Source organism: Emys orbicularis, chromosome 25 (genome assembly GCF_028017835.1).
Source record: "Emys orbicularis isolate rEmyOrb1 chromosome 25, rEmyOrb1.hap1, whole genome shotgun sequence".
In the NCBI taxonomy this organism is placed as follows: Eukaryota; Metazoa; Chordata; order Testudines; family Emydidae; genus Emys; species Emys orbicularis.
Window position 1 is genome coordinate 3046003 of NC_088707.1, and position 55733 is coordinate 3101735.

A 55733-nucleotide genomic window follows, 5' to 3' on the forward strand; every position below is an offset into this window, starting at 1 on the left:
CCCCTGGATGCAACAAACCAACCACGGCGGGAAGCTACGTTTTGTTCTGCTGATCGTTCACGCAGGGAGCAGAGGGGACGAGGGCAGTGGCTGCAGGATTAAAAGTGGCACTTAGCACGGAGGGGAGCTTCACCAAGTGGGAAGAAAGGGATTCAGTTTTCCAGCGGTGCTAGAAGCTCGGGGAGGCGGAAATCAGGGTGGTTTGAATACTTGTTTTCCAAGCGTTTCTGATGTCGTATGGCAGAGGGGACATCTGCCCTTCCAGACGACCATAGCTCAATACCAGGTCTCTTGGCAAGATGATTGCCGAGACCACCTTTAAGCAGCACGAAAGACAGACCCAGAGCATTAGTTACTTTCTAAGATGTATTGTCATCTCCACCAAGTCATTACAATGTTGGTTACAAGTGTGCACTCCAAAAGAACAGGAACAAAAACAAAACAAAAAAGCCATCACAGTGTTGTTAGGTCTAGAATGTCAGTCTGCGACCGATATGTTACACGAGACATTTCAGCCTTAAGGCAGAGGAACAGTTACATTTTAAATGTAAAGGATTTTTTTTAAATGCCATTTGAGTTAATTTCAACTAAGTACAAAAGGTTGTAAATTACAAACACCAACAAAAAAGTACTTCAGTTCGAAAGCCACCTCTGCGTGAAAAGATCTCAACCCGAAACAGGCAGGTGGGGGATCTTCCTCCCTCTCCCTCACAGGCCAAGACGCCGCTTGCTTGTTAGTAACCTGCTGAACGACTCAGACGCACGCTGCCCCAACGCGTCCAGAGCTGAATTCGCAACCGTTTGCCAAGTTCCCCTCACGCAATTTGCAAACAGCTGAGAGGCCAAAGCCAAGCTCAAGGGTAGCTGGAAGCGGTGGCGCGATCCCTGCAGGATCTATGCTGCAGAGACGCGACAGCAGATCACTGCAGCGTGGGCAAGCCAGGCTGCTCCAGCAACCACAGTGCTGCAGGGCCAGGCTTCAGACTCCTAAAACAGGGATCAAGGCTCTTTTGCTATTTCAGAGCCAAAGGGGGAGGAACCCATTTAAGTTCTGGTACGTGCACAGCAAGTGTTCCTCCTTGGGGATCAGACCAAGCAGCCCGTCCTTGGAAGTGGATGTGTTAAGGCTGGTTGCATCACCTTCCATTTACACAGAAGCATCACCCAAGTGCTGGGTACAAACTGTACACGGGCTTATCCCGTCAAGCCGGTTTGCCCAAGAACAAGGCTGAGGGAAAAGCAGCCTGCAAGCAAGAGGACAGCTCTTCAGAAAGCCAAGGGCATGCCTGGAGAGCCGCATGCTCCTCTTTGGGTCCCATTTAGTGGAGAGTCCCAAGGCAGCAGGAACTCTGCCTTTGCTGGAAGCAGCGTGCACTGGTGGGGCAGCAGAGACTGGACTTTGCCCTGCCTCGGCGCATGCTGCTTCCGGTCTGTTTCAGGTTGAGAGTTTGCACACACTTGGACGACAGAGACTGCCCACAACACAGTTACCAGCAGGGCTTGCTCCAGAAAGAAAGAGGAGGAGCTTCTAAATTAAGTGGTGACCGAACGGCCAGCGCGTTCCTGTCAGGCTGCTAACACTCAGCGGCCCTTTCCCAGACATGTAAGCTTAAACAATGTCAGAAATAAACTTGCTAATTTCAGAGCTGAAGAAACAAAGTAACATCAGATATTTCCTTGGGGAGGCGGTTACATTCCTGGCTACCTGACCAACAGAGACTCCTATACCCAGCTTAACAGAAAGGGCCAGTTCATTTTTCAAACAAAAAACTAGGACAGAACCAAGCCAGCTTCATTCAATAGCTACGATGGGAAAAGGTCAAACATTTAATAACGGGGGGAGGAGAATCACAAGAACTTGTAACTAGGGAGCAGTTGTGAACACTTGTGTTCAGTATTTCAACGCCCTCCATGACCCAGTGAATGGGGGCAGCGGGGAGAGAGGTGGTTTGCAGGAGAGCCCCACTAAACACCTAAGAGGGAGGGGTGCCCGGCCCTGGGCACAATACTGATGCGGCAGGCTGCTGCAGGTGTCGGCCTGCTGGCCTCACCTAAGCACGGAGAAGGGGACTTCTCGGAGTCAGAGCTTCCTGCTTGCTAGCGGTGCGGATTCCGGTGCGGGAACTTCTACGTATTGCTCCTTTCCTTTGATTTTTCACTTGCACTGCCCTAGAGGGGAAGATGCAAGCCACAGGGTTAGTGCGCTCCTCACACCATTCATAAGCTCTCTGCACAGGGTTACTTCTATCGCCTAGGTGGGCCAAACGGTCCCCACACCAGGGCACTAGAAAGCAGCCACCGTCCTCCCACCGCCCTTTGTCTTGGCTGCGCCACCAGATTCCACCTCCAGGATCTCGCTCCAAAGCAAACTTTGTCTGCAGAGTGGTGAAGTGAAATAGGCCAGTGAGGAGTTGGGGCCCGAGATTTCCCCACGGTTACTGGTTAACGCCAGGCAGCTCGGAAGCACCTTTTATCAGAGGACCTCAAAGCACTGTACAAAGGTGCACATTCTTCCCATTTTATGGATGGGAAAAACTAAGGCCCAAGGTCACACAGTGAGTTGGTGGCAGAGCCAGGAATCGATCCCGGGGGTCTTGACTCCCAGCCCTCTGCTCTAGCGCATGCTGCCTCTCCTCCTGACGCAGGGAAAGTGACCCTGAACAGCAGCCTGCGGTTCTGGGCACGCTGTGACCGAAGCTCACTAAACTCTTACGGTGCACTGGACACCAACACACACACAAGTGCGTAGCACTGGAGAGGGGAAATGATACTCAGCAGAGAATTGAGTCTCATCATCTCTGTACAGACTTTAAACCTGCCCCTTAAGCCTCTACACGGTCTAGGCGTCAGCATTTATTTTTCTCGAGAAATCACAATTTCCTAAGTCAGAACTGGATTTTGTAAGTATTTTTTTCTCTAAACAAAAAGGAAACCAAGAGTCAACTTGGGACTTACTTTGTACGTGGGTTTAGATTTAAAGTATTTAGAAACTCAAATTAACTGGAGCCCTGCTTACAACCTGCAACGAGAAGCTGGAGTTTGGGACACGTCAAAAAGTTAGACAGTTGAAGATTTTCTTGAAAACAACACATTTCTTGAGAGAGGAGAGGGAGGGGGGGAGAGAGAGACATCGCAGGCCACTGGGAAAACGGCTCCTACATAGTCTCCCACAGCAGCACACGACAGAGGGGTCAGTACCTCGGGAGGCGGCGGCTTGATAGTCACGGGCTGGGATGTTCTTCGTGGTGGTGAAGGTTTCGGCTGTACTTGCTGCTGGACAGTGTTGTAGTAGGTGACCCCTCCGTACACCTGGGCCTGGGCCTGCATCCCCCAAACAAGGGAAAGGGTTAGTTCTTCCTGACACGGGATGCGAAGCTGCAGCTGCCCAGGTGTTGGCAGGGTTCGGCCTGGCTTTCTTTAGAGTGTAAAACAGCTTTCCAAACCAAGTCCTCTAAAGCCAGAGGGGAGCAGAGCGGCCCCCGGAGCACAGCCGGTTAGGGCTCACGTTGCGCTGCGGAATGCCAAGCTTTGTCTGCAAATACCTGAAAAAGGAGTTTGCAATGGAGTGGGCTCCTCTAGCTGTCAGCTTGCACAGACTGCCCGGGATCACTGGCAGAGGCCCTGCTGCCAGGGTTAGTTGTCTGACTGGGTCAGTCTACACCTAAGCTGGTTAGATTCCTAGGTGGTAAGGTCAGATGGGGTCATTATGCCCTGCATGGTTTTTGCGTAGACCATATAAAGTTCGCACTTTAAATTAGCAACTGGTCTGTGCTCAAGGTGACTGATCATTCCCCATCATACCCAGATCATGTCCAGGAGCCCAGGGGTCCTGTGCTCACTCCAGATCAATCTTTCTCTCTTCAGCTAGACCAGCAGAGAAGGGAAAGGTCAAAACTGTTTAGGCTGGGTTAAGAAACTGCACCTCTTTTGTCTTGCCACTGAGTGTCACCCTTGTGCCATTTGCAAGACAGCCTCAATGATGGGAGGTTGTGACCTGCCACAACTCCGGTCATTAGCAGGATGCCCTGGAAAAGCTCACACGCCCCCAGAAAGTCAGGCCCTCGAGTGAGACAAATGCTATATGGCTACAGGACTTGAGCCAGTGGACGTACAGGCCTGGCAGTTAAAAGAGAGCCCCCACCTGGCTTCCAGCAGTTCACACAAGAACCTTTCCCAACCCTTTGGGACTGAGATGTCACAGAGGTTTTTCCTGGCCCCAAAGTGGCCTTTGGGCTCACACACTGCTGAGATCACAAACACCAGGCCGTGCCCAGCCTGCTGTCTTGGTTTGACAAACAAAAGGAAGTTGGCTCTAAAAGACAATCCAGTAATTCTCTGTGCCTGGCTTAGCTTGGACCGTGAACAGACCCAGCCAGTTAATGTGCTTCTAGGCAGCTTCATTTTCCTAGTTCTCTTGCCTGGTAGAGAATTTAAATTCTTGGCCCAAACAATACAACCACCACATGCCATCAGGGAGCTTATAACTACAATTCAAATTCCAGTCCCAGTGTGGGAGAACCAGGGAGGTCAGATCAGGCTCCTTCTGTTCCCCAAATTGAGTAGGAAGCGAGATGCTTTCCTCATTCATGCTCTTTACTAAGATTTAACCTTAAAGTCTGTTTAATAACCTAGTGCGTTGCCTCCTCTCGGGAGCAATCCCATATGGCAGGGAGACCAGCTGCTACCCCAGGCCGTCTCAAAGGCCATACAACATATGGACCCATCCAGGATAGGATCCCATCGCTCCATGCTTAAAGAACTCCTGCTCAAGACAACCGAAGCGTGCTTTAGCCAGCTCACCTGTGTGTTGGGATACAGATGGGGAGGAGGTGGTGGTGGGAGTGCTCCTGGGGGATAGGGGTAGCTGGGATTCCCAAAATTCATGACTCCGGGAGGGGAGAAATAGGTGGGTGCGAGCAGCTGCTGTGGGGGCGGCTGCCCAGGAGGCATGGAGACTGGTGGAGGATATAAGCCAGGGTTAGCCAAAGGTGCCGGTGTCTGGTGTGGATGTAAACCTAGGAAGCGAAACAAAATAAATCCATATGTAACGTCACCTCTGAAACCAACGCATCCTCGGAAAAGGCTGGGATTGTTTGGTTGCCAAAGTAAATTAGCGTCTCTGGGTTAGCCTGGCTCTGACCTTCACTATCTTAATAAGCAGGGTTTATAGAACAAGAGCACTTTGCGAAAGACTTCTTGGCATGCGATCACGACAGACTAACTCCTGCACTGTTTACGACAGGAAAGTTCACACACAAATAGTAGCAGGCTGACAGTGGCCTCCAGTTTTCCAAGAAAGTGGTGAGTCTCCCAACATGTGGATCAGGTTAAAACGGACTGGACAGTGTACCAGTAAGTTACTTACTATGGGGGAACAACCCCACATTAGCCTTTGGGGCAAGTCTAAGAGACCTGCTGCCTCCCTGATTTCTGGGATCCTTCATATCTAATTGCTGCTGGGTCAGAGAAGCTGCCAAGCGTTTCCATCCAGGAGGAGAGGGGCGGGCTGCTTCAAGCTTTCCATTAAAACGGGGACGTGACTTAGCCAACTATTCTGCACAAAACCAGCAATGTTCTACCCAGAAGTTTCCAAGACACCCTCAAGTGGGCTTGGACCTGCACTTGCCATAAGCAAAGGAGATGCAGCAGTTAGCAAAACATATTTACATGGACATATATGACATTTAACAAAGATCACGTCACTTATTCATGGCAGCACCATGGGAGGGAGCAAGATTTACTTACAATGCCTAAGAAATGGATACACGCCTTTGTTGACCTTCATCTCAATGTTCAGAGATGCTGCCGTAAATGGCTATGAAACTGAAGGGCCTTCGATTTTAGACTTAAACAGATCAGCAACATTTCACATAGCGCTTTCCATTTTCAAAACGCAACGCAGATGCCCACTGGTTTAGCCACGAGCTGGTACGTGAGTATGCCTCATTTTACAGATAGGGAAACAGAAGTTAAATGCCTGGCCCAGGCCAGAGGGAATCTACATCAGAGCTGGATTACAACACAGGAGAGTCCTTGATTCCCAGGCCTGTGCTCAGACAGGACCTTCCTCAAATGCAAGGTTAACAAGTTTGCTTGTGAGGGCAGGGAGGTGGGAGACGGTGGCTCACCTGGATGTGGGAGATGCATTTCTGGCTGTACAATCATACCCTGGGGGGGCAACGGGGCAGGAGTCTCGCTGTGTGTGTAGATTGGTCCCTGGAATTGTACTGCAAGAGAAAACGGTTTGCGAGGAAACAAAAGTTATTTAGCTTATTCTGCTGTAACGAGAGTCACGTTGATTACAGGAGTCAAAGAGAGCCACAGCATTTGAGCACTGTTGTATTAGAAACACTGCCAACTGCATGTGCCACCCAGCAATGGGATCACATGCCCAACAGGATTCCAACTGAGGGAGAGCTCCCAGCTATCTCCTACCTCGAATGGAACACACCCCACTTACGTAGTTTCCTCCTTTAATGACTGATTTTCAACATCTCATTTACTCCCCAATCTCTCCCTCATAAAATGGGAATGAAACAATTATTTCTACCAAGTTTAAATTTCCACTTCTCCTGATCTAGAACAACGTCTGAATTTCCAAAGCTGCAGACGATCACACAATGATGAAGGCAGTGTCGGTAGGCGCTTTACAAACCAGGGCAGGGATTAAATCCAGAAAACTCGGTTGTCATGGACATTTTCATATTAAGCTTTGACATTTTAACCAGCTCTGTATTGGATTTAGAACTAGTTGACCATGTCCCGTTCAAGAGGAAGGATCTCTTCGGGTACTCATGAAAAGCTCCCAATAATTAACTTGGTTTTATGTCTGCACCAAAACACCACATATCCCTTCCCACTGATGGAGCAGCTTCTTAAGTAGCTGGGAACCCCACCCATATCCCGCACTGAAAGCTCATTTCTGAGTGTGCTAAAGAATTGAGAGAAGAGGAACTAGAGCTGCAGGGGTCACTCACGTGGATCATAATAGTGCCCTTCCATGATGCTGATGTGCATGGGGGGAGCAGGCTCTGGAACTGGTGGCCGCTGACGCTGGGATGAGTAACGCTTTGCACGGCCCCCCTGTACTCCCTGAAAGAGTTCAAAGGCATCTGTGAGCTACCGAGTTACAAAGAGGAATTCATCCAGGCTCTAACCAGCGTTACCCACCCAACCTACCTGGAAACCTACATTCGGCTTAAAAAAACAAAATGACAAATGCTTCTACCCAAGGAAAGGAGAAATGATGGTGTGCCACAGCCAGGTTCAAACCATTAAAGCACCGAACCAAATCAACACTTTGACTTAAAATTACTAAAAAGAAAAGTTACACTCCATACAAGATTCCCTGCTTTACCATTTCCTCCATCCTGTTAAACTGAGGTGGTGGTCCAGCTCCCATGTGCATATGATTAGGAATACCTAGGAAAAGAGACACGCTGGTTATTAAGTCTTACACTCGTCTTTAATAATACGCAATCTTATGCGTCAGAGGCGTCGCTAGAAGTCATCTGCCCACTTATATGAAATGCAGTACAGAAAATGTCACTGTTTTAGAGGAGTTACTGCAGTGTGAATGCCAACATATGCCTTGCAAATTTCAGTGAAAATGTATATATCATAAGGAGCTTTGATGATGAAATAAGTATTGGAGAAGTTAAGGTTTTATGCATTTCAGTACTGAGTACAAAGGGACTCCAACAATTATTTTATCCTTGTGTGATTGGCTCTGCGGCTGTGGGCAGTGACCTAGGGGTTTTTTACCTTCCTCTGCAGCATGCAGGTCACTTGCCAGGATTATCTGGGTCTCTCTCATTTCCCAGTCCCTATTCTCTGTCTATGGCACATAAGCATCTAGTCTCCTGAGGGTTGGGATATTTCGATCTCATGTCGTTGGCTGGGGTTAGCGTGTGGCTGCGGTGAGGTGGGTGGCCTGTGACAGGAGGTCAGACTAGAAGATTGGGAGGTCCCTTCTGGCCTTGAACTCTGACTACATGTAAAATCTCAATCTCAGTGTCATAGGGTAAACCTGCCCCCCCCCCAGCCCCTCCCCTCGAGTGCCCTCATGGGGCAGGCCACGCCACAAGTGCACTTGCCTCAGTTTCCCCCCTCAAGTAACCCAAGGACTCCACTTCAGCCTCTCTTGCTTCAATAAGGCCCTTCCTTGGAGCCAGTTTATTATGAAAACCATAGTGTAAATTACCCAAATCCCAAGTCCCAATAGTCCATTTATCACCCCACTGCAAGCAGTCCTTAAAATCACATATCCTCTCGGCCATTCCACAACACATTCCAGCATCTTCCACCACCCCCGGACTCTGTGTCAGTCCTCCTCTGTCCCTCTGCCAGGACAGCCACCCCTGCTCCTCCCAGCAGGAACCCCGACTGCCTCTCTGCTGGAGATCAGCCTCGCCAAGGGACCATCCCTCACGCCCCCACCCCCTCTGCTGTCAGCCCTCAGCTTCAGCTCTCTGGCTTAGACATTCATACGCTGGTCTAACTTTCCTGGGTAGACAAGCCAGGAGTGCCCTTGCTTCAATCCTGCCAGATTCCACTCCAGGCAGCAGGAGAAACTGCCTAGCACCCAAGCTCAGTGCATAAGAACGGAGGATTTGCCATTCCCAATCAGACCATTGGTCCATTTAGTCTGGCAGTAGCCAAACCCGGCTACACGTAGCTAATTACGGAGTGTTGTATACAAAAGGAGGAAAATTCCTTCTGTTTGTCCCAGATGCACCGAATATCCCCTTGTTCTCACAACATGAGACATGGCAAGAGAGGGAATGATCCGTTCTTATCATACTCTCCCCAGCCCTAAATTACTCCACTTATTTCCTGTTACTAATTCCAGGCTAAATAACCCTCATTTTGGAGGGTTGGGTTGGGAATCTCTTGCCATTACATGAGTCCTGACCAGCTCTCTCCAAACACTTTTTTGGGACCATTTCAATCTCCACTCCTATCGACGGGGAGGCAGCTAATATTGGAACATAGTACTCCCAAGGAGAGTGTCATTATTGCTCAACATTCCACATGCTGTTTGCTTAATCCATTCAACCATCCCATTGCTAACAGCTGCTTTGTACTGGGCAGATGTCCTAAAGGACCCGTAAGTCTTTCCCTAGTTCCTCTCAAAAAATGCTGCACATTCAGAGCCCTTCAGCCCTTACAAGAAGTTTACATTTGTGTTTACATGCATTAATTTCCCCCACCATCATGTCATCCAGTCCGTCCTTCAGTCAATGTGCAGTTTCACAATCTTTCTGTTATTAAACCAAGCAATTAAGCTATCCCTCAAGCTCTGATTAACTGTCAGACCTTTATTGCCACAGCAGCCGTGCTGCATTCAGTGGGGAAAACCAATGAAAAACCAATGGCCCGTGGCACTTACCCCGAAGTTCCCGAGGCTGTATGAACGGAGGCTGTCCTTGGGTCCAGGTCTGCTCGGTTAGATTCAACTGAGTCATGTCTTGTTCAAGTCCATCCATGCTGGATTCTACTGGTGTCTCCCAACTACCGGCCTTTGCAGGCGGAGGGGGCGTCACTACCGGCACTGGTTTCGGAGGCACGGGCGTCAATCCTTCTGGAGGCGGGACTTCATCTGCCAGCTTTCCTGCATCGCCAACTTTATTCCTGGTCCTCCTTGCCCGGGAGTAGGATTTCTTTTCGATGGGTCTATCTGGTGGTGGCTGTACAGAGTCTGTACTTGGGGTCTGGCTTTCCAAAATGATCTCTTCCTTCTTGACAGGGCTGCTGTGAACATGCGCAATCTCAGCTTCAGGAGAGGGGTCTCTCTCCGGGGCTTGTTCAACACGCCTTGCCCGGTAACTGCTTTCGTGTTTAGCCTGCTCCCCTGTTCGAGAGAGGTGCTGGCTGTTTGCTTCCACAGCTCGGTAGCTTGGACGGTTCTCTTTGTAGCCACCCATCCTTGGAAAGTTCCTGGCTGGGGGCATCCTACCCATGCCCGTGGAGTTCCGGCTGATGAAGGTTCGTGTCGGCAGTGGATCGCTATCAGAGCCCTGGGGTCTTGGTGGCTTGTTTTGCCTCTCGTTGGCCCAGTTCGGCTCTCGCTGCGGAGGGCTCCCAAACCTTAAGGGGGGGAACGCAAAGGATCAGAAACAAACCCCTGAATTGCACCACTGGGAGGTATTTATGAGCTCCAGAGCTGCAATGACCCCTTAAGATCCTTTCCCAAAGACAATACACCTGTTCTACCTGCCCATCCTGGAGCTGGCTTCCTCCAGAGCCTGATGCTTCCACTCCTTAGTAATAAGAGAATCCCCACAACGCCAAGGCATCCCTCTCCCCAAGGTGCTCCCAGACGCCCGGATACCCAGGAGCCTGAGCCTCAATCTGACATGGATGCAGCAGAACATCATGCACCCATCAGTTCTTTGCCCATCCCCCGCCTTCAAGTCCTTCCCAGTTTGATGCTCAACATCTCGGTGGTTGCAAGAAGGCTGATCTTTCTCCCCAGTACACGAGGGGCCTTCTGACTGGACTCCCTAAGGCCTTGGCTACTCACCGTGGTTTGCGCATCCTCCTCGGCTTGATGTCGTCGGGATTGTGAGCCGACCTGATGTCATAGCCGTAGAGTGCAATCAGCTCCTGCCTGCTTTTGGGGGCTTGCTCATCTTCCCGGAATTTGTCATGTTCCCAGCGGCCCTCATCTTTCCAAAGCTTTCGCTGGCGACCCTTCGGCCTGGAGCAGGAATACGGAGAGACCCAACAGGTCTTTGCAAAGCCAAGGATACGTGGGTGGAATGGGCATGGACGGTCCAGACAGTACAAAATGCAAACAAAGGCTGCTTATTTCTAGGAAGGGGTGTGCCTGGGAGGCTGTGGAACATCTCCCCTTCCCCAACTCCATTCCCAGACTTTCAGGGCTCAGAGAGTCACTGCCCTGCCAGCTCGGGGAGGTAGAGAGGGTTTTCTTGGGAACACGCCACTAGCACTCCTTTACACCAGCAAAAGGGTCGCAGTTCCGCTGCAGGAGGCTCAGCTCAGGCTTCTGTAGCATTACCCATCTCTGCTGCCTTAGGAGCATGTGGAACCAAAGCCAGTCCTGGCAGAACACTACCACTAGGCAACTGGGCCACCACATGGCCACATCTCAAGTCTTAGAAAATCTCCCAGTCTGCCAAGTATTTAACACGGAAGCCAAGAGCTGGGATGTTTTAGGTGCTGGCTCAGGACTCAACCTCTCTTTACCGAGGGAAGTTTCATGAGTTTTACCTACCTGACTTCCTCCTCCTGGGCCTGTCCTCGGAGATCATGTTCAAAGAAGAGCCCTTTGCGGGGTATGTACGCAGGGTTCTTCCGATCCTCGTCGTCATCCAAGTGCTTGGGGACCTTTTTCCCAACTTTATTCTCAGCCGGTTCAGTGCTCTCCTATCAAAATCAGAGAATCATTACACTGCAGCAGCCCTTCTACGGACAGACAGCCTCAACCCCAGGGACCCCACAGCACACATTAGATATCTACCTGCCCATCCCCGCTTTGTCTCTCGCCAGTCACAGCACCTTTCGGGTCAGGTTTCTCTTCCCCTTTCTCTGCTTTTCCTGTGGATTCACTGGCATTGTTACTCTCCTGCTTCAGCTCCACCTTTGAGCTTTCCTCCTCGCTGTACTCCCCTTCCTCGGCCTGAAAACAAACACCCAATCGCTGAGACAAGGTGACATGTGATGTTAGCGGCAGATTCCCCAGTGAGTTACAGCCAATGTGCCTAGATCTCCACAGCTCCGGACAGCCCCCTATCCAGTACCTCTTTCCGGTGCTAAAGAGGGCCAACTGTTTAACACAGAGGAAGGGAAGACCAGACTGATTCCTTTCTCCACAAATACCACAGAGCAATCCTAGGCCACCAACAGTCACAGATTCTAGAAGAATTCAGAGCAAATGTCGAAGAAAATCACAGCACAACCAGAACCTCTGATCTCTACACCGCGGAGCCATTTGTACAGCATCGTGAGAGACGCTACCAAGGGGGGTAGCTCCTGCCATCAGGCTCTGCTGCTCACATGACTACCTCTCCTTTCCCCCACTGAAGGGCTGGCCCCAGCCACCGCTGGGTTTCTGAACTCCCTGGAACTGCGTGGTTGGCTGACTCCAAGCACTCTGCTAGCAAGAGTCTGACGTCGTGTCACCCTCCGGGAGACTGCAAGCCTTGCTCTGACTGGAATCGACACTAAAAATAGTATTGAACGATTAACAAGACGACTGCTCTAGTTTCTCTTTCCATACTGCGTGTTCACATGTCAATTGCTGCTCCTTTTATTTACGTTTGGAAACAGAGAGTTTGCATTATATTTAGGTACAGTGGAAGAAGAGAGCTGTACTTAACTCACACAGCAGGGTCAGTACATTAAAGTGGTGGGGGTTAGTTCAGTTGCTCTGGAGCTATGGTTATTGGGGCCCTAGAGACCCAATATCTATATTTCCCAGAGATTTAGCTGCAGTTTGAACGCAGGCCCCTGCAGATCAAGTATTCTCCTGAGAAGTCGGAAAGGGCACACTATGGAGAGAGGGGAAGAACTCATGATTTCAGAGCCCACTTCCCCGTCCACATTCTGACCTGGCTTTGGAGCCTGCAGCAGCCCCCGAACATTCACTGAAGGGAATGATACACGGAAGCAACGGCATGCCCAGCTAGGTACTTTAAGCAAGCCTCCTCCCCGCCCCTTTCTCTGCCCCCCCCCCCCATCTCCCCCACTGCTCAATTTGAGAAAGCTCAGTGAAACCTATGCAGCATCCCACATACACCTCAGGGGAGAAGTGTTTGGACACTAGAACTGCCATGGTTACATCACAGCTGGCAGGTGGTCATGGCCACTGGCCACTACCAAACTTCCCAAAACATCCTTCAACCTCCTAGTTCTATTGTCAGACACTAAGTGTCCACAGAGCACTAGGCCAGTTTGCGATCAGGGCTGCCTTACTGAACAAACCGGCTGTCCTCAGTGACACAAACAGAAGGAATTACTGACTAGAAATCAAAGAGAAACTGCTGAACTTCAGTTCATTTGCAAATTTGACACCATCAGCTCAGGATTAAACAAAGACTATGAATGGGCTAGCCAACTACAAAAGCAGTTTCTCCTCCCTTGGTGTTCACACCTCAACTGCTAGAAGAGGGCCTCACCCTCCCTGATTGAACTAACCTTGTTATCTCCAGACTGATTCTTGCCTGCATATTTATACCTGCCTCTGGAAATTTCCATTACATGCGTCTGACGAAGTGGGTATTTACCCACGAAAGCTTATGCTCCAATACATCTGTTAGTCTATAAGGTGCCACAGGACTCTGCTGCTTTTGAGGAGAAATGTTCTCTTTTGTGAGATGTGAATGGTCAGGCCACATTACTGGACGCAGCTCAGCATCTGTATGACTTTCAGCCAAAGAATATTTTCAAGTTCAATATTTATGTCTGAGTTACAGCTAATCAAGACATAGCAAGAGCTCTAATCCCCCTTTCCTTTACCTCCTGCTGCCGTTTTCAAGTCTGTCCCCTGATCTGCACCATTTGCTTCCACAGAGGAGCCAGACCTTAATTTTAAGTCTCCTAGTATTGCTTGTTGGCAGGGCAGCTCTTGGACCAGAGACCCGGTCAGTTTAAGGCAGGCTAGACAAAATGCTAGATTCCCAGATTCCAGGGCCAGAAGGGACCATTGTGACCTGAACGCCTGGACAGCAATGGTCAGAGACCTGCCCCCAAATAATTCCTCGAGCAGAGTGTTTACAAAAACACCCCATCTGGATTTAAAAATTGCCAGTGCTGACCACCATTGCCCTTGGTATCCTGTTCCAAGATAATATACTACAGTACTGCACTGGCCAGAGGGACAAACTTGATATCGCTCAGTGGGATTTTCCATTTCTAACTTGGACAATTTATGCAACACAGCCAGTCTCAAGTACCCACACAGGCTGGTTTCTGTGCTGAGATGATGCAAGAAAAAGAAGCTCTGAAGACTATTCTAGGTGTCAGTATAAAGAATACACTCACCTCGGAGTCTTCTGCACTTTCGTAATCCGACAGAACAGCTAGAGAAGAGAAAGCAGAAGTTTGGCATAAATGCTGCAATAGTGGCGCTTTCTCTAAACATGAATTTGTTTTGAACTGTAACACTTAGAGCATCATTCATCAACAGTCCAGTGTACAGACACACAAAGTATTCAAACCACAGACGTGCTAAGCATTAATATTAAACTGGTCCTCAATTTCCCAGCTGAATAGCATAACCAGTGCTGGACTAATGCTCCATCTAGCCCAGCGCTACATGCCTCAGAGGAAACAAACAGAACAGGCTCTCAGACTGTAGCAGGGGAAGCAGACAGACAACTGGCCTCAGAATATGCATTTTTAATAGATAATGAATTCTATGCTTTCATCTCTCACTTCTCCCTCCCAGCAGGACAGACCAAAGATACTTATTACTCACCATCTCCTTCGATGCCATCTTCACTTTCCTATTGCGAGAGAGAGAAACACACAGACATATTACTGGGTATGTAGTGACCAGGAACATTTCAGTCACTTGCCTATCAGGTTGACCCCACAAAACATCTAGACAAGTGCCGGGGAGATGCCTGTGGCCGTGACACATATGGGGATCAATGATAAAGGGAGACATAGGAGAGCCATCCTGGAAGCTAAATTTTAGAACACTCAAGGAGAACACACATAGATCCAGGAATTTGTACAATAGCTTTCCTGAAAATGCATCCAGTTCCATGCATAGGGCCAGCCAGACTGAGGGAATGCATGAAGAGGTGGGGTTAACAGTGTATTAAGTCACTATGGATCTTTTGGGGAAGAGGCAGCCTACACAGAAATAATGGGCTCCCTTCATAAAACTGGAACCAGACTGCTGGCTCAGAAGGTTACTGGGGGATTATTTAGTGGCTTTCCCCCACCCTACATGGGCTGAGGAGCACTCAACTCAGACACACATCTGCTACAGATGTCAGAAATATAAATGTTACTCTGTACCCAGTAAAGAATAGGGCGGAAGTTAAGACTGAACTGGAAGAGGAGATCAGATCACAGCGGTAAATTCCGGAAACGTAGCAGAGTATCAGACTAAGGAATTTAATAAAATAGGCTCATGATCAAAAATAAAAAACTGTCTATATATTAATGAGAAGCCTAAAAGCAAAAACAGGTGAACGGCGAACATGTCTGAAAACAGAATAGGAATGTGGCATAATAGGTCTGATGGAATGACAAGATACTAGAATACATGGCTATAAATTGCATAGGAAGAACAATTAGATTGGACAGGTGGGCAGAGCAATATCCTAAGAGTGTGCATAAAAATCTACTGAAAAAGAGGAAGACCAGAACAAATACAACCCCCAAGAGTTATCCTACTGGCCTCCTGATGAGGAAAAGACAATGACAAACACAAACAAGAAATTCTGTAATTCTCATAATTCTGTATGTCAAACATGAAACCAGAGAGAGAATTGTTCAGTTCACCGAAGGCGTATAGCCAAGGCAGAAAGAGTGTTTTCAGCAGAGATGTATACAGTCACTGTATACACAGTGGCATCCGTATGGCTGACAAGCTACGAAAACACAAGATTAAATTTTAACACAATTTCCCTCAACACCATTTTACCTGACTGATCCATTTCAAGAGTCCTGATTGTTTTACGTTTCTCTGAAGTCTTACTTGGGGTCAAGCAATACATTTATCAGCTGACCTGCCGTCTTGATGATCACATTAAGCTTTGCTAACTAGCTGTAAAATTTCACGAGAAAGGGTTGTGGACCAACCAGATAGCGTTATTAATCTAAAAGTCAAGTCCCAGACCACATGCACTAAATCACCTGAGCAACAGAGTCTGTACAATCTTTATTGCTACAGTGGAAAGAGAAATGAGGAAAGACCCAGTCCTGGAATGAAAAAGGATCATTGATACGTAATGTTTCATGTCAATCCAATAGTATTTCCAGTGCTACTCTAATGTAGGAAGATGTGAAAGGAGGATCATTCTGTCTACTAGTCTGTCCCTTAATTGTTACATTGCATGTTTGGCTCAAGGGTTTCAGTCATTTCTGTAGCGTGTGCATGCGGGAAGGACAGCAGGGGGGCGTGTTGGTAATAAGATCTTTGGAAAAAGTTAAGTCTTACTGTGCTGCAAAGATCAGTTTGATAAGGGGCAGGGTTAGGAGATGGAATTCAGGGTTTCTAATCAATTCCTCTCTAAATACTTCAGCCCTAGTATTCTGAATGAGGGAAATTTAGCAAGATTTTTAGGATGCTGGGCCCATCCATAGATGGTGTCTATCCACACATTTCTTGTTCCGGATGATTACTTTAAACTGAAAATGGAAGGTATTAAAAAAAAAAACAACAACCCACAGTTGACAAGGATACTGTCAAGTTCAGTATCACTTTAAAAACAAAGCTGTCTTCCCCATGGCACTACCACCATCTCGGATTATCAGAAACAACAAAACATAAAGACGTCTACCCTTCCTCGACAGCAAAGAGTTTAACTTCAGCACCATGAGTTTCTCTTTCAGGGTCAAGCCACATTGGTGTTATGTTTAGGCTGCAAATGCCCCAGGTGGTATTTAACACCCTTCCCTGGAACTGCCTTCGGTTTTAAGAAAAGGGCCAGGAGGCAGGCTACCCGCTCACACCACTTGCTTGCCCCAGGTACCTCCCTTTACGGACCTGCCCTGTGGGGCTGTCAGCCCGATTTGTGCGTTACACAAGCAAGCCCCCGCCTGCCCCCCCGAACTAAGCGGGAGAGGACACTGGCTGCTCCCCACCCCCACCCCAGCCTCCACAAACCAAAGGAAGAGACCCGGCCCCAGCCCGGATGTGCGAAACCCTGAAAATGGGGAAACAAGCCCACGGGACGGACGGACGGGGGGGTATTGCAGATCCCCACACCGCCCAGACCCCTTCCTCTCTGGGGGCGCAGGCTCACAGTCCGGGGAGGTGCCAGCCCCCCCCCCCCCCCCAAGTGCTGAACGGGCCGGTCCCCTCCAGACAGCCCCGGCTCGTTTAGAGCCCCACAGCCCGCCCCGGCCTCGCTCACATTCTCGGGGTCCCCGCTGCCCCCAGCCAGGCCTCCCCCCCAGCCCCGTCCTGACTGGCCCCGGGCCCCCACTCGCCCCGGGCCCGTCCTGACTCGCCCCGGGCTCCCACTCGCCCCGGGCCCGTCCTGGCTCGCCCCGGGCCCCCGCTCGCCCCATCCTGACTCGCCCCGGGCCCCCCCGCCTCACTCACACACTCGGACTCCTGCGGGCTCTTGGCGGCCCCGGCCGCGCTCTCGGGCCCGCGAACCCGGCCCCCGGCGGGCAGGGTCCCGGCGACGCTCCGGGCCGGTCGCGGGGGCGAGGCGGGGGAGCCGGAGCGGACCGGGCCGGCCGGGGAATCGACGCTGTCGGAGGCGGCCGAGTCGGACTCGTCCTCGCTGTCCTGGGAGGCCCGCTGCCGCCGCCTGTCCGCCATCTTGGAGGGTCTGGGGGAGGGGGAGCGCGCGCGCAGACCGACGGGACGGCGAGCGGACTACAGCTCCCAGGATGCACCGCGGGGCCACCCGCTTCCGGGCCCTCCCTGGAGGAATCAAAATTCTATTTCCGGGAAGCCCGCTCCGCTGCTCCCAGAATGCTTTGCAAGAGTACCTGCCCCGCCCCCAAGGAGTTGCTGAGCTTGGGGCGGTCCCATCCCCGCCTTGCGGGGCGGGGCTATGACGTCATATTATCACAACACGTGACGTCATGCTGGCGTGACATCATTGCCGCTTCCCTCTGCAGGCCCTACTGCTCCCCCCCCACCGATTGGCCCTGGTGCAGGGGAGCAGGGGCTGGGCTGGGGGCCCCTCTGGCATTGGACCCACGTCTCTGGGGGGAAGGGACAAGTGTCAGATGCAGGGTCTGGGAACCAGCATGCTAAATACATGGGGGGGGGCGACTGTTAATGGGCTCACACGTGCTGCAGGAGACCACTTCAAGCGAAGTGGGCGATGGAGGGTTAGCCGGGCGTGTTATTTACCCAGGTTTCATTATGCTCATTTTACAGATGGGGACACTAACACACACACACACACACACACTTCCTGCAGGATGCTGTACAACCATGCATGCACCTACATTTTTCCACTGGTAGCTCCATTTCATACTCCTTACATTGTCCCACATATCATTTTCCAGCAAGGAAAGCGAGGGAGGCCTGCCTTAGTGTCAAATGCTGGTAACTTTGGCCCCATTCCTCATAGGTAGTTAGGAGCCTAAACTCAGTAGGAGTTCAAAAGTATTTAGGTGCTTACTGAAATGAGAGGGAGCTGGACTCCCAACTATCCTTAAGTATCTGGGCCTTTGGGACTAAGTGGGGGGCAGTAGGGAATTAGTCATTCGCATTGTACAGAGAAAGAAACGGAGACACAGAGAGGTGAGGTGACTGGCACCCACAATGATAAAGTGTGTCACTTGCCTTTACTGGAAACAGACAACACAGGCACGTTGACCACACATTCCCTGCGCCGTTATCTACCTAATGCACTTGTTCACCTTCTGTAAAGTGAGGTGATTCTCCACATATTCCACAATAGGTTCATCTCTCTCTTCCAGCATTTGGTATTCTAGCACTTGAGGTACACCCCCTGCTCAGCTGTTATCTATGAACAGCAGCGACTGTCTTTGCCTTTTCATCCGCCCACTTGCTTAAAGATTTGTAAAGAGAACAACAAAAAATTAATCGGGAGCAAGCGCCTGTGTGTGAATCTCTGGAATTATTGTTCCCTACAGAATTTATTAAACTAGTGTTTGGCAACAGGCCAGTCAGCACTCCCCACGCACTGACCCAGACCAAGGGGCAATCTGCATTGCAGTTTTTAAAGAGCCAAAGCAGGTTCTGGCAGAAGCCTTTCAGAGCAAATTGGAGTCAGAATACAAACAGTCTCGGGAAATATTTTTAATTTTTTTCATACATTTGAACAGTGGGTTCCACATATTTGGCTATGGAATTGAGGGCTAACGGGTTAAGACTTCAATCTTTCAGATGAAAGATCCTTAATGTAGTTTCTACCACCGCCAAAAGAGAGAAAGACAAGGCCTCAAGGATAGACGGTTCTTCCAATCCATAGTTCTAAGCCAGCTACGGCAGCAGCTGACATTTCTAAAACTGGTAACCTCATTTCCATGGGAGGCACCAAGCATGCAAGAGAGAGGCAATTTTTAATTAGGTCTGAGAAATTTTCCAAACAAGACATGTATAAGGATTTGAGACAAATGTGACCACAAAAACGTACATTTTTTTTTCTATTTTATTGTAAAAAAAATTTGATTTGTTTAAATTTTTAAACATACAGGCAGAATTGTTTAATACTCCCCATTAACACTGTTAATTCTAACAAACTGAAGCAGAAATTCAAAAAATTAACAGCCACAATAGTTTTTATTTACAACGGAACTTTTTTTTTTAATAAGATATTTACAAGACGACCGATTTTACACATTAGAAATGGTATCAAAAGTATGCATTACAGACAACTATGTGTCAAATGGCCATAAAACAAGGCTGAAGAATACAGACAAGCTTTAATTTTTTTTTAAAGATTTTATTTTTACACTAGCTTAAACTTGGTTAAAGAAAGCAAGGTTTGAAACCAAAGAACGGTTCTAATAGGGAATTGCAGGGCCTTCCATTGCAGATTGAATTTCACAGTGTTGTACCCCATATTGGGAGAAATAAGACTATTTTTCCACACTAACACTCACTGAAAATTTAACTTTGTACTTCCCTTCTCCCGGCCGGCCCACCCACCCACCCCCATCTGTAGCTGATGACTGCTGGATAGATGTATATTAAAGAGGATCGTTTATAAAACCCGTCTGCCTTTCTGGATGGCAGCATGAAGAAGAGTTTAAAAACCGGCTTTGCACTGGGAACTAGGGCAGTCTGAGGTCAGGCAGCTACCAGCAGATACCTCTCAGAGCTGGCTGTCACTGGGACTCAAAAGTGTTCTGACCCCTGAAAAGCCACTAATGCAGGGTATAACCAGAATGCAAAACCCGCTCGATGCAGACCTGAAAGACAACATCAAGGAAAGAAACAAGGCTCAAGCTAATATTTGCCCATTTAACATTTTGGCTCCTAATTGCACAGAAATCCATTATGGACACACGCTATCATGCGAAAGCAGGACACCCAAGAACAGCCTTATTTAAAAAAAAAAAAAAAAAATGCAGTGCATAGCCCTAATTATGCAGTTTCTGTGGTACCAGGGCCCATGCTTCTAGAGATTTCCCCCTTTTATGTGGGTTTCAGACCCTCTTCCAAACACCATTATTGTAGGAACCCTAGCATAACCCACTGCTGTGTCGCGAGAATCAGCCTCTCTTCCAAATTGCATAAGAATACACCCCAGCTCTCGGGGAAAAAAAAAAACAACCCACCACGTTTTGTATTTGTGTATTACTATTTATAGCTGTTTGAACCAAAGCAAGGAGAGAAGATTGCTGGCCTTAGACAAGACTACAAACTTAAAAGGAACAATCAATCAGAGGGGATCATTTCTTCCCTGGCCCACTAACATCTTCGGAAATGAAGTTAGCTCCTCCCTCCAACCGCACACCTGTCAGTGGTAGGACAATAATTGTGGAGCAATCAGACAGGCAAGCACTGTGAACATGAGTAACAGGCCTTCTCTCTTTAGAGACCAAACATTCCTGCTTTGACTCCAGTCCATGGTGAAGCCTGAAAGGCGATTGAGAATGTGTCGTCCGAATTAAAAAAAAAAAAAAAAACAAAAAAAAAAACACAACTCAGCTCAAGACTTCAGTACTAGTTACACCTATAGCAGAGCATTTGGCATCACCCATTAGTGTAGTACAGCAACGAAGGCTAGTTTTGTAAAGGAAGCAAATTACTAGAGCTAAAGCATAGGTACCATTCTAATTTTCTCTAGCCAATCCAAGCGTTTTACAAGATACATGAGTTGCCAGCCAGTGCTGTCCTTAAACATTTAAATAAAAATGAACCACAATTGTGCGTCTCGAATTCTGTTTTCACAAACAAAAATGTTTAAAAAACCCTTCACCCCCATCTATCTAGAACATGGCATAGCTGCTGGCAAACAGTCTCATCTGCAGAAGCATTTTCACACTGGTATTCGAGGGCAGTCTTGCTACAGAATATGCACAGCTAACCGATTTCTGACACAGGAACTAACCGGGTGCGTCTTGTGGCGACAATGGGATGCAGTGCTCAATCCAGCCGCACTCGGTGAGACACGTCACGGTCAGAACCGTCTGCCAGCCTCTCAGGGTATTCATGAAGCTTGTTTGTTTTTTTAAATAAATGGGTGAAATGAACAACAATCCTATCTAGCACAACACAGGCACCGTATTGGAAGCCTGACCTGTCAGGCAAGAGGAAGTTGCAGCCAAATCTACTATCCTCTTAGGTGGGTTCTTTTCACCACAGAGTTTCAAAGTGACAGTGTGACAAGCTTGGCCTAACTCTGCCTGCTGGTCCCATCTGCAAGTTCTCGCTGCTGAACGTCTTTCTAAGAAAATAAACATCAGCTTCAGAAAGGTGATGGGCATCACCCATGGGGACTCGCAGATGGGACAGGTCGCAAGGCTGGCCTGTTTTTAGGCTTCCCAACCTTCACAAGGCCTCTTATGAAGTGTAGTGGCCACAGCAGCTGATGAAGCTTAGGCAGAGAGCAAAAGGTGTCTCTGAGCTTCCAACCCTGCTGTTCCAGCATAAAGCTTGAGAACTTGCTGATAAGGAAAGCGGGAGGGGGGGGGAGAAATAAATAAACCACAGTTAATCAGCCAGGTAAAGAGTTTTTGTGAAAAACAGGAAAAATACAGAGGCATGGAAAAAAACATCAGTGAATAAGAATATCCACGAGGATAAAGATTCACGGGACCGAATAACAAACAGTTCCTCGCCGCCCGTTGCCAATGGTGCACTACGCCCATCACAACGCTACCCGCACAGCTACTTTCTGCACGTTCGGTGAGGCGTCTGCTTCTTCTGCATCTCCAGCCGACAGCGGCTTCGTTCGTCCAGCCACGGCAGCTCAAAGTTCCTGTCAAACAGAGAAAAAGGCCTTGATCCATGATGAAAACACCCAGTTCAGAACAGAGGGAGGTTTGTTTTGAATGAGACGCTGTAGCTGAATTACTGCCCGCACCCCCCAAACAATATTGGATAATTAATCATAATTAGAGTTTATTTATTATTGCATCAGTCGATTTCAAAGCACTTTACAAAGGGAAGCCTAGAGAAGTGCAGTGATTTGCCCAAGGTCACCCAGCCATTGGACTAGACCCTCGGTCTTCTGAGTCCTCGCCCAGTGCTCTACCCTTCAGGGCCACTGCCTTCCCCATCAGATGAGGGTGCAAATCCGTACAGGACCAGCCTTCAGCATGACGACCAAAGCACCTGCCCTTCTATTGTTATTCCCTATGGAAGTATTGCAGGCCTGCGACGGGCGTCCTGCTCCCATACGGTGTTGGATTCTGCACTGTTGATTCTAAAGCCTCAGAGTGGGGTGGGAGCAGTCTTGTAAGGCCTGGGAATCAGAGCAACTGTTTCTACAAGACTTCCTTCGGGCCCCTCTCCTCCAGCACACACGTCTATCCTCTGTCTGGGTAGCTGGGAATTGACAGCATCCTCCACATTTAATGCTGCACTAGGCCAGGCACTGGGGCGAGTTCTGTGCTGATCTGGCCACACACAGCACAGTACTCAAGGACTGACAGCACGCTGCCTACAGACGTTTACCACTGGGGTGTCACTTTGCTTCCCACTCCACCTAAGCTGAGTAATCCAATCAGTGTCACTGAGCTACTGCCCATCCTGAATGACCGTTTCAGGGCTGTTTAGAGACTAGCCCGGTGGCTGTGTGTGTTCTACTAAAGCCCACTTCCAAAAGCATGGTCCAGCTTCCTCGCTGGATTCACTTTAGAGGAGCCCTGTCTGAAACTTACAAGCGAGAAATACTTACTGTGGAGTTAGTTTTGGTAATGGTCGGCCAAATGCTACAACAGGCAAGTAGGGGGTAATCAGCAAGCTTTCAACTATCCGGAGAAAAACACAACGGAAGAACGTTACTCAGCTGCACAGCTTATTGGTACGCATGGCTAGGTTAAAGCTACCGACCGGCTGATTTAGAGCAAGTGCTCCCCACCCCCTTCCCCCAAACCTGTCTGATAAGGAACTCACCATCATCTGGCTCAGGGAAAAATGAGGTAACTTCAGGCTCAGATTCCTGGATTCCTTTCTTTTTATACATTCTGAGCTGCAGTCGCTGTAGAATTCTTTGTTCCCTGATCCTCTGAATATCCCACCTGGAAAACGTAAAACAAGCCCCAGACAGTTAAAAATCCTTATTTCAGTAAACAATACTTGGTACTTCTTTGAGCTCCTTGGATGGATGGCCGTAGAGCACTTCCCTAACGTCCACTGATTAGGCCTCGTGACTAGGTATCTGCTCCACCTGCAGCCACCATCATTATTCTAGGGCTGAGATAACGGAGAACACACGCACACCAAGTGGCATGCAAGGGCTTCTCCTCCTGCAAGTTTTTCCTGTTCTCAGATCCATGCAAGTTTCCTGCTGACAGATGCTGGTGCATGAACAGGAGATGGCCAAGCTGGCTTCGGAGTACAATGCAGGGAAGAATCAATAGGCTGGGGGGATGCACTAGATGACCTATTGGGTCTAGTCCACCTCTAATATCTATGATCCCACATTGCTTATGATTGTAGTTACAAACACAGAGTTCACAGATGGAAAGGCCAGGAGGGACCATTCTGATCATCTAGCCAAACAGGCCAGAATATTTCACCCAGCAGTTCCTGCATTAAGCTCAATAACTTGTGGTTCCACAAGAGCATCTTTGAGAAAGACACCCAGTCTTGATTTAGACTCCAAGTGTTGGAAAATTTAACAACATCCCCGGAAAGCTGCTCTGATGGTTCAATTACCCACTCTGAAAAACCTGCAACTCATTCCCAGTTTGAATTTTGTTTTTAACTTCAAATTCCAACCACTGGATCTAGCTTTGCCTCTGCCTGCTAGGCTAAAGACCCCTCTGAGATGAGAGAGGGTGTGGAAGTAACCTGAAGACCACATTCAAGTCTCATCTCTCAACCACCTCTTTGATAAGCTAAATAGACCAAATTTCACAAGTCTCTAATCGTTAGGCATGTTTGCCAGCCCCCAGGTCACTCTTGGGCTCTTCCCTGAACCCTACATTGACTGAACAGAGGAGGTGGTGAGTTTAAAATAAGAGAAACACACTAAGAACTAGAACAAAAAGCTCCTGCTCCACAAACTTCTAATGCCTGGCATCCTTCCTCTTCACTTGTCGGAGCACGTCTGACTCGAACTCATTTTTAGAGAGGCCCTGGAGCGCCAGAGGCCACAAAAGCCACTACTGCAATATTCAGGGTGGGAGAATTTTTGCCCTTACCTTTTCCTTCTCTTCTCATCCAGCTCCAGCTTCGCGTGCCTTTTGGCAAATACACTGTCGTCTAGATTCTGGGAAGATAAGAGCAGATGTTAGCCCTCTCCTCCCCCACAACGGGCATGTTCTTGTTCATTCACCTGCTGCAATCCACTTTCCCTGCAACGAAGGGAAGGGCTGCAGAGTGACTATAATTGCAACACAAACATCCACAGGACGGTACAAATCCAAATCCAGGTTCTGCGGTGAGTCACCTCTCAGCGGCCACACCCAGTTGTAAAACTACAGCAATTATTTACTCAAACAGTTTAATAATAGTCAAGAGTTTCCAAGGTTTTACCATTATTTAATATCAGCTCGGCAAGGAGGACTGCTCATGCAAAGGTAGGAGATTCCTAGTATCTCCCTATTGATCAAACTGTACTAATGGCCTCACAGACCACTGGATCAATGGTAAAATGGGTATTTTTGTTACATCTACAAGTTGTACACACGCAGGCTCACAGCGATTTATTCTCTTTGGTCTCCTTCACCAAAACCATGAATTGACTATGTACCTCCAAGAGATCTGAAGGATTTGAGTCTCTCAGGGGCTCCACAGCATGGTCCCTCCATGAAGGAACTGTGGAAGGAAACAAGAGTTAACATGGGTCAGTGTTTTCACAGGCCAGAAGGGACCCAATATATAACACAGGGCACAGAATTTCATCCAGTCACCACACTACTCTCCCAGAGCTGGGAACAGAACCCAGGAATCCTGATTCCCAGTTCCCTGCTGAAACCACTAGAAAACACGGCCCTCCGTTCTGCACAGATGCTTCTGTACAAAAAGAGCAACTCACCATCAGTCAATCTGCTAAAAATGGAAACTCTGCTTCCTTACCGCGAGGAAATGTTTAATTCGATCATAGCCTGTAATATATGTACTCATCATTTGCAAGCTTGATTTATGTAGCCTGCTCTGAGCAGAACATGTCAGATCCCCAGTGATCCAGGAACTGGGAACAAAGTTCACCTTTAAGAGAAACCAAACAATTGTATTCTAAAGAAGGGATCAGTTTGGTACAACACACATGCTTAGACTAGAGAGTTTCAAACATAATTTAGTGACAAATCTGTTCCTTTTTTACATGCTAACCCCAAGCACCATAAATCCGTGTGGGGAGAAAACCAGTCAACAGAACAGCGCTTGTTTTAAAGCGGTCGCTGTTTAAAAGGATCAGAGAGGAGCTGTGTTTAGACAGAAGGCAAGAATTGGAGCTAGATGTTCAGCTGGCCTCAACCCAGCCTTCCATGTCATGCATGCACATTTATTAGGGTTTGTGTTTTCCACATCCAAGTGTGAAACCAGGTGCATGTGCAAACTGAGAGGCCTCTCTAAGTATTGCTGCTTACTCTTTAAGGGCCATTGCTTGGAGACTCCCTTCTCTTTACATATCAGGGTTATTTTATCATCAAAGCAGCTAGTTGTTGCTAGGGAACCGGGGGAAGAAAGAAAATGGGGGAAGTGGATTTTCAGCTTGTTTGCCTGAAGAGTATTTACGCTGTAACCCATTCTATCCCTGATGCAAAATCAGGAACTTGCCCTCTCCCAAGACACCCCCAATCTTTGCCGCTTTGCCAGGGGAGCTTTCAAACAGATCTCAACCCTGGGATCATGAAGTAGTTCCACAAAGCTAACCCAGTTTTTGGCTGTTAGACACTCAACAAGATTTAGAGGCAGGAGAACATGGGAAAAACGTAGGCCTCACATTAATCCCTTCTCCTTACAAATCCCCTCACTGGTCCGTTGTCCTGATTTTCACAAGTGGCAGAATTCTGTGAAATTCACCACCACCACAGCACAACCAAGAGACAATTTCTCAGCGACGAACAGCAAACTGCTTCCCAATTTCACAGAAATGGGCATGGAAGTGGCCATGTAAACAAAGAGGCTTAAAAGGCAGCCCCGTGAACTGGCCTTGTTCAAATCATCTCTCCCTTGTAGGTCAGTGCACGTCAGCCCCCAGGCCTGCCTCAGCACAGGGCGAGTTCAAAGCATGGATGGTCAACTCGTGCTTCCTGACTTCTGTGCACTGAAATCAGATCCTCAAGGTCACTTCACACTAGCTGGTGTCTGGTTATTTCTTGTTTCGGGACAGAGAGGGGAGATGCCACACAAGTTTGGCACACTTGACCAGCAGCTACTGCCAATGCCAACAGTAGACTAGACTTAGATTTGCTCTCTAATCCAGCTTGTGCGAATGTCTGGTCTGGCCGCAGGCCACCTTACCCTCCAACAGGCAAGAGACAGGTTCCGGAGACAGGATTTGAATTTTGACGTGATGGGAAGGCAGAGAGGAGTTGGGGGGTGGCAGAGTCAAGGTAAAATACATTAGAAAACACCCCTCCCCCTCAAGTCATGGGACAAGAGCAGCTGCCTGCTCACAAGCATTGCCTGTCCACACACCTTGCTGGGCAGCAGACCCCACTGCTCCCGGACCTCCTCTAGACAACGGCTCTGAGGAGAGCTGTATGTATATTGCCTGCAAAGCGCAAAGCAGGGTGGGATTGTGGGATCCTAGTTCGCTTTGCTGAGCAGCAGACAGAAAACTTCTGTGCAGCTGCAGAAGATGGCTGGAAACTAAAGGAAGGGGGATCAGCGAGCAGGGGGCCCAAGGGAGTTCACTTTGACACCCTGACTGGTTTCTGTACCAGGGATCGTGTGGGTCACCAAGAGATTCCTTCTGCCTGCCCAGCCATCATGAGGCAGCAACTCGATGTGTCGACTGTGACAGCATGGCCTGGTGCGTGCTCGTGAGGGCAAGGAAGAAGGGAGTTCACCTTGCAGTCAGAGGCGTGGGTTGCACTAGCCATTCCTCCTATAAACATCCTACTGTGAGCCCTCGTGTAGACAGGGCTCTTACAGCTGCTGGCTTTTGTTGCCATTGCATTGGGCAGCGCTGCTCAAGAAAGGCCTAGGAAACATGGCGATTAAGATGCCAGCAACTATCAGTGCCTGGTGCCCACCAGCATTCCTGCTGGAGCCGAACACATGGCAGTAATGGGAGAAGCTTTTAGAAAAAAATCCCAGCGTAGACAAGGCCAGAGTGAAGGCCCCTTTACATAACTGTCACATTAGAGGTCTCAGAGCTGAAGAGTGTTTGTTTTTTTAAGTGAAAACAAAACCAGGGAGAATCTACATCCCGAGATACACTTGGCCTTCACAGAATCACGTAAGCACTATGCAAAACACAGACAGAGCCACTCTTGGGTTTACAGAAACCAACTGTGGCTTTAGATCTCCTTCCACAGCTGCTAGTGTGTTACTAGCAAAACCCTCCAGCAATCAGGGAATGACAGAGCACTGCTTTCGGGCAATTCCACCTATTTTCACGTTTGCCGAGCATCTGTTCAGTAGGAGGGTAACACTTCAGGTGGCAAGCACGTGTGTCAGACTGACCACTACGCAGCTACGAGCAAGTTTTGTATCGCTTACTTGCTACAGTCTCCTCCTTCTTTGGAGAGGGTTCTCGTAACGGCAACGGTGACGGGGGAGGTTGATGCCAACGACACAAGTACATTTCGGTGGTTGAAAGGTACGGCAGATCTTCTGTCTCGCTGGGGAAACTTTTATCCCTGGGGTGGGCACTGGGACTTTTCAATGGGGTGGATGGTTTTAAGGGAGTGTCCACTAGCGATCTGGCTTTTTCTGGAGTCTCTTGACTCCTCAGTTCACGTTTGCACACAGTTTCGGATAAAGAGCTACTCGGCTCCTCTTTCACTGGAGAGTGTTTCAGAGATTTACTCTTGACTTTTGAAAATTCGGCCACCAGCTTTTTAACTGGAGTCTTCCTCTCTGCACTTCCAAATGCCGACTTCCTGTTAAAGAAGGGAGAGAGTTTAGCAGCATATTCAGCTAGCCTATCGCAAGAGCAGCCTACTCATTTTCCCAGTGTCTGTATTTTTATTGTGTGTGCCATAAAGCTAATGCTAGTTGTTCCATAACCATAGATTTACATTAAATGCAGAGATCAGGCAGCAGAGTTTGTAAGAGAGGCAACCGAAGGCTGAGGGGTTTTATTTCCAGAAGACTGGTGTACTGTGCTCCCGGAGGCTACTGCTTTCACCCTGGTACGGCGCAACTTGCTATGCAAGCTGTAACCTTCCAATGGTAGCCCCTTACGGAGTGTGTTGCAATACAGCAATCCAGATTCCAGAGACATGGATAACTGGGAAAGAGCTGCAAAGTGCCTGCTACCCGCACATTGCCAGACATGGGTTAAAGGGACACTCCCAACTGGTGAGAAGGTCACTGATCTATTTTTTGAGACAGCACCCTTAAAAAAAAAAAAAGTACGTCTTAAAAAGAAATGTGCGGGGTTTCCCTATTCCCTTGATAACTAGAGGGGTCCACCCAAAAGACCCTTCAAGAGCAACGTCAAACAAATGCCTCCTCCCCACCCCCTTCCCATACACACCTGCCTGCTCCCTCATTAGGTTCAGCTTTGCTGTTATAGCAAACACCCTCTCGCAGGGCCTGGGGAAGAGCATACTTGTGAGCTTCCCCCGATCAATGTATGAGTGATGAGAGACAGTGTGGTCTAGTGGCTAAGACCCTGGACTGGGAGCCAGGAGACCTGGAGTCTAGTCCAGGCTCTGCCACTGGAATGCTGCACAGCCTTGGGCAAGTCACTTCACCTCTGTGCCTCAGTTTCCGCTCCTTACCTTAGGCACTCAGATACTGTGAACACAGTCTAAAAACGCACACATACTAGACTAGAATGTGCTCATATTAGTGCATGAGAAAAGTGAAATGGACCATTAAGAACAGAGTTAAACTGTCAAATGCACAAATTAACAAGTTGGGGGAGGGGAGAACAAGAACAGTTTGAGAGAGAGAAAAATCCGATTTTCAAGGTGCCAGTGTCCTCTTAAAAAAGGAAGGGCATTTTGGGACATAAATGTGAACTTGGGAGCAATGAGTGACCCAAAAAAACCATTGCCACGCAAAGTTACAAACTTCTTGGACAAAAAAATGGGCAAACCCATTTGGTAAAGGAGGCAAATTCACTCCTTGTCATCTCCTCGGGATGGAAGAATGCCTTTTATTTCAAGCTAACATTACTCAGATAACTCAAAGGAGCAAATCCACAAGTGGGCTGCCCTAAGTTATCCCTGACTTACGAAATCCAGGCATATTCTTTGTTCTGCATCTAATATGGACGGTACTTGCTGCTTGGTATTTGAACATGTATGTTAACACCTAGCTCTTCTTTAGCGCTTTTCAGCAGTAGCTCTTACAGCACTTTAGAAAGGAGGTTGGGATCATTATCCCCATTTTACAGATGGGAAAACTGAGGCATGGAGCAGGGACACGACTTGCCCAAGGTCACCCAACAGGCCAGCGTCTTATTTGTCAGGCTTCTTGGTATCTGCCAGTCAAACCGTTACATGAAAAGCTGACAGGAGTTAAGTGTAGGAGAAATAGCATTAAAGCGGACAGCTACAATGAGCTTTTATACAAGTGATGTGACTGACAGCAGATGGGTCTACACACACTCACAGGCCCCAGTGATGCGTGGCAAGCCCTTATGAAGAATAAGGTCATGAAGGGGTCCTGTACCTTTTATGTCCCTTTCCATTTCTTCCATATGAGAAGTGTTTCGGAGGCAGGGGCTGGGACGTGTCCAAGAGATCCTGCTGGCATTCAATCTGTAGTTTCTCAGACGCTTCGGATTCAGCCTTCTCTTCGGTTTCATACCCTTGAAAAATCCTGTGTTTCTCTCTCTCATTATCCTTCTTCACCAGCTGCATCCTCCTTTCCATGCGCTCAATCCGAGCTAGGAGCTGAAAGAGGAACAAAGGCCAACACTTATGCTTTAGCCGGCATGCTTTCATCAGAAAAGAATTACACCAAGTCCAGTTTGATTTAAACAAATAAAGACACCCTAACTTATTTTCTTCACACCACACCTGTTCTGGTATTTGTGCCTTGCTGTCCACCACCTCTGAGCTATAATTACAAGCTTTCTCCAAATTGTACAGACAACAAGACATCACAGAGAGGAAGAAGTTCCAAAGAGACTTTATTTCAGTATTGTCATTTGTCTCAGGCTGTACCCCCATGGTTTTCTCAATGCAGGTTTCAAGGAAAATGACCAGTATGAACTTCACCTCTAGAAGCTGGGAAGGTGGCTGTGGAGTGATCAGATGAATTAGAAACGCTCAAGACACATTTCTGATCCAGATTATAAAGTTGGAAATCCTGAGGCCACACCTCTCACTTTAGAGTGAAAATTACAGCCTCAGGTTGATTTAATATTTCAGACTCACTAAGGCACAGCACAATTTGGCTTAAATAATTCAACTCCCCTCCCAAAGCTACAGAGGGGAGAAATCAGGGACAGCTACATGGGGAGAAGGGCAAAAGGAACAGGGTTGTAATAAGAGACCTTTACAAATGAGAAAATGTTTAGAGGTAAAATTTTCAGAAGCACCTAAGTAACTCTAGAGCCTCAATTCTATTGATTTTCAATGGGACTTAGGCACTTCTAAAAATTTTTACGTGTTCTGTTTACCCACAAGAAATCCGGACATCACAGCTCCAAAACCACCACATTTTTGCATTCAACACTCCATAAAATATTCACTTGTAATTTGACTTATTGCTTCCCCTCGTTCCCCAACCAACTCCATCTGACGATTCAAGAAGGGAACAAAGGTCTACAAATCGTTCCAACTGACAGATATGGCGCAAACTTTGAGAGCATCCAAAACTGCACATCACCTCCACATTCAACTAGGCCATGTAATTGGGTCTGAAGAATATCAATTTAAAATAGATTTTAAAAAAAGACAAGAAAGAGGCTTACCAAAGCCTCTGATTAAAATGCAGTAGGGATTTATAATTCAGACAGATCTGTAATTGTGTATGCAATGCATTCCAGAGATCCACCTCTTCATCCAGGTGCTTTTAAAAAGCACATGTTAAGTGAGAGACACACAAGCTACAGTGACTTTCAGTAGGTCCTGCAGTCCCAAATCAGGCTGGGGGTGTGTGTACACGAGTGAGAGAGAGAGAACGCCACCTTTAACCGTCACACAGTCCCACAGAATTGAATCATATGGACACAATGCACCAAGAAAATTAATTTTAAGCTTTCCCCCCTTCAAGTTTTTAATCAGCTTCATTACAAGAGAGAAAACAAATTCAGTGGTGTCCTTAATTCAACCCCTGCTTTGCCTAGGTACTGCAGTTAGGGGACATAGCCTCCAGAATTGATTATGCATCTGCAGACAGCAGGAGAGACCAGAGGGCGAGAGAGAACTAACTCAAATGTGCTTGTGTCTCTGTTTGACTCACAGGCTTATCACACATGGCTTGTGTGTTCTATTTCCTTGATTTTTTTTAAACCCTCACAGGAGAATCCCACGTGTCAAAACTCCCATCACACCCTTTGACTGCAGTACAGCAGCTGCTACCTCCATGTTGGTTCACTTTACTCAGATCAACACCCGGAGATGTTTTCACAGTGCTTTGCATCTCAGATCCTATCCCACCTTGCAGTCAGCATATGCCAGTAAAATACTTTCCTTTGGAAAGCAAGGAAAATAATCCCCCACATATTGGATGTGCAGCCCTTTGAAGATTTTTGCAAAAAACAAAACCAGAACACCCTTCCTGTAGGGGGACAATTATAGGATGGGGAAGAAATTTATTTTTAGGTTGCTGCAGGCATGCAGATTATGGACAGGATAGTGAGGCCAATAGACTCTGTGACATTTTAAGGGAACGGAGGACTATTTATGGGTTTGCACTGAGAAATCTGCACCAAATCGGATAGTTTTAAATAACTCCTGCTTACAGGGAAAAAGCTAACAAATATTCATTTGGTTCTGATCCAGTGGGGCTTTCCAAATCTATTCCCCTGTGCCCCATGAATATCTCCAGGCGATCATAGTGTGTGTGTGTGTGGGGGGGGGGGGGGGGGGGCAACCACTGCTTCACAATTAACCTTCCCCCTCAGACGTGCATCTGACTAAGAAGCAAACCCTGCATTAGTACAGCTCTGCAAGTGGGCCAGGCTTCCATGCTCCTATCAGCAAAGCGGGTCAGCAGTATCCTAGTCTGGACACTGGCCAGGTTGTTTCTGTACATTGCCTCAGTACGTGTGAAACATTTAAAGGAGGAGGAGGAACTGAGGCTGGTCTCATTATAGCACAAGGGGGTGGGGAGTGGGAGGCTCCCTGGAGAGGAGCAAAGAGGAGGGAAAGAATTTGCTCTGGGAAGGGGGGGGGGGGGGGGAGTATGTTATCCATTTGTAGTAATTAAAACGGCAGCAATTAAAGGGCCCGCTGTGCTCTCCTGCCCTGCCACCCAGATGGCTCCCTGCAGCCCTGTTTTACTTCTGCTACCTCCATTCTCCTCCATGCCAAGCATATGTAGCAGCCCCATGCCGGGCCCCTTTAATTTAACCCTTCACAAACTATATCGCTCCAGCCTTAACCCGATCATAATCCCGGATGGGCTCCTTTAAATTAACCTTTTCCTTGCCCTGGCCTTTTCTAATCTCAGTCCTATGGCAACCGGACCCCAGCCCTTTAACCCTTAATATACTATGGCCCTCCTCCCCTTCTCACAGTCCCAGAGGCACATTAACCCTTTGGTTGCCATGCCCCTCCCCCCACTCATTGACAGTTACTATCCCCTTGAGTGTCCTCGGCCCGGCCCGCTGCCCGTTAACCCTTTGGTTACAACGAAGTGGGTTGTAGCCCACGAAAGCTTATGCTCTAATAAATTTGTTAGTCTCTAAGGTGCCACAAGTACTCCTGTTATTTTAACGCCCCTCTTGTCCATTAACCCCTCGGGTGCCGTGTGCCCGCAGCCCCACCGCCCATTAACCCCTTGTCTCCTGCCCGCTGCTTTGCCTATTAACCCCTTCGTTACAGTGCGCCTCTTGCCCATTAACCCCTCGGGTGCCGTGTCCCTCCCCCATTAACCCCTTGTCTCCTGGCCCGCTCCCCTTTCCCATTAACCCCTCACGTACCGTGTCCCTCTCGGCCTTGAGCTCCTCGATCTCCTTCTCCTTGGCCTGCAGTTGCTGCTGCTGCTGCTCGATCAGGTCCAGCTGGAGCAGGAGGATCTGCTTGAGGCAGGCCGCCTGGTTCGAGGAGCCCCCGCCGGCCCCCATGGGGCTCTTCCGCACGCCGCCCTTCCACTTGCTCTCCGAGGCCGAGGCGGCCGCTGCGGGAGGCGGCTGGCCCGGCTCCGCGGTGGCCGAGGCCGGCGGGGCCGGGGGCGGCGCGCTGACCGCGGCCGGGCAGCCCTTGTCCTTCGCCGCCACCTGGGAGGCGGTGTGTCCGGGCAGCACCGCCTGGTACTTGGGCCTGCTGCTGGCATCCCCCACGCCGGCCTGCTTGCTGCTGGCCGGGGGGCAGGGCAGGGGCACCAGGCCGCCCCAGCTCTCCTCCTGCTGCCCGGGCGCCCCGGCCGCCGCCGGCACGCTGCCGCCGCCCCCGCCGCTGCCCCCGCCGCGGCCCTTGTGTCCCCCCAGCGGGGGCGGCTCCTTGGGCTTGCGGGGCGGCTGGCGGTGGAGCGGGGCGGCCTCCCCGTCCGGCTCCTCCTCCGGGCCCGGCTCCAGCGCCAGCCCCGGCCTCTCGTAGTCCAGCCTGTCCGCGTTCAGCGCCGTGGCCGCGGCCGCCTTGAAGACGGTGGATCTCATGGTCATGGTGCGGCCTCAGCGCCTCTCCCGGCCCGGGCCAGCTGCGGGACGAGGCCCCGGCCGCTACCGCCCGGCGCCATGGGCAGGCGGAGACCAGGAGCGCGGGGCCGGGCGGACGGCGCTGTCCATGCGGCGGGGGAGCCGGGCTAGCGGGCGGCCGCCTGCGGGCTCATCCCCGCCCCAGGGCGCAGGCCCCGGCCAGGGGCTCCCGCGGGGAGGGGCGGACAGACGGAGCCTCCGCCGGGCTGGGGCGCCCCCTGCTGCGGGGGCGGATACGGCGGGTGGCCCGGCCCGGGTGGATCCCGGGTGCCCCCCGCTGGGAGGGGCCGATCCCGGGTCCCCCCCCCCCCGCTGGGAGGGGCCGATCCCGGGTCCCCCCCCGGGTGCCCCCCGCTGGGAGGGGCCGGATCCCGGGTGCCCCCCGCTGGGAGGGGCCGATCCCGGGGCCCCTGCTAGGGGAGGATGTTGGGTCTCCTGGGGCCCCCTTCTAGGACGGAGCTAGATCCCCCGGCTGGCTCCCCCTGCCGGCGGGCCGGGCCCCTCTCTCGGACGGGCCGGCGGCTCAGTCTCTCAGCGGCCGCCGAGCGCCTCCATTTTCCCTCCGGCTCTCGGCGGCGCGCGGGGCCGCGGTGGGGGGATGCGCGCGGGGCGGCCGCGAGTCTCGCTCCTCCGCTGGGCCCCCCGCTCCCGGCCCCGCCTTCGCCGCCTCCCGCGCTCGGTGCCGCCGCCGCTCGGGCCCAGCTGCTCTTCGGTGCCTTTAAACCAGCCTCCCCCTGCTCTGCGCCCGGCGCATGCGCCGGCAACGGGGTGGGGGCGTGAGGAGCGGATGGGGAGAAAGTGAGGGGAGGGGGCAGGGGGTACATGGGAGTAGAGGGGAGGGGTATCTGGGGGAGGGGCAGAGAGGGGAGGGGTACATGGGGGCAGGGGGAGGGGCAGAGAGGGGAGGGGTACATGGGGGTAGGAGGTACATGGGAGGGAGAAGAGAGGGATATGTGGGGGAGGGGCAGGGGTACATGGGAGTAGAGGGGAGGGGTATCTGGGGAAGGGGCAGAGGGGAGTGGTATATGGGGAGGGGCAGGAGGTACATGGGAGGGGTACATGGGGAGGGGGCAGGGGGTACATGGGAGGGGAGGGGGCAGAGAGGGGAGGGGTACATGGGGAGGTGCATGGGGTACATGGGAGGGGGAAGAGAGGGATATGTGGGGGAGGGGCAGGGGTACATGAGAGCAGAGGGGAGGGTATATGGGGAGGAGGCAGGAGGTACATGGGAGGAGAGGGGTACATGGGGGAGGGGGCGGGGAGGGGCCAAGGAGTACAGGGGGATGGGTACATGGGAGGAGAGGGGTACATGGGGAGGGGGCAGGGAGTACAGGGGGAGAGTGGGGAAGGGGTAGAAAGTGCAGGGTGAGGGGCATGGGGGTAAGTGGGGGAGGGGAGGGAAGGGGCTAAAGGAGCCAAGGGGTCAGCTGAGGGAGAAAAGGGCAGGGCAGTGCCCTACTTGGGGTGTGCTTGTCCTGGGCAAGGCTAAGGCCCTGTCCTTGGGGGGCGGGTATGGAGGCTGGGCAGTGAGGTCTGATTTCCTGGGTGCTCTGGGCATAGCCCCTGGTTGGAGGGGGCAGAGCTCTGTGCCATGCAGGCGGAGCTCATGCTCTGCATTTCATTCTGGTCGTGCGATCAGCCGCCACCCCCCTCCTCCGATTTTTGCTGTACTGTAGTAGAAGGGAGGATTGCTGGTCAGGATGAAGACACAATGGCTTCTTTATCAGAGTCTAGTCCAAGTTCATATTGGTCCCATGTAGGAAAAACGATCATTAGCCGGTACAATGTACTCTACCGAGTGATACAGGAATTAAGGAGCCTCCAAAATATGTTTGTTGGGGGATAATAATCATAATTGTTTATAAGGTGCTTTCCCACTGCACAACGCGTACCGCACCGTAGCCATCGCCAACCATTCCATTACCAGAAAATGCACAATATCAACAACACGAGTCACTCAAAGGCTGAAGCAAAGGGTTGTGCGTCTGGAATGTGTTCAGCGGGACAACGAGCTGGGGGCCTCGGCTGAGCAATCAAAAAAAAACCCAATACACACTGATAACATATCTTCTGCTGGGGCCTGTTCCTTCCGGGCTGGGCTGTCATTCCATTTCTTTAGATCCCATTTGCAAAGCACCTCATAATTGTTTTAGGTTGGGGGGAGGGGCGGTATAATTGGGAAATTGTCACACAGTCTAGGTTCCTGGTGCCATCTGGGCTGCAATCGGGTAACGTGAGGGCAGGGCCCAACTATGAATTATGTCATACACAGGGGCATAAATGGGTAGGACTGAAAACCAGGGAGAGTCGAAGGCCCCGATCCTGCAATGATCTCTGCACTGATACCTATGGGACTCCACACAGGCTTCCTTATGGCTTCCGGGGCCTTCTTCAGGACCCCATCAGAGGGACTCCTAATTGGCCTAAAGGGTGGCAGTGCAAAGCACCCCGTTCCCCCGAGCTTACATGTATTGCTTCAGTAACTAGAGTCCCCGGAGCACCAGCAATCAATACCTCAGGGTTCACCCCCAGGGTCCAATCCCACATCCCAGGAGTGGCCTCCACTCCCTCCAATGGTCCCATTGACTTTAACGGGGCCTTTGTGTCAGCAGAGTGGGCCAGATCAGGGTCACTAAGTGGAGAAAAATTCCTGGTTTCATTTTATACTGTCTTCAGGTGGCGGCTCAACCCACCTGCCCTGCAGCATGGGGGAGCCTTGTCACCCCACTGGGGGGTCTGTGTGGATTTGTCCCCCGCATTCCTCTCTCTGCTCTTGTTGGGTTGATTTTTTCCCCCTGGTTCATCCCAGTTTCTTTATCTTACTGCTTTTTCCCCACACGCCCGCTACCTGGCCGCCCATGAGCTCCTGCCCCTCCCTGCTTTTGCTGCATTCTCCTCAGCTTTCTCCCCCTTTCCTTTCCCTCCCACTGGTCATTTTCCAGTTCAAACCACCAGCCCCAGCTATCTCCTCCCAACCGCCCAGCTCCAACCACCCTCTCCCAGTTCAAACTGCCACCCCCAACCTCCATGGAGCCATCTGAGCTTCTGGACCAGGGACCTTATCCAGCATGGCAGACTGGCTGGATCAGCGCCCGGTGTCTGCCTGACTGCAAGCTTGGGCCTTGCAAGGTATCTGCTGCGCCACAGTCTGCTCTAATCCTGAAAGTACCAGGCTGCACGGGAAAGCCTAGTCAATTGCACCATCCTGTTGGCCGGGGGAGGGGGGGGGGTGGTGTGCATGTCTGTGTTGTTTTTGCCTCATTTCCTGCAGTGGTTTTCCTCCTGCTGAAAAAAACAAACAAACAACCCAAACACATTTGAAACAGAGAAGGCAAAGGCTGACAAGAGGAGCGCAAAGCGCCCCAAAGCGACGGCTGGTGGTAGGGAGGTGGCTGAAGTCGATGGGAGTTCCTCAGTGTCGATTTCCCACTGTTGGGCGCCTGCAGACTGGGCAGCGGGACAATCTCCGAAGGGCAGATTGCCATGGACTGAAACGTGGGCTGGTTTTGTGCTGGCCTGGGACCCAGGGGAAGAGGGGAAAGTGTCTCTTTCACTATTAAACAAGTATGATCAGAGCACAACAAATACCAGATTTACAGCAAATGTATAAAAAAGCCACAGCCTCTCAGAATCAATTGCTCCAGCTAGTGAGAGATTCAGCCCGAGCATAGAGCCAGGAGCCAGTACCCAGCTCTACGTCTGACTCACTGTGAAGTCACTGCACTGCTATGTGCCTCAGTTTCCCCACATCTATACAATTCAATTAAATACTCATCTAACCCACCGGGGGTGAGAGGCAGAGAGTGATTGTGCAGCTAAAGGCACCATCTAAGTACTGAGGATGGACAGGCCAGGCTGCAGCAGGGCCTGTCCCTGCCCTGGAGCCACACAGAGAGTTAATCTTTGGGGCCACCAATCCAGCCCCTTCCAGCCGCACTCACCTCCTGGCCTGACTACAACAAAGCAGTTGCCTCTGCTTTACAGCGAAAGGGCCGGATCCTGCTCTATGATGGCCATGTAGTCTATGTAGCCCTGCCCAAACACCAAGTAAACACCCTCCAGATTGACACCGGTGTGAGTGAGATCAAAAGCAGCCCTGAGCCTGTCTGCCCTGAGCCCACAGGCCCCTCCCAGCAGTGTCCGCTCCCCGGCACCTCGTGACTTTGTTTTGTCTTTCCTGGCCCCTGGGAGGGCTCCCCAAGCCGGCAGCACCCTGCGGGGCCATGGGGGCGGCAGCCCGCTCCAGCCCCCTCCTTCGAGGGTGACGCAAGAAACTCAGGGAGGAGAAAGAAAAAAAACCAAAACATTCAAACCAATAGGCATCACAAGAGCCTAGCTGGATTTTCTCCCAAGTGTCTCAGACAAACAGAGCGTCTTAATTAGCCATGGATGGATTATGTAACAAGCGAAGACCGTGCCCGCCCTGGGGGAGAGAGATCTGCAGAGGCCACTGATCTCCTGCTCTGCGCCTCCTCCCCCCACCGGCCCTGCCACCCTGGCATGGACCTCCAGCCAGGCACCAAACTGAACAGTCTGTGCCGAACGGCATCTTCACTGACCCACAGGACAGAACTTCCGTGCACAGCTCGGCTGGGCCCCCGCACGCGATGCCCAGAGGCATGGCCCCCTCCTCAGCTGACTGGACGTTCCCTGGTGTAAGGGGAAAGGAGAATTTGGCCTGATCATGCTCCTGATGATTCTTGTACGTGAAGGGGGGCAGCTTCTTTGCATCCTCTCCCCCCAACAGAACACAGGCTGGGAGTCTTAGTCTGACTGTCATTTATTCATTGTATTACCGTAGTGTCTAGCAGCCCCTGTCATGGATCAGGACCCCACTGTGCAAACCCCAAATAGTCCCTCCCTCAAAGAGCAGGACTCACGCTCCCGTGAGCCGCACAGCTACTTGACTCCCTGCAGCCGGAGGCCTAGTTGGCTTAAAACCAAGACAGGAATAACTCAGGCATTGCTCCCCCACCCCTCGCCCCCAACCTTGACCAGGAGAGACCCTGCACCCCCAAGGGTTGGAGAAAAGTTCAGCCTCAACTCTGGGCCTCTCTGCTGAATTAATAGGACCAGGGAGGCGAACCCCGCTGAGCCCTGCCAAACTCATTTCATGCAGGGCACTGAACACCCACACCCTGCCTCCCCTCGGGGGGAGCTGAGCGAGCAGCCCAGCGAGAAAAGGAGCCACCACCAGTTCTTTCTCCCCAGAGCCACCCAAGCTCCATAGGCATCAACCCCAGTCATAACGGGGGAAATTCCCTGCTTGTGTAAGCCACTGAAGTCAACAGTGATGCCAGCAGAGAATTTGGCCCGATCATAACAGTAACAAAGCCCTTTGCAGCCATCCATTCATCGCTAGCTTTACGTATACAGGCAGCACCAGAGAGAGCATCCAGTTCCAGTGTCCGCACTTCCACGCAGAGGTGGACAAATTGCAAAGGGCTCAGAAAAGAGCTGCGAGAATGATTCAGGTCGGGGGGACCGGCCTGATCGGGAGAGACTCCAGTTGCTTGGGCTATTCAGTTTAGGCCAGAGAAGGTTCAGAGGTGACCTGAGCGCGCTCTAGAAGAAGCGACCTGGGGAAGAGAGTTCGTAGAGGGAAGGACTCTCTCATGGAGCAGACAAAGACCGCCAGACTTCTAGCGGCTGGGAGCTAAAGCAAGATCAGAAATAAGGCACCCGTTTTTAATAGCGAGGGGAATGAATCAGCCAGCGACATGGTGGGGTTTCCACCTCTTGGAGTCATTGACTTGAGACTGGAGTCGCGGGCCAGCCCAAACAAGGTCCAGGCTTGCTGCAGCGATCTGGGGGGAAAGTTGCTGGCGTGGGCTATGCAGGAGGTCGGACGAGATGCTCAGAATGGGCCCGTCTGGCCTTACAAAGCAATTAATCTGTTAATCAATTCCCACCGGCCCCTCTTACTGCAGGTAAATCCCATCCATAAGTGCCTAACAGCCAGAGGGTTTCCACGGAATAAGCCACTGGAAGCGCTTGGCAGGCAAACCGGGAACAAAACTGCAGAGGTCCTGCCCGGGAACAACAGCCCAATCTCTGGAGATGTTCTGGGCAGCTAAGTAAAAGGACCTGATTCTCGGCAGCTAGTGAGATCGAGGCCCCGTTGTGAGAGCGTCCCCGCCCCACGGAGCTCACGGCCCACGTAGGTTGGGAAAAAGGAAGGACCATTCTTGCCATTTTGGGGCTGGGCTAGAGAAGTCCGGAGAGAATCAGTGACTTGCCCAGCGATCAGGCAGGGTCAGGGAGAGCCAGGGGCTGGTTCCCCAACGCCCTGCACCAGGGCAAAGGGCTGTGAGACGCTGCCAGGTCAGTCTGCAGGGCCGTGGATGACGGGACGAGGTGCAGGGTGATGGGTCGTCAGGCTCCCTGGGTCCCAGCCCAGGGCTTTGGCCCAAGCCCGCCCTTCCAGTCCCTGGGAGCCGCAGGCACTCAGCATGTCCCAACCGCAGCCTCCCACCCTCTCAGCGGGGTCATCAATTCTGCAGGGGGAGGGGGGAAACTGAGGCATGGAGAGGCCAAGTGACTCACCCAAAGACACACCGGCCTGGTCCACACGTAACAATTAGATCGACCCAGCTACATCGCCCGGGGCTGTGACCCATTTTGTGCCCCGAGCGCTGCAGAGAGGTCGACCTGACCCCCCCCCCGGGCAGACACGGCCAGGACGCCAGACGGATTCTCTTGTCGCCAGCTACCGCCTCAGAGAGGTGGATTAACTCGAGTGTCGGGTGCTGTGGGACGGGTCTGTGCTCCGGCGGGATCCCTGCAGTGCCCCGGCCATGCCGTGGAGCGTGGACGGGGCCCGGGGAGCCAGCGGCAGAGCGGGGAATAGGGCCCCGGCTCCTGCTTGAACCCAGCTGAGGCCCCAGGGCTGGGGAGAGCCAGGCTAGTGAAGAGAGAAGGGCCCAAGGTCCCCTCGCAGGGGGCTCAGAGCCATTCGCAGCCCAGATGCTGCTGCAGCCATCAGCAGGCCCCCTCCCCCGCCTGCTCTCTGCACAGCTGGGCTGCAAATAAAGCCTCGAGCAGCAGTTGCAATATTTGGCCGCTCGGTGTCTCCAGAGCTCAGCCGCAGCCAGGATGGGGCAGGCAGGTTGTGTGCGAAGAGCTGGCTGCATTCACTTCCAGGGGCCCTGATCTTCCCCCTTGGGCTCCTTGATACCTGGGGAAGACGCCGACACCGCCTGGGGAAGCTCTTCCAGCCTCTTCGCACAGGCACCCGGTGCAGGATCAGGGCGGGGGGGGGGCAGGAACCAGTCCGACATGGGGGAGCACATTGCCCCACTGAGCTGGGATCCCCGCAAGGATCCCTTTAGCCTGGCTGGTAGCAGGTTAAACTTGTGTCCAAGGTGCCCTGGGAGGCTTCCCGGACCTTGCAGTGAGACCCCCATTGCACTGGAGCCAGTGGGAGGCGCTCTCCAGCCCCGGCGACCCGCGGATGTGCACAGCCCAGAGCAAGGGTCCTGATCTGTCGCGTGAACCCCCCAGGCTCTGTCCCATCCATGTCCCACTCAGCCTCTGGTCCCAACGCTCCCTCGCAGGGGTGGCCGGGGGCGTCTCAACCGTGCAGGACCAGTGTGAGGATGGTGCCGATCCTTGGCTGCCTGAGCACCCAGCTCAGATCTGGAGGAGTCGTCTGGGCTGGTACATTTCCAGCCGTGCCAATGGACCGAGCCTGTTACGACAGGCACGTGGGCAGACGGGGGAATGGCTGGGATAATTAATCCACCTCACCCTCAGGGATCTGCCAGTGAAACCCACGTGCAGTCCAGTGGGTCACCTGGCAGGGGTCACTGCAACCCCGGGTGGGTCTCTCCTGTGCCAGGCTGCCTAGTGCCAGGGGGTGCTGCCTCTCTCACTGTGTCCTCTGCTGAGCTCTGAACTGCTGCATGCCAGTGTGTGGTGCACCCTCCCTCGGGCACAGAGAAGCAGGGCTGGGGCCAGCGGCTCAGGGAGGAACCGTGGGGCAGACGGGCAGCTTGGAAAATCAGCCCATTGCTCCGTGGGATACCAGTCGTGCTTAGCTCCAGCCGCAAAGCGGCTGCTGTAACGGTAATACAGTGTGGGGTAGTGGTTAGAGCTTGGTCCGGGGAGCCAGGACTCCTGGGTTCTACCCCCTGCCCAGGGAAGGAGTCAGGTCTAGTGGTAAGGGGAGAGGACTGTACTGTCCCCCATTGCTTCGTGTCCTGGTACACGCTGGACTGTCATGGGACTGAGCTGCGTGTCACCGCTCTAGGTCGCAGGTTCAAAGCCGGCCCAGGGGCTTTCATAGCTTGTGGGAAGTGAGGTTGTGTCCCAGGGCCCAAGGGAGCTGTCGGAACCCACCCTGAACCAGCAGGCTCGGTGCACTGACCTCTGGGCCAAACAGACTCAATGGCCCTCGGCTCAAGTGGGGTCCCTCAGGGATGGCAGGGAGCAGGCTATAGGAGCCGCCTGCCCTGCCGTAGCTGTCCTGGGTGCACAGACGCTCCAGGGGGACCCCCCGCCTGGACCCTTCGCCAGCCCGACATTCGCTTCGTTCCAAGGCCTGGAGGAAGGAACCAAAGAACCGGAGCAAGAGCCGCAGAACCGAACAACAGAGGAGAGGAAAGTCCCCACAGGCGAGACTGAAGTTGGTATCTGGAGCCTGGATGCTAAGGTGATGGGCACTGAACTGAGCATTTGGGGGAACCCAGCCTGGAGGGTGGGTGCGGAGCCTTTGAAAAGACAGAGCAAGTGGAACCATTGCCCGAGGTTCGTGCTGATTTCTCAATCCCAGGCAATTTGGGAATCAAGACGGGACGTTTTTCTAAAAGATCTGCCCTGGGAATTGCTTTGGGGCAGTTCTCTGGCCTGACGACCCCGGAGGTCAGACTCAGGGACCACAGCAGCCCCGTCCATGGGTCCTGGGAATCTCTGAATCGATCGGTCGATGTGTCTGGGGGTAGGGGGATACTATGCCCAGTCATTAGCAAAGGGCTCATTAGGCAGTCTTCATGGCTGGGTCTGACTGTCTAGGTTATTAGCTTTCTGGGGCAGGAGCTGTCTCACGCCGGGCAGAAGGATCTCGGTGCATTTCCCAGCACAAAGAAATAACGAATTCCTAGTGAAAGGAGGCTGCGCTGCTTTGATCTGGGGGGCCCCTGGGCAGCCCATGGGGTCATGACACCAACAATCACAGCAGCTAACCTGCCCTGCGTGCTGTCCCCCCAAAAGGTGGCAGCCCCCAGCCTTTGCCTGAGTCCAGCGTGCTGTTTTCACTGCGCGGCGGAAGGAAAGCTCCCAGCTTGGCGGGACTGCAATCCCTCCGCATCAGAGAGCTTCCCGAGCCAAATCCCCCCTCCCCGCTTCCCTCTGCGCCTGGCAGCCAGGAGCAGAGATCTCCATTGCAGCAAGGGGCACCAACGTTCTCCAACAGGCTCCACCGAGCCCAGCCTGACAGACAGGGACCAACGCCCGCCGTGTTGTGCTCGCTGCGAGGAGTTTCCTGCGGGCGGCCAGCGAGCACACCCAGCACCCAGCTCCTGCAGGCCCACGTGCCTGGCCTCCACTCCCAGCCCCGCACATGTCTCTGCAGCAGGGATGTTTAGCAGGGAAGTTGTTGTGGCTAAAAATGGAGCAGCCCTCACATGCCTGGGCCACGTGACGCAGGCGCCACAAACAGCTCTCGGATGGAGCAGGCTGCACACACCAGGAGGAGGAGGGGAGGGCAGCGCCCGGGCTCACATGGGCTGGCAAGGAAAACACAAGCCCTAGGCTGGGTCAGGGCAGCAGAGCCGACTCCCAGGAGCACATGCCGGGGTCCGTGCCAGCACGGCCGCTGCTCCGGGTTTGCCCAGGCCCTAGGAACGAAAAGAAACAACAACAAGAAGCCCCGTCCTGACGGGACCATGCAGGGAGCTCGGCCAGCGGGGCCCAATCCTGACGCGCACACCGGGGTTCCCAGGAGGAGAGCGGCGTCTGTCAATCACCCTCAGGGACCCAACACACCAGCGCGTCAAGTTTGGGCCAAATCCATCCCCGGGGTAACACTCTGGGCGCCGGGGGAGGTTCCCCAAAGCGCTCAGTAGCTCAGGTACATGTGGGGTGCGGGGCACCTTGAACCTGAGCCCGGCTCTGGCTATCACCGTAGCGTTGGGGCTCCAGCTGCCCAATGAAGTCTTGCAGTGTGATCTGTCCGCTCCCGCCCCTAACAGAGAGCAAGAGACCCTGTCTCTGCCCCACGGGTTTGCAATCCAATTAAAGCAGGTGACAATCAATCGGGAAGCCTGGGGGAGGGAAGGTGCAGGCCAGATAAAGAGGGTAAACAGGCAAAGTCCCTCCCCCGCCCAGCCGTTATCAGCTGGCATCAGGGCCCAGGGGAATTGCGAGTCAAGAGGGAATGAAGGATGTGCAGCAAGGCAGGGCAGCGTCGCCCACCCCAAGGGTTCAGAAATCCTGAGTCGAGCCCCCAGAACCCCGAGACCAGAAATCGCCCGTGGGGGGGGGGGGGGTTCCGCGCACTCGCCTTCCAGGCTTGGGCCCTTCTGGGGCCGTGTCTGCAAGCCCAGGGGCTGGGGGGCTGTACATGAACGCTGCTGCCGTTCTTCCCTGTGCCCATGACTCCAGGAGCTGGAGGCTTTCCGGAAACCACCAAAGCTTGCGAGAGCGGCCGACGCCGCGTCCTGAGCATGGATCTGAGCCATGTCTGGAAACCACAAAACTATGGAGAAAAGCCCCAAACTGAAGCAAAAACCCGAGCGCAGGATTTTATAAACTACCCCCGGCCCCCAGCTAGCAGCGGCTCAGGGTCCCCCGGGAGGGAACAGTGACAGACAGGGCAAGGGCACCAATCCTGCCACACCGATAAAGACTTGTTCACAGTTTTGTACACTCCTAAGCCACATAAGGTTTCTATAGCCCTTTGCACGCGTGTCAAATGTCCGTGCAAGCCAGTGGCGAACCAGCAGATTTCTCTGCGCCGGAGCAAGGACCCCGGCGCAAACACTTACAAAAACGGGCTTTGCCCCAGGGCTGGTGGTTTTTACCCCTGTGCAGGACGTCTGCACCGGGGCTTGTATGGTGCAGCTATAGCTGAGAACTGTAGTTCCCCTTCTCCAGCCTCCCCCGCCCAGGACGGACCATCCCAGAGCGCTGCAGGGCAGGGCCACTGCAAAACCAAAGCAACAGGTCCAATTAGGCTGCCAAACATGAGACAGGACGCCCGGTTTCCTTCCCCAAACCACCAGCCCGACCCTTTAGCAATCTGGCAGGAGAGCCAAATGCAGAAGCTGTTTCCTCCGTGATCTGCTTTCGAAATGGGGGGATTGCGACATGCCTTGGGAGCAGCGTGGATGGGGAGCAAACTAGGCCCCGATCCTGCAAAGACCGACCCACAGGCTTGATTCGGAGCCAGGGGCTAGCCCCCTTCCCTGGAACGCCACCGGGAACCCCGGGAATTGAGGCTTTGCAAGAGCTGGGCTCTAGTTCACCAGAATTTCTGGTGACGCTGCTCTGAGGCGGCTGCATCAGGCAGGCAGGAATGTGGGCTCTCTCCCAAGGCAGGCAGTGGGTTAGGAGGAACAGCTAGTAACAGGAGCCCAGCCTACATTCCCTCCGCCTGGCAGCTCCTGCAATGCAGAGCAAGGAAAGCTCTCGCCAGCCACCTCCGCAGGCGTTACACTGCACCAAAGCGGGGCGGGTCCCCGCGTCCTTGGGAAGGAGGGCAGGAAAGCCTTGCACGGGCTGCAGTGGAGATCCTACAAGGACGGAAAAACCCTTCCCTCGCTGCAGCGCCTGGACAGCCTGCAGCAGGGGCTGGAGCACCCGTCCCAAGGCATTCACACGCTCAGGGGTCACTGCGGCTAGATCAGGGCCCCGTGCAAACAATGCATTTACGCCAGAGGGGGAGGGGGTCCCCGCTTCATTGTTGTGCAAGTCCCAGAGAGGCCCTGGATGGGATCGTTTCAAAGGGGGGCAATGCACAAGCGACCACCCCTGGCTGGTGCATCCCCCTCGAAGCCCCCCCGGCCTCTGGGAGGGGTCGGTGCCCTTGGCCTTCTGCAGTCCCAAAGGTGACTTGAGGTTCCCCTGCTCCCAGTGCCTGCTTGTGCCAGGGCAGCCCGGGCGGCTCCCTGCACGGCCAGCGCTTCCCAGGCCTGTGTCACAGGGGGCGGCCTCGAGCTCGGGCCACAGCCGGGAGCCTGCGCCGGGCCCAACGCACCCAGCGGGAGGGGGCGCTTCACCGGGGTGTGAATCGCACCGCGGCAGGAGGCTGGGGCGCTGCAGAGTTGGGGCGTTACAACCACCCCGCGTGCTGTGCTGCCCATGGGGTGATCGGGGAGCAGGGGACGTCCCGGCAGCCTGCTCCAGGCCGAGGTGCTGCCTGGGGGGTGTCCCCGGCTGGCTGAATAACTGCACTCATCATTACAGACCCCAGTTCAGTTCCCTGCCTCCCTCCCCCCCCCATTTTGCAGCATTGGTTTCAATTAAAGCAGCTTCTGTTTTGTACAACCCACTTGGCATGGTGCCTTTGTGTCTCGGGGGGGACGATTCCCTGGTTTCTATTTACTCCTTTCTTTTGAGGAGGGGAGGGGTTGGTCCTGGAGCTGAGCTGGCCCACATGCCAGCAGAAATGACTTAGGAGCTAGAAGTTGCCTGGCAAAACCTCCAGGGGCGATCAGTTCTTGGCCTGGCCGCCTCGCCAGGCCCTTGGGGGAGGCTGGATTTCCTCTTTGCCATGAGCCGAGACCTCACTCCCTGGCTGGAGGGGAGGGTCACGGGCTGGGACGATGCGTGTCAGGACCAGGGAGCATTTGCTGATTTTCCCCTCCAGTATATTGGTAACGTGAAAAGCACCTTTCAGGGAACTCCCAGCAAATGTGACGGCCTGGTGCTTGTTTGCTGCTATGAGATCCCAGCTCGAAACCTTTGCAGATTTCGGGCCATCAGGCAGGGTGGAAGGGCCTGAGCCCTGGCTAACAGCTGAAAGGCTGTGAATTCAGTTTGCACTGAAAGACAATGTTTGTTAAAGAAAACACCCCCCCCCCCCAAGTGGGCTGTATTTCTGCCTCCTCCAGACCTGCTCTTTCACAGAAGCACGCAGCAGCAGGTTTTAAGGAGGAATAGTCAGAAGGAAAAACAAGGGACCATTTAAGGTAGAATTGAAGTGATGTTTGCTTGCAGGTCTGAATGCACCCACTCCTTTTTCCGACATTAACCTCGCTGGGGGCAGAAACCACAAGGACTGGCAGTAACCCAAAGGTCCCGTCAAACGATGGCATAACGGGATTTTCGTCAGGGCCCGGGGCCAGATCCTGAGGTGGTGCAAATCAGCGCAGCTCGGCTGGTGTCAGGAGAGCTATTCGGATTTCCTCCAGCGGAGGAGCTTGGCCCTTATACACGCGTCTTTTCTGCAAGGGGCCCAGAAAGGAGAATCGTTAGGGAACAAAATGTGACTGTCAAATGTCGTGTTCCTTCAACTCAAACCTAAGGTGCGTGGTTTGTCCCCGGCAGATTGTTACCTTCATATGCACCCTACATGTACGACACGTATTATATGGGCTGGCTGCGGCCTGGCAGGCGAGAGTCATGCAGTCTGTACCCCCCCCCCCATGCCAGTGGCTCTCCGGACGGTCTCGGGCCCATCCCTTCTCTGTGCCTCAGTTTCCTCTGGGCTAATGGTCGCGCCTGACCTGCTGATGAAAAGTGTTACGCGTTATTGTTTGTTACGTCGGTGGGTTATTCACTTGGGGGCGGTGGAATAGGTTTGTCACAAAGCCTCTCACCGGAAGCTGCCGGCTCTGAAGAAGTGTGTGTGGGGGGGAATTAGCTAGTCCTCGTATTAAACACCCAGGATGCGATGGAGTCAGAGCTCCCACTGCGCGCTTGATTTGGCCTGTTCCCCAGGGGCTGACCTGAGGAACCCTGACGACGAGAAGCAGTCACCCTGGGCTCTGTGGGGGCGCGTGTTAGCCCTTGGCCTCAAAGCGCTGTACAAGAGAGGTAGGTATCCTGAGCTCCAGCTGGGAAACTGAGGCAGAGCAAGGCAATGACTTGCCTGAAGTCACCCAAAGGCCAGTGGCAGACCTGGCAATAGAATCTGTGTTCCCCCTCTAGTGCTCTACGTGCCCTTCCTCATGTGAGCCAACCTTTCTCTCCGGAGTAAAGCCCTTGAATCCAATGGGACGGCTCACACGAGCTGATTCGAGGGCCTCTGATGCAGATTCGGGGAGCACTCATAGCCTCTCCTCCGAGCCGCCCTGTGGGGTGACTCCTGTGATGGGCTTTTGCAGAGTGCTCTGTGGGGTGACCCCCCCCAGGGGCTGTAACACAGAGTGCTCTGCTTAATGCCATGCAGTATAGACTCTCGACAGACTCCGCTTGGCTTTGGAAGCTGCAGCCTCATGTAAAAAGCCCTTTTCTGGAACAGGTTTTAATAAGATAAAGAATCTGGCAGTGGCCAGCCTTGAAGTAAAAATAACCCCTCACGCACACAGGTGCCAAGTCACATGGCCCAGCGGCTGGGCACAGCCAGAGCTGGGACCCACAGGGCACGGAGACCGGATTCCTCAATCCCAAAGGAGATTTACTGCCCAGTCTCCCCTTCAGCCCCACATGCAAAAGGCCTTTTGAGGTCTGTTTTTAAGCTGCATCCTTGCGATTCCCAGCAGCGCAGCCCGGCTGTGACGGTCTCCTCTGAGGGAGGGCCAGAGGGTAGCAGTGGATCTGAGCCGAGCCTGCTTTGCTTGCAAGGTCTGGGGTGTGAAGGGACAAGTCCAGGCTAAAAGGGGATTTCCTGGTGGCACCACCCAGGGGATTGTGCGTGCTGGGCAGGAAGCGACATTCAGCTTCTTATGGGAGAAGCCCGGTTCAGCTCTCCAGGGGAGAGGCTGCAGCCATCCAGGATTCAGCAACTATCTCCAGCTCCATAGGGGCGCGCACTGCATGATTGGGAATTTTAGATATTACTTGTATTGCAGTAGGGCCCAAAGGCCCAGTGAAGGATCAGGCCCCAGTGAGCTAGTTGGGATGTGCACATGTGACACTATCTTACATTGACGCAGGAATCTGTACTCAAATCTCTCAGGGACAGGTAGCAGCGAGGATGGGGAGCAGGAGGTAGCCCGGTGCCTGATGCCGCGTTCCCGGCGCGCCCCCCACTGGCATTGCCTCCAGTGCAGGGGCTGGCTCAGGATCCCTGTTGCTATCCCACTGCTTTAGAATAGCTCTGAGACCTCGGAGGGCTGGAGCCAGTGCTCTCCGGAGCCAATAGAAACACTCCTGTTGACTTTGGGCCAGTATTTTGCTAATTCAAGGGAGATGGATGGGGCTACAATTTGGCCTTGGGCAGCATAAGGGACCCTGGCTGGAAATCCTGGGACTCAAACCAGGGCAGAGAAGCAGCTGGTTTAGAATTTTTTATTATTTATTCGTATTGTGGTAGCAACCATGGAGCTCCAGGTGTGGTCCAAGACCCCAGCGCGCCAGGCGCTGTACAAACACAGAGCAAAAAGCCAGTCCCTGCCCCAAAGAGCCGACAGTCTAAGACCTGCCATTGCAAAGTGCTTGCTGATCCTTGGATGAAAGCTGCCATGGAAATGCAAACTATCACTGGTCAGTGACATCGTGCATGGGAGCAGAATGTGTTCCTGCCGTCTGACAAATCGGGGCAGCAGAAAGCACCTGTCCATTGTTGTTCTTATCACTAGCTAATCAAAAGGAATGTTTAAAAGGACATGTTGGAATCAGTTGTGAAACGCAGAGTCTGATACACAGAGCTCTTTGCCTCTGAGAAGCATGTACTCCACCCCCGCAAGCACACAGCTCTGTCTGAGGGGACCGGTCCAGTCACTCGTTACATTTCCTGCAGAACAGGTGGGGGGCGCTCGAGGGCACAGCGCTGTTTTTGTGAAGGTCCTACATAAACTTTGGCTTTGGTCAGCTTGGGAGGAGGAAGGGTGAACAGGCTCGGCAGACGCAGGAAAAGTCAGTAACCCCTCCCTTGCCATCAGCGTTAGCATCCTGTGGCCAGATCCTGGCGCTGCTCTCTCGACTTCATCAGCACTGGGTCAGTCAACACCAGCTGAGGATCCGGAACGTAGGGGCTGCCAGACTGGATCCGACCCCAGCGCCCTGGACCGTGGCCCGTCTCCAGCAGGAAGGCATGAGAACCTCACAGTGGGAAGTTAGACTCAAAGATTCCTCTATCCCTGGCCAGGCTATTTCAGGCCAGATCCATCCCGGGTGTAACTCTCTTGGAAGGAATGTGGCCCCTTAATAACCCTAGTGGCCACAAGCTATGCAGGGCACAGGTGCTGAGCATTCACCCAGCTCAGTCGAGCCAGTGGGAGCTGCAGCCGCTCCGCGTCCCCGACAATCAGAGACCGTTTCTATCTAGCAGCCGAATGTGAAGCAACCGGGTTTGCCATTTTTGTTAAGCCCCAAAACAAGCACCTCCCAGGGGTGCAGACTCTCCCCGGATCAGCCACTGAGGTCACAGGGCAACTAGGAGGCATGAGGGCGGCAGGGCCGGTCCCACGCGCTGCAATCCCGCTCCCAGCTGCCAAGGTCACATTTGAGGAGCTGCTTCCCAGTGCCAGGGGTTGCTGCAGTGGTTGTGGGTGGCTGTTTTTTCTGTGCTGAAAATGAATAGCTTAGGTCAGGACTGATTCTAGCAGCCCTGGAACATGGGTGCGGCGGGGAAGGGAGCTCCCTGGCAGGCAGGGAGAATCCCAGGCGTCTGCAGAGAGAGCCTGACGTGCAGCTGTGCATGCCTGAAACTGGGCTCGAGCCACAGCTGGGGTGCAGGAGCTCCGGCCAGACTGTCCCTTCTGGGCTGGGAATGCAGGCAAGCGATGGTGCACCAGGCAGGGCTGATGCACCAAGGCCCCTGTCACTTTTCAGTCCCCCTTGCTGGAGGCAGACAGGATCCGAGGTTCACCCTGGCATGCCCAGCCCGGGCTAGCCGAGGCACGGAGAGGTCAGCTGACTGGTTCAAGGTGACTCAGGGAAGGAGTGGTTTCCGCAGGATTCGGGGGTGGCCTCCCTGATCCCAGGCCGGATGAGCACATGACCTCTTCACCCCTTTGCCTGCACCTGTCAGGGCACTGAAGCCGATGACAAAGCGCCCGTTCAACGGGCAGACAGGCAGGACTGTTTTCCTGCACGCTCTGAGCCTCGATGGGTAAAGAAAACCAGCCACGGGGCAAGTGGGGAGATACAAACAGCGTTGGGTATTTAGGATCCTTTCCTCCCAGCATCAAAGCAACCTCACATTGCTCCAGCTTCAGTGTGGCCATATGTTTGTGAGTCATCATTAAATAAACAATAACATGGGAAGTGGGTCGGGGTTTAGGATTTCCATCTGCGATCGGGAGGAACCTGCCGCATTGGTGCCAGACACAGGCAAGCCCATGGCAAGGAACGGTGGAGAAACTCCATATAAGCCCTGTTAGTTATTCTGAATGGCTCAGTTAAGGTGGGATTGCAGAGCAGGGCAATCTGCCAGTGACCTTGGCTATCAACGGGTTCTGGGATGGTGCTTCAGGGGAACCTCAGACCCACCCCGGGTTGGCCAGAATGCCATCAAAACATCTCGGCATCAGACAGAGAAGTGGCAGGGCAAGGGGATGGAACTGACAGCGTTTATATGGATCTAGCGATGTTTTAAGAACTGGTTAACATTTCTCATTCAAAAAAATGTTTCTGACCAAAACGAGCCTTATATATATATATATATTTTTTCCTTGCAAGTTTTATTTCTTTCAAAATTTTTCAGGTTTTCAGCAAAAAAGCAGAAAAGTTTTCGCCCAAAAAAGTGAAAAAATCTCCCCCCTTGAATGTGTATTTTCTTGTACATTTCTTAATGGAAAATAGCAGCATTTTCTGACCCGTTTTACTGGCATTGGTTTTGTGACGTTATTGATATAATCTGGGACCATATAGATCATTGTTGCAACCAAGGTCCTGTAGTGGCACGCAAATCTTGTATAAAGGGGGTCAAATGGGGTGTCTAAGACAAGGTTATGGTTTACTGGTTATGATTAGGCTGTCTATATGTGTGTATCAATTTTGTAGTTGAAGTTATGAATATTGGCTCTATACTGTCTGTATTTCAAACTTATGCTATGCTGCTGGGTGACATCCCAGACAAACTGGTGTTAGCTCTGCCTAGCCTGCTTGATGGCCCATTAAGGACCATCAGCTATACAATGGACCCATTGAGAGAAGGCAAATATGCCTTGAGACTCAGCAAAGTATGCAGGAACTTGCCCATGTGACTCTAGACTCCATTTTGCTGTAATTTTCCACAATAAGAACAAAGAGGTGTTCTTACACCTGGAAAAGACTATATAAGGCTGATGCCTCATCTCCATCTTGTCTTCAATCCTGCTTCATACCTCTGGAGGAACTTTGCTACAAGCTGAAGCTTTGAACAAAGGACTGAGAACCCATCTGAGCGGGGGATGTATTCCAGAGACTTGATTTGAACCTGCAGTTTATTCTATCGCTGCTGCAAGCCTGAACCAAGAACTTTGCCATTACTGTATGTAATTGATTCCATTTAACCAATTCTAACTCTCATCTCTATCTTTTTCCTTTTATGAATAAACCTTTAGATTTTAGATTCTAAAGGATTGGCAACAGCGTGATTTGTGGGTAAGATCTGATTTGTATATTGACCTGGGTCTGGGGCTTGGTCCTTTGGGATCAGGAGAACCTTTTTCTTTTACTGGGGTCTTGGTTTTCATAACCATTTGTCCCCATAACGAGTGGTACTGGTGGTGATACTGGGAAACTGGAGTGCCTAAGGAGATTGCTTGTGAGACTTGCGGTTAGCCAGTGGGGTGAGACTGAAGTCCTCTTAGTCTGGCTGGTTTGGTTTGCCTTAGAGGTGGAAAAAACCCCAGCCTTGGGCTGTAACTGCCCTGTTTGAGCAATTTATCCTGAGTTGGCACTCTCAGTTGGGTTCCGCCAGAACCGCATTGTCACAGGTTTGCTTTGGGATCTCTGGCTGAGTGAGGTATGGGGCAGATTTCAGAACAGAGGCTATGTGGGCAGGGGGCCTGCCTGCCCCTAAGGGATGCCAGAGCAGGGGGCCTTTAGCTTTTAGCCCATACACTGCTCTAAGCCCTTGCTGAGTGTGACACACCCTACAGCTTGAAGCGAGAGAAGTAACTAACTCCTGGAGGAAGTCCCAACGAGACAGGTTTGCTACGCCCAAGAAGCACATCTCACAGATCGGCCTGGGAAATGTGTCTCCTGTCAACAGCCTTGGCAGTTTTCCCAGCCGGCCAGCTCAGGTGCTATTGAGTTGAGGAAGAGTTCCCTGAAGTTTCTGACCGTCCTGTAATGACTAGTTTTAAAGGAGGATCTTTGCTGGTGTCACGGGGTAATTTGTCTTTGTTTTGTCTGAGGACACATGTTGCTGGTTGCACATGATATGGCTGCTTGGAAGTCCATGAAAAAGACTGCTGGCTCTGCTGATTTGGAAGGGCTCTGCAATACGTGATGAATACTGTGACCTAGTTATCGGGGTGTTTACTGCGTGTCTATACTGGATGAGCTCAACAGGGCTACCTGGGAAAACAGGCAGGCAGGAAAAGGAAGGCTCAAGAGAAACCAGCTCTCAGCAGGAACTTAAGACTGTTATTGGGCAATGCTTTGAGCATTCTGGCTCTCTGGCCAGCAGGACTGGTTTGGGCAAGAAGGGCCACAGTCTAAGAACAGAAGAGCTGTGGGAGGGTTAAAAGGACCCCAGCTGGGACCCAGGCAGCCACTGGGTGTCCGAAGAAGGTAGGTCTGCCTGTCTGCTGAGCTGTTAGTCAGGCCACTAGATTGTCTGATGCTTTAAAATCCCCTTTTGTCAAAATGCTTTGTCCCTACTGCAAAAGGTGGGTTTACAGAGCTGTCTGGTCACCACGTTTGCCACTGGGCCCAGACTCCAAAAGAGAAGAACTGTGACTGCTGAACTCAGCTGGACCTGGGTTGATTCCCAGGGCACTGTAGCCTGGTCTAAGAGTGGGAGAACTGTGAAATTCCACCCAGGATAGGGAAAGGTATGAGGGCTGAGGGGAGGGAGGGAGGGAGGGGGAGCGTTGGCACTCAGGGACACCAGAGAGTCCTGTCCTGTGATTCAGGAACCTACAGAAGGAGCAAATCAGAGAACTGCTGGTTCCTGACCCTTCAAGGACTGTATCAATGACAATTATTGTCCACAGCAGGTCCGTTTCATGAGCTAGACAATAAACAACTTGTTCTTCAGGTGCTAGCCCGTATTTCCCAACCACTGGCCTGTTGAAATGTGCCAAAGAACCAAAGGAATAACTGTTAACGCTACCTGACCTACATCTGCGCTGCAGCAGTGTTAGCCTGGCATCGCTATGTGGCCCTGCAGACCTACTGCAGTGGCAGTACAGTACAGACAGCAGTGGGGAGAATGCAAAACTGGGGCGGGGGGAGGGGCCCCTCGTTTGAAAACGTCATGAGGAATCTGTCCCCTTTTCTTTTGCATTTCACCAGACCAGGCTGGTCAATTTCAAGTTGAGGCTAGATCTCATTTTGCTTGTAATTGTGCATTTAGTAAAACAGTGGGGGGTAGGGGTGTCCCCTAAACTACCTGAGTACTTTTCCTTGCCGGGGGCTATTTGGACAGGTGAGCTGGGATGGCGGGGGGGGGGGGGGGGGCTGTGTGGACGGGGTAGGGGGATGCCATGGCGGCAGTATTTTATTTTGCTCTTTCACGCCCCTACCATTTGCAAGCCCAATTTTTTCAGGCCGCTGGCGTTTTTGCAAGCGCAGGTCTGCCCATCACGTGAAGCCCTCACGTTTTGAAGTCGCAGCCTCTTGTAATCTCTCCCGGGAGGCAGCCGAAAGCGGAGTCACTCCCCAGGAATTCACATGCTCCAGCCGCACACGCTCCTGCAAGCCAGGGATCGAGGGCACGGCCCCGGGAACTACAAGTCCCGTCAGCCACCGGGCTGGGCAAGCGCCCTGGCCGCCTGCTTCACGCGCCCGCCGCTCGCCGAAAGTGTGTCACTGGGGCACGAGGCTCTCCCCGGGAATCACATGGTGGATGCTCCGGAGCCGCGTGCTGGAGACTGCGCAGCCGCGCCGGGTCCCAGGCAAAGAGGCTGGAGCCGGAGCCCTGGCAGAGTAAAATATTGCAGAGGAGGGAGAGGCGGCGGCACGCAGAGCTCCCGTCCTGCCCGCGCCCCCAGCCGCCACCGAGCGCTGAACAGACGCAACGCAAAGACCCAGCTCGGGGCTTCCCCTGCTCCTGGGAGGGAGTTTCTGAGCCAGAGGGAGAAGCCGCCACCCTGGATGCCAGCGCGCCCCTAAGGATGGCAGCTCCGGACTCCAACAACAACACAGGTACTTTGCCCTCCAGACTGGCGTGTTCTCCCCCGAGCCCAGCGTGACCCCTCCGAAGTGGAGGTGATGCCCCTGGATCCCCCTCCTCTGCAGCGCGTGGGCACCCCGGCCGGCCCCCTGGTTCCTCCTGCCTGCAGGGTGTGAGGGCACCGCTCCCGGGCCTCCCACTCCTCTGCTCCGTCTTAGCCG

The 55733-nt window shown here is 52.3% G+C and overlaps 2 protein-coding genes across 3 annotated transcripts; both read right to left on the reverse strand.

The window, feature by feature from the left end:
- Nucleotides 1–348: 348 nt before the first annotated feature.
- CASC3 (CASC3 exon junction complex subunit) lies at nucleotides 349–17476 on the reverse strand. 2 transcript variants are annotated; one of them, XM_065422519.1, is made up of 14 exons: nucleotides 17252–17476; nucleotides 14444–14471; nucleotides 14008–14045; nucleotides 11486–11644; nucleotides 11240–11391; nucleotides 10526–10702; nucleotides 9392–10089; nucleotides 7358–7422; nucleotides 6978–7092; nucleotides 6129–6227; nucleotides 4801–5015; nucleotides 3199–3321; nucleotides 2956–3019; nucleotides 349–2169 (listed from the first exon to the last, which is right to left on the reverse strand). In XM_065422519.1, the coding sequence occupies exons 1-13, from the start codon at nucleotides 17474–17476 to the stop codon at nucleotides 2984–2986; spliced, it is 2130 nt and encodes a 709-aa protein (XP_065278591.1). In that variant the 3' UTR covers nucleotides 349–2169; nucleotides 2956–2983. The 2 variants fall into 2 exon arrangements, with proteins under 2 accessions (XP_065278591.1, XP_065278590.1); XM_065422518.1 differs by having other exon boundaries at nucleotides 2956–3032.
- Nucleotides 17477–20844: 3368 nt separating this feature from the next.
- On the reverse strand, nucleotides 20845–34163 carry MSL1 (MSL complex subunit 1). Its single transcript, XM_065422642.1, has 8 exons — nucleotides 33483–34163; nucleotides 30059–30282; nucleotides 27932–28314; nucleotides 25011–25075; nucleotides 24460–24527; nucleotides 23207–23331; nucleotides 22989–23061; nucleotides 20845–22067 (listed from the first exon to the last, which is right to left on the reverse strand). The coding sequence occupies exons 1-8, from the start codon at nucleotides 34161–34163 to the stop codon at nucleotides 21977–21979; spliced, it is 1710 nt and encodes a 569-aa protein (XP_065278714.1). The 3' UTR covers nucleotides 20845–21976.
- Nucleotides 34164–55733: the final 21570 nt, after the last annotated feature.

What these genes read in the sequence shown, in the direction of transcription:
- CASC3 (XM_065422519.1), bottom strand. Translation starts at nt 17,476, where the DNA reads ATGGCGGACAGGCGGCGGCAGCGGGCCTCCCAGGACAGCGAGGACGAG. An exon ending in AGATGGCATCGAAGGAGATG is followed by an intron (nt 14,046 to 14,443) that starts GTGAGTAATAAG and finishes TCTCTTCTCTAG; the next exon opens with CTGTTCTGTCGGATTACGAA. An exon ending in TTAACAGGATGGAGGAAATG is followed by an intron (nt 7,093 to 7,357) that starts GTAAAGCAGGGA and finishes GAACTCTTTCAG; the next exon opens with GGAGTACAGGGGGGCCGTGC.
- MSL1 (XM_065422642.1), bottom strand. Translation starts at nt 34,163, where the DNA reads ATGACCATGAGATCCACCGTCTTCAAGGCGGCCGCGGCCACGGCGCTG. An exon ending in TCAAGGCCGAGAGGGACACG is followed by an intron (nt 30,283 to 33,482) that starts GTACGTGAGGGG and finishes TTCCTCTTTCAG; the next exon opens with CTCCTAGCTCGGATTGAGCG. An exon ending in GAAGGAGGAGACTGTAGCAA is followed by an intron (nt 25,076 to 27,931) that starts GTAAGCGATACA and finishes TTCCTTCCACAG; the next exon opens with TTCCTTCATGGAGGGACCAT.